The sequence below is a fragment of the Ylistrum balloti genome, unplaced genomic scaffold, assembly GCF_031769215.1.
Source record: "Ylistrum balloti isolate Yb309-2 unplaced genomic scaffold, AGI_CSIRO_Ybal_v1 Utg369892, whole genome shotgun sequence".
NCBI lineage: Eukaryota > Metazoa > Mollusca > Bivalvia > Pectinida > Pectinidae > Ylistrum > Ylistrum balloti.
Genome location: NW_026782024.1, coordinates 522,015 through 594,103, shown reverse-complemented (window position 1 = coordinate 594,103; position 72,089 = coordinate 522,015). Strand labels below are relative to the sequence as shown.

Below are 72,089 nucleotides of genomic sequence, written 5' to 3'. Positions count from 1 at the left end.
AAAATCATGTAGCAATAGGTCAAAGCAGAGACGTATATATCCCACGTGATATATAGTCTCTGGTCAAAGTCTGTGCGAGAAATAAAGATTTTCGTTCATCAGAATCATTCTTTTGCAGTGTTGAAAAAATGCATGGAAGGTTTTACTGTCGGAGCTTTGACACATTGATGAATTCAACTAACAAAACATTAGTATTTTCAATATGTGCTGTACTTACATACATAGACCTAAATGCTGCCAGTACCTCTTCAAAGGACTTGTAATAAACGATTATCATTACAACAGGATTTTTATAGTTAAATAACACCAAATTAACACAATTGTCTAAATTAGAAGGATGATATTTCTTGTTTACGGCGGTACATTTATCTTGTATTATTATTATAAAGATTGTACCAAAGACAGACATGTAAATTTCATCTTTCAATTTAAACTTTGAATTAAAGTGACGTCATGGTAAAACGATTTTTATACGTTTTCTTAATCATTGTATTTATACATGAAGTGTATCGCCTTATGAACAATGACAGTTGGTTTTCGCTGAAATATGCACATAAAGAGCTTAAGGAAATCCTCATCTGTTGACAGTCTGGATATGTGGATTATAAGTTTTCTGTGTCAGATATTTTAACGCATGCGCACAAAACGCCATCGCTTGTTAACAAAAATGGCTTCCAGCCTGAATCGGTCAAGACATTGTTGGTGATTAATGCCACATTTCGTAACCCTGAATTGAATTTGAGTTATCAAATACCATTTGACACAACCATTAAAAAATTCGGTGATGAAGAAGGAAAGTTTAACTATTATGTCACTTCTGTCGCTGTCATTTCTGCCCGCCATCACGTGTTCGTGTTTACAAAATGAACTGCCTCGTTTTCAAAACTATTACGAAAATGTTATCAGCGATAAATTTGAGAGTGGCCTCCTTAAACAAAAAGGTGGGCAAGTTGGACATTGGGAATCGACTGTAAATAGTGGGGAAGCATGGACACGTAAATAAAAGTATTTCAAATATACGTTCAATAAGTAACAATATTAATGTTTCCCCGTGATGTCCCTTTCAGAACAGAAGAGCCTGATAACAAAGAATTGGACTTTATCATCAAGCTGTTTTGTCCTTCTAGGACTCAACAGTGATGCTGAGGGCCTGAACACATTAACCTAGGGGGCGACTGAGGAAAATCAGTCAAAACATAAAACACCAGCCCCATAACTCAATAAATTTCATTGTTTGTATATCATAAATAATATGAGATGAACGTCCGGTATAGATGTTCAATATGAAGGCTAAATACTCGTAATGTTACCTAGATTAAGGAACACACAACCAAATGTTGTCAAGTTCAAAGGTCACGAATATTAATTCTGTGATTTGCGGTGATAATTAATGTAAAACTTTAGTTGAAATCCACCGATGACTTCCAGAATTATATTCAAGAACAATACCTTAACAACCAGAAAACAAGTCAACAAGAGGAAAAATTCTTCAAAAACGTCATACAAATCGTGCTATTTTAGTCTCCTAGCACAGCTACAGATCACAACTTTCGATCAAAGGAGTGCATCCTTAAGGTTTGTGCAAAAGGCTTTGTGTTTTGTCCCCCGGCCGAATCATATCAGAGTCAATAACATGAGTGCCTTATCTCTCAACTGTTTTTGATTGACCAAAATAGCATAACAAAATAACTAGTCTTGGACAAAAGCATTACACTTCTACAGAAGAATTTTGCAAACAACATCGACTTAGTTCAGAGATGAACTCTGATAAAGATATAGATTGATGAAAATTATGGGCAAGTTTTACTGTCGTCATAGCGATCTCTTTGAGAGATATTCTGTTTCTTGATGCGATATGAAGCTGGACGTGTTTGGTGCTCCTTAGTCTTTTTGTTGGTTCCGTTGTTGCAGTTGTTGGATCGCACAACGTTACATAATGTGCAATGTGCGCACGATGTCTGCACGATAGATATATATATATTTCTATATTTAAATATACGAGATTTTATGAACTTATCCCGAAAATTTGATTATTGCTCGTCACGGTTCATAAAACTGAAAACAATCTTAAGACAAGTTCGATTTATTACATATGAAATATAAGATAAATTAATATCATATATATTACTTTGTCATACAGTATAAGGATTTTATCTAGTTCTGCATGCAGTTCACCACAGTAGCGCTATGGTTATAACTTACCCTGCATGTCATTATGCTGACACGTTGCTATCTGAGGCCTTTGGGATGTAATGTGTATATCAGCAATATGTTGCTTCTACGCGCATATGTTACCAAGTGTTAACAGATGAGTTTCCGCGGATTTCTTGCTGTCACAAAACAAGAACATATATCATATGTAGCCTCTCTAATGGGTGTACTAATTACAAAACACAGGAAATGCAAGTGGATTGTTACTGATATACTGTACTGCTAACCCCAGTAATCCAGTTATGTTTATATATATTTATATGTAGGTCAGTTGAATACCTATTGTTCTAAACGTTGCCATAGATAATCAGTTTCAGAAATCACATTTTCCCCAAAGTATGATTATCACTGCAATGTAAAGCGTATAGCGTACACGTAACTATTCCATAAAATGCAATCAATGACGTTTTACGGAGATATTATAAGAAAAGAATAAAAGAGAAAACAGGAACCTGTTTTTAACAAACAACCTTCTTGTCGATAAATTAATGCAATACAACCACACCAAGTTATCACATTAAGCCTTTTGACTGCAACGGCTAATGTAATAAAAAGGAAGTTCATTACATTACATGAAGAGGTCCAATGGGCCTGCAGCGCTCGCCAGTCAAATATGCATCTATGCCTCTGACCTCTGTGACCTTAAATACAAGTCAAGGCCTTTTTTTTCGCAAACTTTGTAGGGCTTCATCCTAGAAGCATACCAGTCAAATATCAAAACATTTGGTCTATTGGATATTTAGAAGAATTTGTTTAAAGGAAACGACGGACGAGGCACCACGGCATGAGCTCACTTGGCCCTTCAGCCAGGTGAGCTGATAAGTACATTAAGCATTGTTATTACAATAAAAGTTGTTACGTCTGTCACTGTAATAATCGAGTCATCGTATCAGATTAATTTCCATAACGAACATTTCTTGAAAGTCACGTTTGACTAACTATGCCCTCCATTTTCATTTTCCTGACATCCTTGACTTGCTTGAGGGCTAAGATTTTTAGGGCCAGGTGAGCGGTAGGAACACTATGGCGTCCGCCGTTCGTCAACTTATATTATTCAATACTAGTCATGAACTATTTAGCAGAGTTTAGCCAAATTTGGAGTATCCTTGGGGAAAGTAGAAGTAATTTTGCACCAACGACTGATCTTTTCTGAGGTGCGAGGCCAAATGGGGATAATCTATCAATTTCTCCTAAAACTCGTTCTGCAAAAATTATATGATATTGTCAAAATTTGATCAGAAGCTTTGCTTTGTATAAACGGATTGTCTTATCCAGCTGGTGTCAAAAGTAAAAAAAAACTTTAACCAAATTTAGTCTGGAGCATCCTTGGGGGAAGGGAAAACTGTATAAACGGTTGATCTAAACGCCTTGTGCTAGAGGGAGGGTGCCAAAAAAGGAACGGCAGGATATTGTTTAAATATGGGTTTACGGATGCTTGAATAAAGGAAACCTGTTTTATATGAATTGTGGGTCTTGAACCTGAAAAGGCTGAGTCAAATAAGGGAAACAGAGCGAATCCTTTAAATAGTATTCCTCAAGCAGGAAGGATTCGATTTTTCCCTTATTTGCTCTGATGCATTATAGGGTGTATAAAGTTGGATCTAGGCTCCCTGGTGCGGTTGTCCAATGTTTAGATTTTTCCTGGGACAGGAGAGGAGAGGTCCAATAAGGAAATAGAGCAAATTTTTCAGAATCCTTCTTCTGTGGAAATACCAGGGTGTTAGCCGAATGCTTCGATGAAGGGGAATGATTATGTATAAACGGTGAGTGTTAACCCTCAGGGATTGGAAGGCCGGTAGAAATGCGTAGATGTTGTCCCAATTAGGTCTGAGACATACTTTGGTGAAACGGATAAATTTCGAATGAACGGTGGGTTCCGGCCCTCAGGGGTTGGCAGGGCGATGCTCAATAATGGATATGGAGTAAATTATCTAAAATTCTTCTTCCGTTGGAATGACTCAAATTTACCGATTCTATCTGGAGCATCTTGGTGAAGGCTCTCCTCCTTTCTTTATGATTCGACAGATAAAACAGGACACATTCCTCGTGAAAAAAAAGACAGATCGCAGAAGATTGCACAAGAAATCGATAAAGGAACGAAATATAGAAATGCAGATTCCTTCGTTGCTCTTTTAATTTTTAAACATTTTTTTTCGACAGGAATTCTGCAAATCGTTGATGAGCATATTTTGTTTCCTTCTTTTTTAACGTCGCACTTTCGTATATATAGAGATCCGTCTATCCGTTTTATAATCATGTACATACACATAACGATATATCTATATCCTTGCAGCTGACAGTGTGATGGAGGAAGGGCAAGAACTAGAAGACAGCGATAAAACAAGCAGGGACACATGGTCGAAGAAGTCGGACTTCATTATGTCATGTGTGGGATGCGCAGTAGGACTCGGCAACATTTGGAGATTTCCCTATCTTTGCTACAAAAATGGAGGAGGTGAGATTATGTTTTCTTATCAAACAAAACTTTGTTAAAGTAATACCACTCATATTACCATATTAATTCACCAAGAAAAAACAGGTCATACGGGGGAAAAAAAGGGGGGGGATTACATATATTCATTCACAAAAAGGGACACTAACACGAATACCTGGCTTCGAACCGCTATTTTACTTCCGGGTCGTGGTATCCGGATGTAGTGAAAAATGAAATTTCAGGTCAGTTAGTAATTATCTACTATTTACTTAAACATAACAGATATGAACATATTTATTACTCAGGATTGTTGTACAATATTTTTTGTAATAGAGGAATTATATTTTAACATCATTTTCGAGTTTGTTTGTGTGGCAGGACACATGGTGTGATGAGGTTCGAGTACCGATATTTTGCAATTTTAGGCGACTGCCTATAATTTTGAGGGGTACGGATATTTGGACAAAAATATCTTTTATAATTGCAGCCCATGAACAAATCTCTCGTTTTCATGTAGTAAAGTACCCACTTAGATTGATCAAGATTTACATGGTACATGTCGCTGAATCAAAGCAAAAGACGCTTTCCTTTCCAGGTTACTTGGTCGCATTGTCTTTGTTCGTACTTTTCAACTATCGTTTCAATGATATTGAGTATAAATTGTGATTCTGTTGATATGTTGATACTTTAGAAGTAGAATGACAATTATTACATATGTAGACTTTGTTCCTTCTTTTCTATGACACTTCCATGAAATGAAATAAAAAAACAACCCTTTTTTACTAAATATTCATGTTGATATGTTATATCACAAATGAAATGTCTGCTGCATGTGATGGAACACGCAGTGTCTACCTGATGTAGGTTATAATGATACATATGTTTGTATATATTGTATGTTTACTAATTCTTATATATGACGTATTTAATTATAGGTGCCTTCCTCATACCGTATTTGACGTTCCTCGTGCTTGGAGGCGTGCCGTTGTTCATGCTGGAAATAGGACTTGGCCAGTATATGAGTCTGTCTGGTCTGAGGGGCTGGAATATCTGTCCACTGTTTCAAGGTAATATCACGTTATTGATAAATATTTTCAATATTAGCTTATTTATTACGCCGAAATCTGGTTAGCCGAAAACTGCAGGACAAAGAGGCGACCCTATATTTATTTGTCATCCAAAATGTATTCATGTAGATTATTTACTAGATCTGGAAACATTTAATTGCTTAGATAAAAAAAAAGCATATTTATATGTGTTTCGTTTGACCTGCTTGTGTCACCCGAAGTACTAGTGTTGTCGACCTATTCCTGAACACTTCATTTAACACTCCGTAAGAAGTTTCTGCAAGCAACTAGTACTTGTCTATGCCGTTGGTTTCTACTTTGATGTGTTCAATTCGAAATTTCTTAATCACGAGTATTTGCTAATTAACCTCGTATCTACCAACAATAGTAGAAATAATTTTCCAATAACCCAGCATAATTAGTTCAAGGACTGAATTATTTATCCACTTTTGTCAGACATGTGAAAACAGGTAACATATGTTATTGTGCCCATTCAACCATGCTGTTTGAACTGTCTGTACCAGCATAGGGATCAACATGTTTACGTTGAACGTACCATTAAATGTTATCAACATCATGTCACAGTTCTATGATTAAAGCGCCGCAGGAATTGGGGCGGTAAATATATTGACAAAGCTATTTTAAAGTGGTCTTATTAAGTATATGCACATGTCTGAAAAAACCCTGACTTTGTTAAGGATGATAAAGATATTGACAATGCTGTACTACAGCTTTGTATTTACAGTTGTGGTAATGCTCAACGCATCAAAAACTTCGTGGCCACGCATGTACTTATTGTGCAGAGAAATGAATGGTTAATATTACCGATTGAAAATTAAAGGAAATCTCGAGTAGTTATAAATAAATAGGGATCACGTGAATGTTAGAATTGATCGGTGATTACTAAAGACATTTTCAATTTGAAAATTTTCGACGTAACACTAGACCCTGCTTTAATTAGTCTGGTCGTGTATATTCACACATCGGATAATGGCGTGTGTTGTGTCTAGGGCAACAGAAATTACCTGTAAAGCAGTATATACGGGAGGGGTCCTGATCCGTACTTACTAGGTTGCCTTTGTAACAAACGTGCTTCAGATTTACCTGGGTGTATATCTTTGTTTACAAAACGATAGAAAAATAAGAATAATACAGAAGTAATGAAATTAAAATTTCCTTTGTGACGGTATGAGAGTTTAGATGATTCATTGCCGAGACAAAAAGAGACGCCCGTTTAATGTTTACATGTGTGGCATTTTTGTGAACAAAACACTTTAAATTACGAGTTGATATAAATATTCAGTCTGTATCTGACCGATTCACCTGTCTAACCTATAAACTTATGTCTTAATTAGGGAATATGCTTAGTTATACTCTTAAATATATATTTAGAAAATGAAGAAATCCTATTCCACACTTACCTGTAAGTCATTTCTAAATTTATATCAACCTCGACACAATCGCACAGTTGCGCGACAGAACAGCACAAGGTGCATTAGCGTGTTTGGTCCAGTTTTCCTATCGTGCATACATCGTGCAGACATGCGCACATATCAGTGTATGCGTAAATGCATAATCTTTGGTCTTAAATAACTCAAAATTGATATTTGATTGGAATTGTCTATGGAATCAGAATGTGGCAAGTACAGCAATTAGATCTGGATTACATACATTTCGACCTTTGACCTTTGTTAATATTTTAAAAATTTTAAATGTCGTTATCGAATCAAGTCAAAAAGGGCCATGTTTTGACGAGTATGAAGAAAGACGCCATAGCGAAGTCATTATATGTGTTACATATCGTGGCCTAGCTAATTAATTCATTAAATGTGAAAGAAGGTTTTGTATTTTTCAATATGGAGGTGGCGTAAAAATATGGAGATATATCACGTTTAAGCAATGTCAGGACTTGTAATTTACATATTGAGAAGTGGCAATATGGTGCTGTGATTATTATCTTCGTTCTCTGCTTCCACATGTTAAATTAGTAATTTCTTAATTATGATTATTAGGCAATTAACCTCATTGCTACCTGCATTAGTATAAATAATTATTCAACATCTAATCATACTTAGTCCAAACATTAAATTATTTAAACCTTTATTTTTCAATACGGACTTGGCGTAAAAATATGGAGATATATCACGTTTAAGCAATGTCGGGACTTGTAATTTACATATTGAGAAGTGGCAATATGGTGCTGTGATTATTATCTTCGTTCTCTGCTTCCACATGTTAAATTAGTAATTTCTTAATTATGACTATTAGGCAATTAACCTCATCGCTACCTTCATTAGTATAAATAATTAATCAACAACCAACCATAATTAGTCCAAGCATTACATTATTAAAACACTTTTGTTATACATAAATAGAAGGTGAGAGATGGGATATGTCATTTGCTTGCATTCAACCATGCTGTTTAAACTGTGCCTGTATATGCATCAATATATTAACGTTAAAAGTACAAAAAAATGTTATCAACATCATGTCACAGATGTATGATTAGACCACATCAGGAATTAGGGCGAAAATACTTTGAAAAAAAACTATATCAAAGCTGTGTTATTAAGTATAAGCACTTGTATGAATGAAAGCTGATTTTGTAAAGGATGATAAAGATATTGACAATGATATGTTACAGTAATCATGTATATGTAAGTGTATGAAGTTAATCTGACTTTGTTAGGACGATAAAGATATTGACAATGCTATGTTACAGTAATCATGTATATGTAAGTGTATGAAGCTAATCTGACTTTGTTAGGACGATAAAGATATTGACAATGCTATGTTACAGTAATCAAGTATATGTAAGTGTATGAAGTGAATCTGACGCCATGGAGAAGACAGGATGGCAAAGATTTTGTACTTTCACAAGCGTGTTCTATCAACGGACTATTCACCTAACATATCCTTACTTTGTAGCACACGTACTAAACTTTATATTAAGTCTTGTATTAACTCAGAATCCTGTCGCAATTGTCATCAACCCACACCAGCGTATCATGAAGACTTAAATGTTAGGTGAATTATATTGTCTATATGATAACGTTACTTATGAAGTCTGCACGCGCACAAGTTAGATTTCTCTCTCACACTATCCTGACCTTGGCGTTAGTTGTAACATTCTACAGCTTAAGAGCTACAAACATTCCTGAGATAAAATAGTTTGATAAACAGAGAAATATACGACCGAAAAAATTACCACCAATGACGGCCTACCAAAGTAAACCTTCATGATACCAGACCAATGGCGGCCTCTAAACGTAAAACATCATGATACCAGACCAATGACGGCCTCCCAACGTAAAACATCATGATACCAGACCAGTGACTGCCTCCCAACGTAAACCGTCATGATACCAGACCAGTGACTGCCTCCAAACGTAAAACATCATGATACCAGACTAATGACGGCCTCCCGACATAAACATCATGATACCAGACCAATGACGGCCTCCCGACATAAACATCATGATACCAGACCAATGACGGCCTCCCAACGTAAAACATCATGATACCAGACCAGTGACTGCCTCCCAACGTAAACCGTCATGATACCAGACCAGTGACTGCCTCCAAACGTAAAACATCATGATACCAGACTAATGACGGCCTCCCGACATAAACATCATTATACCAGACCAATGACGGCCTCCCGACATAAACATCATGATACCAGACCAATGACGGCCTCCCAACGTAAACATCATGATGCCAGACCGATGACGGCCTCCTAACGTAAACATCATAATACCAGACCAATGACGGCCTCCCGACATAAACATCATGATACCAGACTAATGACGGCCTCCCGACATAAACATCATGATACCAGACCAATGACGGCCTCCCGACATAAACATCATGATACCAGACTAATGACGGCCTCCCGACATAAACATCATGATACCAGACCAATGACGGCCTCCCGACATAAACATCATGATACCAGACCAATGACGGCCTCCTAACGTAAACATCATGATGCCAGACCGATGACGGCCTCCTAACGTAAACCATCATGATACCAGACCAATGACGGCCTCCCGACATAAACATCATGATACCAGACCAGTGACTGCCTCCCGACATAAACTTCATGGTACCAGACCAATGACGGCCTTTCAACGTTAACCATCATGATGCCAGACCGATGACGGCCTCCGAACGTAAACCATCATGATACCAGACCAATGACTGCCTCCCAACGTAAACATCATGATACCAGACCAATGACGGCCTCCTAACGTTAACCATCATGATACCAGACCAATGACGGCCTACCAAAGTAAACCTTCATGATACCAGACCAGTGACTGCCTCCAAACGTAAAACATCATGATACCAGACTAATGACGGCCTCCCGACATAAACATCATTATACCAGACCAATGACGGCCTCCCGACATAAACATCATGATACCAGACCAATGACGGCCTCCCAACGTAAACATCATGATGCCAGACCGATGACGGCCTCCTAACGTAAACATCATAATACCAGACCAATGACGGCCTCCCGACATAAACATCATGATACCAGACTAATGACGGCCTCCCGACATAAACATCATGATACCAGACCAATGACGGCCTCCCGACATAAACATCATGATACCAGACTAATGACGGCCTCCCGACATAAACATCATGATACCAGACCAATGACGGCCTCCCGACATAAACATCATGATACCAGACCAATGACGGCCTCCTAACGTAAACATCATGATGCCAGACCGATGACGGCCTCCCGACATAAACATCATGATACCAGACCAGTGACTGCCTCCCGACATAAACTTCATGGTACCAGACCAATGACGGCCTTTCAACGTTAACCATCATGATGCCAGACCGATGACGGCCTCCGAACGTAAACCATCATGATACCAGACCAATGACTGCCTCCCAACGTAAACCATCATGATATCAGACCAATGGCGGCCTCCAAACGTAAAACATCATGATACCAGACCAATGAAGGCCTCCCAACGTAAACATCATGATACCAGACAAGTGACTGCCTCCCAACGTAAAACATCATGACACCAGACCAATAACGGCCTAAAAACGTAAACCATCATAATACCAGACTAATGTCGGCCTCCCGACATAAACATCATGATACCAGACCAATGACGGCCTTTCAACGTTAACCATCATGATGCCAGACCGATGACGGTCTCCTAACGTAAACCATCATGATACCAGACCAATGACGGCCTCTCAACGTAAAACATCATGATACCAGACTAATGTCGGCCTCCCGACATAAACATCATGATACCAGACCAATGACGGCCTTTCAACGTTAACCATCATGATGCCAGACCGATGACGGCCTCCGAACGTAAACCATCATGATACCAGACCAATGACTGCCTTTCAACGTTAACCATCATGATACCAGACCAATGACGGCCTCCGAACGTAAACCATCATGATACCAGACCAATGACTGCCGCCCAACGTAAACATCATAATACCAGACCAATGGCAGTCTGTCAACGTAAACCGTCATGATACCAGACCAATGACGGCCTCCCAACGTAAAACATCATGATACCAAACCAATGACGGCCTCCCAACGTGTACCATCATGATACCAGACCAATGACGGCCTCCTAACGTAAACCATCATGATTCCAGACCAATGACGGCCTCCCAACGTAAAACATCATTATACCAGACCAATGACTGCATCCCAACGTAAAACGTCATGATACCAGACAAATGACGGCCTCCTTACGTAAACATCATGATACAAGACCAATGACGGCCTCCATACATAAACTATCATGACATCAGTTCAATGACCGCCTCTTAACGTAACCCATCATGATACCAGGCAAATGACGGCCTCCTAACGTAAACCATCTTGATACCAGACCAATGACGGCCTCCTAACGTAAACATCCTGATTCCAGACGAATGACGACCTTCCAATGTAAACATAATGATATCAGACCAATGATGGCCTCCCAGCATATACCGTCATTATACCAGACCACTGATGGCCCCCTAACGTAAACCATCATGATATCAGACCAATGACGGCCTCCCAACGTAAAACATCATGATGCCAGACCGATGACGGCCTCCGAACGTAAACCATCATGATACCAGACCAATGACTGCCTCCCAACGTAAACCATCATGATATCAGACCAATGGCGGCCTCCAAACGTAAAACATCATGATACCAGACCAATGACGGCCTCCCAACGTAAGACATCATGATACCAGACCAATGACGGTCTGTCAACGTAAACCACCATGATACCAAGTCAATGAGGTCTCCCAACGTTAACCAACCTGATACCAGTTTTACAGCCTTTTTACATACTTGACATTGCAAATGTAATGCTACATGCAGAGATGTTATAAAACATTTATAACCTCGGGAAACGATAAATGGTGAATAGTTTCGATGGTGAAAACGGACCTGTTGCATTTTATGTTCCCCTATATTTATGCTCATTTATTTATCTGAAGTTTAAAAGCCTTTTTACATACTTTACATTGCAAATGTAATGTGCAGCTGTTACGAAACCTAAGGAAACGATAAACGGTGTTTAGTTTCGAAGGTAAAACAAGAGATTTGTTGTCCATTATAAATACATATAACAATAAGAAATGGAAATCAACGACACGACAAACTCTTGTTTATCTGTCGCTTACCTCGATCCCTACAACGAAGCCAGCATTGACAGATTCCCATCAAGCTGTGTGACACTTTTCAAGAAATTGCAATAGCAATGCATTAATGCCAAAATTCAAAGATGGCTGCCATCTTGTTATTCCGATAAAATAAACTATGCAGAACGAGGAACACATAAAACTCATTTATATATTTCTTTCTTTCGGTCCAAAAATCAACTCATCACAACTAGGCGCCAAGAGAAAGCTGAAATGTATATTAGAAATTTGAAAATAAGCAAAATCTGTGCTTCTCCATCAATAGTGATAAGAAGAGTTGTTTAGGTAGCAGGAAGCAATTAATTTGCATTTTTCCTGAAATTATTGGTCATGTTTGAAATATACAGGTATAGCAGCTTGGTTATGAAAAATACATCCTTACATGTATATATTCATAAACTACATAACAATTACATTAATAGAAAAGAGATAGAATTTATATAAATACAAAAATTGCTCTAATCTCTGACATGTGATTACCATGGTTACCAACTCAAAAATGCTAAACATGCAAAAATATTGCTACTTCCAACCTAACACTACAACTTTATAGAAGAAATTTACTTCTGAACACCTGTCTTAAAATCAACAACACTGTTATGGTAACAAACAACTTACATTTCAGCAAATTCCAACTCCTTCACAAATCCTTCTTAATATGACTACGTGTAAACACTATGAAAATTTCACTTGCTGCAAAGCTAGCTTTTGGTGCGTAGACACAGATTCGAGACTGCCCAAATAGTAATCTCTAACATAAAGGTAAAATATTATTCTGAAAAAGATAAAACCCTACATTGTCCACTTCAACATGACAAGACTAATTTTAGCGAGGAATTATTTTTGAAATTCTCATTAGAACCTTTATAATGGAGTAATATATTGAACAAAAATAATACTCATGGCCACACCAAGACAGACGACGATGTTCTGATGATGTTGGTGAAAACAAAACATCAATAAGAAAATACCAACCATGTCAACATACTTGTAATCCAAACTCAAATTCAATGAAACTAGAGCAAAAAGTAACTGGAAGAATAAATCTCTTCTGCTTCACCGATGACACCTGCCATGTTAGTCTCGGTCAATCCGAATAATGACACGTTCTTAAATGATAACAATGATATCACCACTACGACTGTAAAACTCATTACCATGCATCGTTTGAAACGCTGTGTAACGAGTTTGTCGGTTAGTTGATGACATCTTGCACGAAAATCCAAGGCCAAATATTTAAATTTAGCTTTGTCATTCATTATGTTCATTCTGACTGAATATTTCCAAGGAATGTTGCATATAATATAAATTAATTTCTGCATTTTAAATTTAACACTATCATTAATTGCAGCACAAATTATGATTTACTTTAGTGCATAAATTAATAATTAATTGTTGGCAGACATTGAATGACAAACAAGTTGCAGTTAATGCCTCTAATATATACAGTTATACAAGGTTGGCATTTCATAACCATCGTATCGATTTCTGTCTTGGTCTTATTCTTTGCTTATGGGTCTAATTATAAACACTGATTAAACGAGTCAAAGATGTACTTGTACTATACACGTTTTTGTATTGTGGTGCTATTTTGTCCCGTCTCTCTTGCTACTGGAAACGTTTGGACAATGACACATTGATTTATGTATATTGTATATTTCTTTAAAGTGTCATTACCAAAAACCTAATGATAAAACAAGAAATTTAAAGTACACATATGAATCATATAAATATTTTAGTAACTTGGTTTTGACTTTGGTTTAGTTTGGAATATATTTCTTAATATCCAATCAACAGCTATGGTATGTGTCTAATGTGCGTGCTTTGTTAGGTGAGTTGGAATGAGGATTTTCTGACAGAGGTGAACGTTCAACAAAGGGGTATCAAGGGACACAAAAGGAAGAAGAACGATTTCTAGCAGAGAACATATTGGGAACAACAGGTACAATTTCAACGTCTTACCTGCAGGGTAGTTTGACTTAAAAGTATTCATGTGTATAAGGCTTGTCGCTGATGCAAGAAGGCGTTTCACCATCAAATGTTGAATAATTTTGTTGGAGGTTGGTTTCTCTGTTGCCTTGTGCAGCTGACATCTTTATGTACTTTTTTCATCTTGGAAGGTTTCTTTATTTTCCACTTCTGTATCCCCGTGTACAGCTGATCATCATGTGTTTAACAACAAGAGCATACAAGCATGTCAACTTGATTATAATCAGATTTAATAAAACTAGGGTAAAATATAAACTAAAGTGAGATTTTCAAACAGTGGTGATTACATGTCGCAGTTGATTTGATATTCAAGGGCCTGTTCTTCCCATGATCACGATTTTCGTTCAAGAAGTTGTCAACTGATGGAAAACTCGTAACATAGGGTTTCAATAGATGCAGGTTGATGAAAATCATGGGGAAGTTTTACGGTCGCTATAGTAATCTCATTGAGAAATATTTTTTGTTCGATATGAAGCTGGACGTGTCTAATACTCGTTATTCTGTCTGTTCTTTCCGTTGCTTTATATCTTTTTCTCATTTGAGAACGTGACGTTGACCAAGAATTACATGGCGTGTGTCGTAGGTACAGCAGAAGTAAAGGATAATCTCGATATGGAACACTCAATGATAAAAAATATTAAGTGAGGAGTTGCAGAGATGGAATCCATGGACTGTCTGGGTGTAAGATTCGTGCCAAAAATGACTTATGGACTGTAGTGATCTGGATCTCTGGTAGTGTTTTCGGACTTGCGCTGACACTGAGGATGTATATAATTACCAATTTGTGTATGATGGCTTTACGGGCGTAAATATTATAATTTTACCTCCAGTGGATCATCAATACATAAAATCATTAATATCGATCAATTTGATGTTCGGTACAATATCAACATTTATCAAATAACTTAGCAATGCAACTATGTTTGTTTTTTTTATACTTTGAATGTTCATTGTGTATTTGAATTTCTATGCCTGTTCTCCAATCCTTTTGTTTATACAATAATATTGATTCAAATGAAAAGAAAGATTGCAATAGAGCCTGTATCGCTCAACTGGCACATTGGTTCCTCTTCACCTAAGAATGCTTCAGCCCAAATTTTGTCGTTATCCATGGTATTTCAAAGATTTTGGTCTATTTCCCCCTACCTTCTCGGCCTCGCAACTTTCACCCCAGGAGACCGAGACCAATCTATTATACAAAATTGATTCCCCTTCACTTAAAAATGCTTCGGTACAAATTTTTGTTAAATGCAATCCTTCCTACGGAGGAATTGGATCTTTTTGCGGTATTTTCCCTATTCATTATGGATGAAAGAAGGTAATCTTGTGGAGATGAAGGAGGAGGCTGTAAATCATGTTGACAGATTAAGTTAATTATTTAATCAGTTCATTTCTATATTTAACCATGATGCAATTAAAATGAAACATTCTGCTAGCATGGTGCAAGAATTGTACCTTTTGCCTACATTGCATTTAAAGTAAGCGGGGAATCAATTTGGGACATATTATGTTATTTTTATTCATTAATGATTAAGTGTGTTTACACATTTTTTTACCTATCACATTTCTGTTTATATTAATGATGTAAAAGTAAAACCGTTTCAGAACTGCTGATGCAAGGATAGCGTCCATTTCATAATCAAGCGCTGCCAAAAACGCAAAAATCATGTTGCTCACCATAACATGATTATTTTCGTCAGCTGTGCTTATTTTGAAAAAAAAAAAAAAAAAAAACTCTGGCAGGAAAAAGCGAAATACTGATATGAATATTTCACGAACTAGGAAAACTACCATAGTTCTTAAGTAATACTAAATAAATGACACACATAGTTCTACGGAAGCAAACCTTCTGGAATGTCCGTTTTTGCGACTTTGCTAATATAATTTCAAGAAGGAATTAAAAATTGTTATAGATAATTTTGAGAGTACTGTGTACTGTTTTCCAAAATAACGTTAATTACTTATTGTTATCAATAGTGAATGTCCACATGACCACAGGAGGTTTTTAAGGAAATGTCACAAGTGTTTACCTCTAAGAATATTAAGTTGAATTCTTAGGAATTTTTTTTTACATGATTGACGCCTGTGATCTGGAAGATAGATCAAGATAATTCATATTTACATTATATTTGTGATGTATCTAACCTCCAGGCCTTTCCAAACTTGAGTAGACGTTTCAAAACATTGGTTCCCTACATTGGAGTTTTGAACTTTGACCCCTATGGAAAACTTAAACAAATGCAAAAACAGAAGGTTGTTAACTGAAACACGTAACAGTTTCCACTTTAAAAAAGTAAGAAAACGCCATTTATGATATTAATATAATTGACCCCTGTGGCCTTGCAAGTAGGTCAACGTCATTCATATTTACAAACTTGATAGGTAATTACTTTAGCATTATGTGTTTAAAATATTTTTAGTACACGCACAATTTATAATAACACATCACATTTACAAAAATAAAGTACTAGATTTAGATATATATATATATAATTGCTAAAATCTATTGTTTTTCCCTTTACACTGATTCGGCATTTAGTCTAGTTTTCTTTCTTATTCGGATTGTTCATCATTGTACATTCATGTAAATATATTTCGTTAAACGGTTATTACAAAAAAAGAACAGAAAAAAGTGAGAAAAAAAAATCAAATCTTCCTGAACTGCTCAACTGCTAATGAATAAGATTAATGTTAAAGAAATTTGGATTTGTGACTCTTGTTTGGCTTAGTTAACATGGCTAAACGTCCTACGAATAGCGAAGGTCATAAATTGACGGTCTTCCGGGGTAAAATGCGAGGTGAGTGCATGTGTTTGAATATATGTTGCAAGTCTGCAATGTGCTCTCATGTTCACAAATAAATATTATATATTAATACTTTTGGAACTCGGAAGGGCCTTGAAATTACATAACGCTTTCCAGAACATGTGCTTAGTTAACTTGTACAGTCCGCTTGTTCGTGACGAGTTACGTAAAGGTGGAAGGTTGTCCATCACCATGTGGTGGTCAAGGTTGTACAAAAGACACACAAGTGAAAAGCACCTTTTCGTAATTTAAAGTGGTCAAAAGAAAAATCATAATTTAGAAGGGGAGGTACAACAGCCCCATAATTAGATAAATTTCATAATTTTTATACATCAGATAATTTTAGAAAAGCGTCAAGAACATGTGTATTTTCTGAACCGTGCCAATGTTCGAGATGATCCCTACACCGAATCGTGCCATGGCTTGTACTCCTCGGGGTTAAACATTGACGTGCTTTATTGTTTTGTAACTAGGTTTGTTCGAATATTGCTTCTTAAATCATAGCTAGTGTCACTTTTAATTGTGATATGCTGAGGCATGTTGGTTAAATGGATGTACCAAATATGTCTCTGTTTAATCATACACATACGTGTTTGTTATCTTTTTGCCTATAGTTACTCACCTCGTCGACCTTGAAAACGGATGTTCGTGTAGTTATCTGTTAGTCAAAGGATTATTTCTGCTATTTCCTAAAACGAAGTCTCGAATTTCGTATAATCAAGAGTAGTCAAGAGAAATAAGGGAGACCCCCCTTACAACTTTTACAGATCGAACAATAGTGAAAGCCAAGATCCCTTTAGGATCTCTTATCCGAAAGACGAAAAGTACTGCCCAATGGTTTATGTATTATATACATTTGATAACAGTTATCGATATTTCTTTATTATCAGGAATAGGAATATCCAACGTCCTTACCTGTTTCTTCATGAATATTTACTACATATTGGTGCTCGCCTGGGCCGCATACTATTTGGTGTTGAGTATGAGGGCAGTCCTACCATGGTCAAACTGCAACAATACGTGGAACACACCGAGGTCTGTAACTGGCTTATCGTATACATTCTTGTGCAGCCTGTAATACAATTATGATATTTATAACTTTTTATTTGATTGTTATTTTGTTTGCCATTGTGTGCCTCGTTATGAAAATACACAGATTAGATCGTGTTAACTTCACAATATGATTTCTCTGCAATATTTTAACCTGAGGTGTGTTTCAGTATACCTTACCTGATCAATATCAGATCAAACGTCCTTCCAACTAATTTTATTTTTGTATTTTATTTTACAGGTGCACATTTTACGGAATGAATATGAACAGCAGTCAAATTGATAATCTCACTCTGCTGAAGTCAAATATTACCTTCGGAAGATCGGTGGATTCTTCTGTGGAATTTTGGGAGTAAGATAGCCATTTATATTTTGCATGTCAAATAGATTGTTTATCAGACAACAAAAAGCAATGGAATATACTGCAAATACTTGATATGTGTATAATGCGTTTCTTTTGGTGTTGGACGTTAAATACCTATTTTGTTGTGTTTATGTTTTGCATACAATATTGATTAACACATCCTATACGATAAATTATAGACGAAAATACTATCTATCCCTAACAACTATTTGTCTCAAAATGATAGGAAAGGAACCCATAGAATGTAAGAAATGGAGTTAAATAATTTGGTTATAAAATGAGTCCAATTTCAAGTTAGGGAGCATTGATACACCTGATAATTCTCTGCAGGCGTAGAGTGTTACAGCGAACGTCGGGCGTTTCTGAGGGTGGCGGTATTATCTGGGAACTGGCATTGTCCCTATTGGTGATGTGGATGATTGTTTACTTCTGTTTGTGGAAAGGCGTCAAATGGACAGGCAAGGTAAGCCTCTATTGTTGGAAAGTCTACATGAGGTACCAAGAGGAAATGTAACAGATGTTCATTTTCCTTGTCCTAACTACTATTCAAAGAGAAATGAAACCAAAACACATCACATAATTTTAACTGCACGAATTAGTTGTTTACCCAAATGAAAATCACGATATATCTGATGATATGTGTAATATTAAGATAAGAAGAGTTTTTCGATGTTCTGATTAAATATTATAATATTATTCCAGAGAAAATAGTATAAAACATTTTGATAAACTCTCTCCTCTGTAGCAATTAACAACATAAACCTTTCTCCGAGTTTTTTTTTTTTTTTTTTTTTGATCTTATTGTTTCCATTTTTATTCAGATTGTGTATTTCACTGCCACATTCCCATACGTTATACTTGGAACACTGTTGATTCGAGGGATCACACTAGATGGCGCCGTCGACGGTATCATATACTACCTGAAACCGGACATATCAAGACTTGGGGACGTTCAGGTAGTCAGATGCTTTCTCAATAGGAGAGTATACAAATCGGGGAATTTATTATTAATCCAAGTATTTAAAGCATACAACTCAATATTATGGTAAAAATTAAATCTGGAACTACAATATGCATATTTACAGACATACAGGATATATACAGAGAACGAATGTGGTATTGACTGCAGTTCATCGAGTTTCATTTGCAATGATAACACAACACAAAGCTACATATTTACTTCTGAACACGAAGAACATGTTATATATACATCTGCTTCCTCTTTTAAAATATAGTTATCATTTTCTTTTTTGCTGCTGGTCTACTTACATGTATATAAACATCGACTCGCCTGTAATGTCAGTTGTTTAAAACTGTGACCACGTTAGGTGAATCTGAAAGGACTATACCATTTATTGTTTGTTGTAGGTCTGGATGGACGGAGGGACTCAGATATTTTTCTCCTATGCTGTTGCTATTGGTATAATGATAACTCTTGGAAGTTACAACAAATTTACAAATAATTTTTACAGGTAATTGCATTTACTTTTTGGAAAATTTAACTAGTTTTCTAAAGTCCTTGAAGTTCATAGTAGTTCTACCAGCGATAGGCAAATGACAAGGGAAGGATGAAGAGTCAGAAAATAGATATGCCACCCGAAACTGATCAGTAACTTTACGTTATCTCACTCAAGTTTTCAATTCATTATATCAATTATACAAGTTTTTAGCGAGCTTCTTGCGAGAGAAGTGATAACATTGTCACGAGTTTCAACAATCATACTTGACCATTGTTGACAAGCATCACAGTTTCCATTTCATCCTTGGAGTCATCTTTACTCTTCATCGATGACATCCATTGTGACCTAACAACGAAGTCTGCGAATGTGCAGTTTCATTTCTTATCCTGATGTCATATTAAATCCTGGAATTAACTGCTGAATCATGGTAATAAATCTTTTACTCTTTAAACATGACACTACTTACTTCACCTGATCCAGATGTACATGGAGGGTGTCGTCAGTGAAGCAGAAGATGCTGAGTCTTCACTTGGTCTTATTTTCCTTGAAATTTTCAGGTGTCACCGATTAAATATTTTTGTTCACATTTTGGCCCAGTACATCGACTTGCTGTTTGGATTAGGCTTCTGATAACATGTCTGTATTTCCTTGTTGTGTTTGCAATGAAGTTGCGAAGCGAGATATAGGCATTACTTTTCTGGCGGCGGCTGCAGTGACGTCAACATTTGTATTAAACTCCACATTATGCAACTGAGATACAAGTGCTTTCATCACCAGACCTGCTCAATAATTATAACATACGAGCGAGAGCACCTGAATACGTTTAAATTTACATTTTAACATATACTTTGTTAATTGATTATGCCACACAGAACTTGATTTCGTCTAATCTATCATAACGAAATGTAAAATATACTTTCTATATATAATCATGCAAACATACATTTCAGATTCAAATTTCACCTTTTTTCTGTCAGTTGAACATTTTTAGTTAATTGTGTCATGTGAATGTTTTCTGTTTAGTTCTAATGCTACATTATGATTATTTCATTCTTTTTACTTATTTGTTTCATTCTGATAAAATGAATTAGCGGGCACGCGCGAGACATTTAATTGCCTATGATTTTGATGGACCGATTTGTCCATCATTCCTTGGTGTTGGTGACCTACTCTGTAATAACAGGCAGAAGAAAATACAATAATGATTTCAAAAATACGCGATTAAGTTATATATTCCATGGTTGGTATTGAACTAAAGCAAATGGCATTGTATATCTGACAGGACCTGCCACCTTGTCTCAATGATAACAAGATCTGCATTTTAGCTTTACGTGACAACTCCGTAATCAACGTTCACTTATTGTGCATAGAAACATATATCACTGTTTGAAAGGATAGCTTAAGAATGCAAAATGGCAAAACACGACAGCAGTAATCGAAATGTAAAAACATCAGGACCACTAAGACGTTTACATAGACGCCAGTGAAACAGATAATAGAATTAGGTCAATTGAAGGTTACTCTTTGCAAAATGGACAGGTTTAATAGTAAACAATATCTTCTGGATTACTAATGAGCTTCCATATTAAAATCGCACAAGAGAATAGAACGAGGTTCATACGAACTATTGATCAGTTTTATCTACTAAAAGTCCTTGAAATACACGCATTGAATGTTGTAAATTAACTGTCATTATAAGCAAATGAAAAATGAAGATCATTGTTATCTGTGTTGATTAGCTCTTCCACAAAAGCGGTCAGTGAAAAGAGGATTTGAATATGACCCATCATACCCCCAGAATCGCTAAATATATAATGAATTTTCAACATTATCCAAATCATATGTCCTAGTCTATGGTAGATATGAAATTACTAGTTCCGAAAATCTAATTAACTGCTTTTCGATGACAGATTTCGTTATCACTTTTTTGAAGAAAATTTTTCAGGAGACATTATACTTACAGTATTAATGAGAGGATTTATACATTGACAGAGACTGTATAATAATATCGACGATTAACAGCGGAACCAGCGTGGTCGGGGGAGTTGCTGTCTTCTCCGTGCTAGGGTTCATGGCTAAGCAACAAAACCTCCCAATAGCAGACGTGGCTGATGCTGGTATTTACACTGACATTACATATATAAAATGGAGAACGACAAGCCGTACTAAATGCTGTGATATTTAAAATGTCACTGTTGCGATGTTAATTGAATATGATATCAGTATGTTTTTATGATTCGTCAATGAATTGATTTTATTTTATTACCCTAAGTAAGATTTTAGATTATTTTAATATTCACTGATCATCTTTAATTGTGTCACGTGAAAATCTAAAAACCCGCAAGATGTTGTCGGACAACCTTTTTAAGGCATTTGTCTATGAAAATGTTGTTATTCGTAAGTTGTATTGCTTTGTGAAAATGAAAATAAAGTAATTGTAAGTCTCTAAGGATCCAATATGCCTAATACAAACTCTACTTTTCAGGACTTTGTAGAACTTTTGATTTTACATGTTAGGTCCCGGCTTGGCTTTTATCACGTATCCTAAGGCCATGACACAGATGCCAATTTCTCCGATGTGGGCTGTCCTTTTCTTTTTTATGATAATTCTACTGGGACTGGACAGCCAAGTATGTTCAGAGCGTCATCGTATCGTGTAATATTATTTTCCTCTTACTATAACCCACTGTAATTCAAATATAACATCTCTGAATTAGAAAGCAAACGTTATGGTAAGACATCTTATATATGTACGTTTTATGATAGCAGTCTGCATTTCCAAAAGTATACTGATAAATTACCTTGTTATCAATATTTAATAGTTGATAATCATTTAAGATATTTAAAGATTAGAAGGGAATACGAATATAATTTAAGATATAAATTGATATGCACGTTTATTGGTATATTTTGTAAGTGATTGATAAGGCGCAATTTCTTGCTTTATATGATTATAATTTGAGATCTAACAGACAAATTTGTTTTTTAAATAACTCGATAATTTAATGTCCTGTAGAGCTGAATAATTTATCCTTCTGTTGGATATTTGTCCATTAAAGTGTATAATAATTTGGGGTAACAATATATCGCTTGATGTGCATTAGTTTAATTTGTAAAGCACTTAGATGCACAAACCGGATATTAATATCACTCCTATTATTACAATTTGTTACAAAGATGTTTTCCTACAGTGCCAAGTTCCAATTTAACATCTGTGTGTTATTGGAGGCAGTACGCAGTGCCACACTGGCGTCACTGACAACGCCAACGACAACAATTAGATCAAGATCAAATAACCAAATTAATGTTATTCTTATTATTTTCTTTATCGTAAATATATCATATACATTAAAAGTAGATATATTACATCTCCCGTCAGATTTGAAACATTTACACATGAAATTTATTGACGTATGTCACGATCGCATATTTATGAAGAATGTCATTCACGAGAAGAGTTTGTAATCTTGTGTAAGTCTACTCACCAAGCGTAATCTTGATATATACAAACTTTGGGTATGGTTAGCATCATCGATAACTTGTGTTTGATACTTATAGTCTAACCAAGAGGTATACTAAAAATATCTAATTCATCTACTTTCGAACCTCGTAACGAAACCACCGGACATACTGACGAGCTTCGAAAACACAAAAAATCAACCTTGGTACATGTATACAACATCGAATACATCTAACTTTGTATCACACGACCCAATCACAAGTATAAAGCATCAAACACACAAAATTATATTGAACTATGAAGTCGATGAGAGGGCTATCAAGACCACACAGTTATACAGTAGTCTCTGCAATCAAGCATCGCTTGACATCCAAGCTGATATTACATGTTAAGATCATCGTTAATAAAATGGTGGTATTAGGGGGAAAAAACATTGGATCAATATTCGCTAACTATGTAGATATTTCAATACAATTGATGTTTTCGTGTATAATGTATTAAATTTAGTATAACATTATGACGTACAACACATTCTTTATTGTAAATGTTAAATATTTGCTTGTAACGACGTCTTGTAATGTTTACCTATAGTGCAACTATAAGACAAGAAGGAAGAAATTGCATTCATAATGATATGAACGCAATGCGGTATGTGTAATACTGACACTTTTTGTTGCCGATTCATATAACGTGAGACCATCGTAAGACATTTTATAATTTTACTGACTATAAACTTTTCCACGAAGAACGGTGATACTGTTGAACAGAAACTTCAAAATATCTGAAATTGGGGAAAGCCTTTAAATGAATGTGACTTCTAATCCAATAGCTATATGTCTGTTTTAAAACATTGTGTGAAAAGCTTTTATCCAGAATCTTGACAGTCGCGAACTGACGTCAATGCAGTCTTAAAACTAACACGAAACATATATACCTGTATCATGTAGGAAACTTACTACGGATGATTTATATTTAAAACGACTTGGCGACCTATTTGTTTTCTCATAAACGTAATTGCGTCTCACATGATGAATTGTTTCTGTGTTTAAACTTGCATTATTTATATATATATATATGAAATCGGCTGTTACCTGGAATCAATTTATGCTGAATTTTAAAGAGCTTTTATCACATAACACGTTGTGTTGAAGATTTTATTTGGCGTTTAATGATAACATGATTTGTTATGTTGTAGTTCGTTGGAGTTGAAGCCGTCATTACACCAATTGTGGATCTCTTCCCAAGATATCTACAGCAGAAAAAGCGTCGGATGGTGTTCGTGGCCGCCTATTGTCTCGTGTCTTATTTTGTAGGGTACTCCATGGTCTCTAGGGTAATTTATTCAAGGCTTAATTGATTTACTACACATAAAAGGCTTATTTAATGTCAATGTTTTCAAATAAACCAGTTCATGTTACATCAGTAATCATTGCGTGTGATGATAAAATTCTGATCCTTTATATGCTTAGTCTACAGTTTACATACACTAAGATTATTGGATGTTATTTATCAATTGTGTGTCTTTTCTACTATGTTGACACCGACTCATACTTCACTACATTTCAGGGTGGAATATACATCTTCCAGTTGTTTGACTACTACTCCGCTAGCGGTCTCATTTTATTGTGGACATCGTTCTGGGAAACTATCGCAGTAGCATGGATATTCGGTAAAAACATATATTTATCTTGTTCAATTCATTATTTAAGGTGTACACAATGACGAAAAATTACCTTAAACTTTACAACCGTTTCATCAATAAAAAATACTGGTTTTGAAAATCCTTTACTTCTAGATAAAAATGTTTTATAACTCTTTTTCCTGTAGGAGCTGACAAATTTTATGATGCCATTGATATGATGATTGGTAAGAGAATTAACCCGTATTTGAAGATCTGCTGGAAATACACAACACCCGCCGTATCTATGGTAAAGTACTTGTGGTTTCGTTTGTACTGAATTGTTGTACGTGTATGTGTAACCAGTATATGTTGGTCCTAATCCTGTCGACGGTTTACTAATGAAGACTTAAAAATCTATACAGGGATAGTCGAAGTGATTTCAGGACAAAAACAATATAGTTAATGACTACTGCTACTGATGTTTCATTATGACGTGAGTCTTTAAAGTTTTGGAAAAACTTTCATTTTAAAGCCCAAATACAAGAAGTATTATTCCAGATTGTTACTAGGATGTTCAGTAAAAAGAAACAACATTGCGAAGAATACAAAACGCCCGTGCATTAAATCGAATTTACTACTGGCTCATGGTACCATATTTTAGTATCTGTTACTGGTTCGTGGTTACTTAATTTATGTTCTGTTACTGTTTTGTTGTTACATATTTTAGTATGTGTTACTCTTTCTTTAATCATTTTAGGAATATGTTACTGATTCTTTGTTACTTTATTCAGGGTTTGTTACTTGCTCTTATTTCAGGGTCTATTTCTGGCTCAGCTGATCCGATTCCGACCGCTTACCTACAACAAAACGTACGAGTACCCGGCCTGGGCCCAGGCATTTGGTATCATGCTAGCATTGTCCTCCATGATGTGTGTCCCAGTGTATGGCCTCGTCAGTTTCTTAAAGACAGACGGATCTCTAGTACAGGTAATAAACATATGCATTAAGCATTGTAGTTGGTTAAGGGGGTCCGAAAAGGATGTAAAAATGTAAATGCCAATTATCTCTAAAAACTTTTTGTAAATATGTATAAGTTGTAGCAGGCTTTTGATCAATTTAAAATCCACGGGTCAAAATGCCCCTTGTGTCTCTCGTTTACATTGAAATTCTACATGTAGGATATTGCTACATGCTATCAGCACTCTGGTTATTGAGCTTTTTGGTTTTTTGAGAGGAAATCATTTGATTGGAAAGGTTCCGCATGGCGTACTACGACAGACGAAACACGACAGGGGACCTAATAAAAACCAATTGGTAAACAGAGGGACATGACACAAATGAAAAATCAACATTACCCCTTTTTAAACTTCAATATTTGTTAATTTATTTTACATTATTCTCAATACTATTTGTATATTCTTATGTTGTTTCAGAGATGGAGAAAAGTAACCACACCGATACTCCAGAAACATCAAATTCACCCTAGCTGGGGATTAACACAACATAACCATCATTACCCCCAGCTAAACGGATTTAAGCAGGCATCATAAAGTTTTTATAAATTCTAAAACACTGTTTTTTTTCCAAATATATTCGAAATTGAAAAGTAGATTTATGCATTACGGTGAAGAATTGTAGGTTACTTTGGGTTATTGTTCTTCTGCTCATGGTTACTTGGTAAGGCTAAAATATCACTAGCTATTCAAGTACAGAAGGCGTCGTTACACTGACCTAGAGAAAAATCATAAATATTTACAGTGTAAATCTGCAGTTTGAACTTTTTGATGCGTTGCTATTGCTTTCACTGTTATGAAATTTAGTGATTCAAAATTATTACCTCTCTGGAGATGATACATATCAAATATATGAAAAAGAGTTCTCAATTAAAAAAACAGGTAATCATAATTATATAGCAAATAGTATAAGCAGTGTTATCGGAATTATTTTGTTTTGGTACGAATTAATATAAGACGGTAAAGTACGTGGTAGTTATATAGTATCATGTAATTCAGGAAACGGCCATATTGTACTCAAAGTGGTCAAATCTTGTAAAAACAGCACTGAACGATCCAGAGTTGACATATTTAAAACGTGACTACCACACAGATGTATACTGAATCATCTTGTAAGGCAAAAGGACAATAGCCAATTTATTCAAAATTACTTCGCTGATATTGAAAGGGCGATAATTCAATCATCATTAGGTTTAGGAAATTAATTAATTCGACTTAGGAAAAGGGATAGATTAGTGTTATGTAAATTATAAAAAAATATCAATATTCAAACCCAAATATAGATGAAATTGTAGGAATATTTAAAACGTGTAATGATTTTTTTTTTTAATTTTCAGATCAAATTATTATTATATTTACATAAATCATTCTCTTCATTATAACACATCTAAAGTAATTTTGTTGGGTATATTGCATTATGCATATATGAAATAATGCTGTACCTGTCTAAATGTAATCAGCTATGTCATTATCTTCGCTTGATTTCATTTTGATCTCCTGACAAGTGTGTTGTCAAAATGTAATAAAATATTGACTTTTGAATATCACCGTGTTATTTCCTTCCTTTACCATCATATAGAACAAAGCTTGTTTTAGCATCGCACCTGCATACTGACTTTCTCTATCAGCGGGGCTGCCTTTTTCGGCCACCACATACCACTCAGCTGCCTGAGATTGTCAGATAATTATCTCCGGTTTGTCTGTCATTTCACGCATAAAACAAAGAAAATTTCTTAACATGAAAACGGCATTTTAGTTACATGGATTTATTAAAGAGTTAATCACTTTATACGGCACAAGATAATTTCCAATATAACATTGTAACATTATTATTTCGTAGATGTTTATCCCACATCTTCCTATGGACGACTATACCGCATCGTTTGGATGATGGTATGTTCCAATCCTCTGTCATTTTGTAAAGTACATTATTCAGCTAGCCTGAACATTTTCTCAACACACATTTAGTCAACGTTAGCCCAACACCTGAAAATCAACATTGGACCAACATAAGTCTCTTATCTGGGAAGGAACAAAAAAGACCAGGTGCTTGGCGTTCTCGGCCAAACAGTTCTGCTTATTCCAAAATGTCTCAGGTCAAAGTTTTTAGCAGTTTCCTATTTTCTTGACAGCTCCTCCCTTCCCCCTCCCAAGATTCCTTGTCAAAAATAAATATAGATATTGTTAAATGATAAAAATTAACATTCACCAACTAGAAAAAATAACATTTTTCAACAGTTTCTCAGATAAGTTTCTTGAAAGAAAAAAAAAACTATTTCCGTTTTCAGTTCAAATTATTTGGCTCATTATCTGAAGTGTATACAGTGAAAATGAAAATTGCAGAGATGTTGAGAATCGGTAAAAATGTCATTGGGCTGTTGATTAGCGGGGTTATGTTATTTCGTGTAAATTTCTTTACAAAATCCTACTCTCAATGTTTACCAGAACATATCCTACAACTTGTATATCAGTCTAAGTGTTCCTTATTGTCCGAGACATCATATAGTGATTTGTTTATGCATTCCGAAACCTCGTGTTGTGACTTATGATATGTTTTTGAAAGGTAGCTGCACGTTTGTGGAATATCTTGATACCTGCTACCAGGAAGACGAGGGGCATTCAAACTGTTTATCTCAGTGTGTGAGATTGCTGGTATTAAATTCTATATAGACTTTGTATTATTTGTATCAGAATTACAAGGTTATTGTAACATAAAAAAAGAATTTATTTCATTTATTGGAATTATCATTAATATAGTTATCGAACTCAATCAATTTCTATATCTATTTCATGTTTTACGAAGATTATACTGAAGTTTATCATTATTGGCGCCAGTTGGGAAAAAATAACAAGAAAATACCAACATGTCAACATGATCATAATCCACGGAGAATCCTGAAAAGGTACAAGGAGAATAAGACCATGTGTATCGGAAGAGTAAACGTTTTCTGCTTCTTCGACGACAACCTACATGTAAACTTTGGTAAATCCAAGTAAGCAATGTCACGTTCTGAAACGAGAACAAGGTATTCAACAACGGAATCAACAGGCAAACTAACGACCATTAAACACATCAGCTTTATATCGCAAAAAAAAAAAAAATAATAATAAAAGTCTTTCGCAATGAGATTACTATGACGCCCGTAAAACTGCCACATACTTGGAAACTAGACACGAGAGAAAGCCTTCAGAAAATGAAAATAGTTTGGTCCAGCAAAAACTTGTTCGTTTGTTCTTGTTATCTACGTTTCAAAACGATTTCTTGCTTTAGAACATAAACTGAACTTTATTTAGTTGAGAAAAATTTTAGCAAGCGTCTTATTGACATATACCTATACAATATGTCCTCACTTAGAAGGGCTTACAATTACGTTAATCATTCAGACAAAAGTCCATCCACTCCAAGAGTGCTTTGTGGTAGCCCAAGAACACCTCTGTTAAAGTCTCGTGCCATTTCAATATTCTAGAAAAGCGTATTTGTGTCCTATGATTAAGTCTTTCAGTATTTTTCTCTGTGTGTTTTTTTTATGTTTTTATTATTTTGAATTTGATGTTTGTTCACTTGGAAAAAGACTTCATTTGTTCCTATGATTATAAAAGTTATGTGTTATATTGCGGAAGATTCATTTGAGTAAACAGTCACCAACCGTCGTGTTTATATTTTGTACTTTCACTTTACGGCTTCCGACGTGTTCTCGAGATACAAGTTTATATATTAACGTCAGTTATATTGGATGATAATTGGGCTACGATATTGCCACAAAATCTCTCAAAAGGCACAAGTATTGTGTTTTTAGGCTGATCAAAGGCATATAAAACAGCCTACAGCTTTCCTTCGTTGGTGTTGTCAGGGATGCCGCTATGGTTTTACCCAACGTCACACTTTGGTCCTGACTGCGACCCAGATAGCAGGCATACATTGGCCCAATGTTGGGCCAGTGCCTCACGTTTGGTTGGCCAACGATGGAAAATGCCTGTGGGCCAACATCATCGGTCCGATTTTGGGTCAGTATGTCGGGTCGACGTTGGGTCAAATTAAAAAGTGTGTTGAACCAATGTTGCGTCAACTTTATAACTATGTTGAGCCTACGTTGGGCCAATGCTTAACTGCTGTCCATATCTGACGTTGGGCCAACGTTACAACAACTATCATTCAAGTGAAGGTCGTAGAAGCATTAATATAATGCCGTCTTTACATCCGATCAACAGCTGAGGTTTGTTCTGTGTCAAGAAGTAGTGGATAAACAGTTGACTCCTAAAGACTGATCTAAATCACATGCATACATTTTTATTTTCTGTTCTTGATTGACAAATGTAGCCATGGCCACCTCTTTTTGTCTTCATTTCATTTTCATCTCCCCCTTCTCAGCCGCGTGCGTATCTCAGCTCATATGTCGGTGGTCTATGCCATGAGAAGTTTTTTTTCCATATAGCCACTTAAATATTTGCGAATTTAATCGGCAATTGATGATCAAGATAACAAAATTGCTAGTATATTTCAAGATACAGAAATTATTTACCTATATAAGAAAATATTTTATGAGTGACATTGTAAGCTATGGTGTGATACTTAGAGCAAAATAAAACACACACACCCTTACCCACACACATCTCTATATATTACATGGATTTCGTAATGTGTGTAGTGTATATCATGCCCTGTTCTGATGATACCAAATGACTAACACAGGAATTCTGAGCTTTAGTTGTAAGCCTTATGTTGTTAAAATACACTAAAGCATTGAGTGCTATTGCAGTTACGATTTTGGAAAATATAATAATTCTAAAAATATATGTATAAACAATAAAGATAAAAAATGTTATTCAGTTATTGTATTAGAAATTATGTTATTGATATGAATTGATTATAACTGTTGCTATCTGAGTGCAAGATCATCATTCATGCAAAGATTACGAACAGAGAAAATGACATCAGGTCAGCATTGGGCCAACGTATGTAAATTAATTGTTTTAATATATCCAGTTCACGTTGGGCAAACACATTGGAATCGAAGGTTGGTTTTGCATTCAACCAACGTTTGTTCAATATATGAGAATTGATGGTTGGGGTTACAACAATAAGCCAACATTGGGCTAATGTCATGACGCCGATGGCCAAATGTAAGGCCAACCAACATTTGGTCATCATAGGTCTGTATCTGGGGAGGACAACTATTGGTTGTCCGTGAGCCGTTAACAAATGTGTATTGTGACTTTTAAGGAACGACAACTCTGGTAGAGATTGACGAAAATCCTTACTTACATGTATCCGCACATATATAGTCATTGATTTTTTAAATAAAATACAAGTACAAGCATTTTTATGACAAAGATACAACAAAATACCGTGCACATAAGCATTATCTTTACATCTATTGAATTTTATTAATCAGATTTAAGAGAGCTCTTCATACACCTCATCAGACTCACATTTACCTCATCAGACTCAAATATCTTAAAAAATAGTGCGTTTCCTTGACACAAGTGGTATCTTTTTTCATTAATTGTGCCCGCATATGTGCATACACATGTGACTACCACCCTTCAATACAAATTCAGAAATAGGTACAGTAAAACCAAATAATGAATCAAACTGCTTCATAGAACTGTTTTGTCCTGCTAAGACTCCCAAGTGATGCTACTGGCTCTAAGTTTTAAACACAAGTGACAACTGATGAAAATGAAAATTGATCGAAACAAATGTCAACATTTAGATGAGATGGTGAATTAGCCCCAGAATTCAATCTCTCGGGATTTTCGTATATATGTCTGAACATGCCACAGTTAAAATCAATTGACACGCGGAATGCGAGTTACTGTAAATATCGGTAACTAAAAGTCTGTAAGCATTGTCTACTACTGGCAATCTCGGAGATTGTATGAAAGAGATGTAGTGAAAAGAACCTTTCAGGTACGGAAAGTCAAAATTTATAGTACTCCTATCATTTGACATCATCTTATACTTAAAGTGCATAAAGCTTAAAAACATGTTTTTATGTCATGGATCAATTGCATCTTTTTCTGAATAAGATACGAGTGACATGAAATCATGCAATACCTTGTGCCCTGCATGCTAACCATTTCGAACAAACAAAATGAGGAGTGAACTCATTTTATTACATACTGTATGCACCTTACAAAGGAGGAGTGTTTGTAATTAATCACTTCTACAGTCTACTGCACATCAAATCCCATTCCGTGGGTATGTATTATAACAAGACCATGAACAGGGCTGTGCGCAGTGGACTGTGGTAACAAACCTGCAAGATATGGGGAGGTAATAAATTACTTATGGTAAAGTCAGTATTACTGCACACCTCATTTCTCTCACAAAGGGTGGGTAAGTAAAAAATAAGTGTCATAAGTAATCATTATTACATAGCCATTATAGGGCTTTGCAGTGGACTGCGGTAACGTAAATTCATATAAATAGGATAGATCTAATCATATTAATGACTTTCTGTATACATGTTCATTCCTGACATTGATATGACTGTTTTAACAAATTTCATACAGTTGATAGCATAGTTTGTTTGTTTGTTTGGTGTTTTTTAATTTCCTTGTCACAAAATACAAAACTTCTTTCTCCTCTTTTTCTGGAAAAGTATGTAATGCCCAAAAACTGTTTCCGTATTCAATAATCGACACATTTAGATATACCATTCCTCAAAATTGAAATCAAAATTTGAAGTACCGGGAGAACGAAAACCTCAAGGTGAAAATATTTTTAGTATCCTACACCTTAAATTATTTTACTAATCATGTACAACAGTATCTCCCGATTTTTCTCTGTAACTGAACCTCCATCGCCCTCTCACATAGATGCATATACATATATCTTTTTATTAAAGTGTCTCGTATTAATACATAGAATACGTATAAAATATTAACATGTATCAGTACCCAGTCATTAATTTCGCTAACGAAACACTGTATATATCAAATGGAATTTGATTAGAATATACACATGAAACATTATTTTTGAGATATAAGTCACATCGTGTGGTTGTTGCTTACATATTTACCCTTATTTTTGTTCAGAGTACCCAGTACCTGGTCAAATGGCTAAACTATCCTCTATGGGAAGCAACCTGGGAGCCCGAAAGTCACCTACCATGTCATCTGATTGAATCATTCAACAATCCGTGTATAGACAACAGTCGTCTACGACATGCTACAAACGCCTTTGAAATTGCAATAAAGCAACGGCTCTGTTCACGAATTAACAAATTATCATTAGATTTTGACCTTGACATCTATTGATATTGTTATATTTATTACACTTTTTAATCGCCACCGACATAAATTTGAAACTTTGATTTATTTGTACATTTTGTATTGTATTCTTAAAGCTCTATTTATTTTCATGTATGTATTTCTACAGTCAACTTCATTGTTAGCATTGTACCAATGATAAAATATTTCTTGATATGACAGAAATAAAAATAAAATATATAAAATAATAGTAATAATAATAATAATTTATTGTTGTTATTCTGTAAAGGAAATAAAAGGTCAAGTATGTTTATCACAGTCTGACTTTGGTCCTATATATAGAATGTACAGGTCACATGATTATCCCGACTTGACCCCGATTGGGATTTAAGGTGCAGTATGAGTTATCTCCCTTAAACAGGCAAAATTGCTGGTAATGCCCCTCCCCTCCCCACACCAACCATCCCTGGTATCCATTATGTAGTATGTTGGTTTCCCTGACACTGGAGCTTGCGTTATCGAATCTTAAATCCAAGCTTCATACAATTATGTTTACTTTCAAACTTTTCTCGTTAACTTGGAATATTCTATGTTGAAATATCCAGGAAAATATCACAAATCACCTCCACACTGAGGCAACAGTCCCTGGTACCGGGAAATATTCATTCATGTAAGTACAATTATCATACAGAAAATGATGAAAAGTTAGGTTATATGGCTGGCGAGATGGGTTGTTTCACTTCATTTTATGGTTTGCTCGAAGTAAGAATCAGCAGAATCTAGTGTGTATTTCTTGATCACAAAATGACACATTTGAACAAAGCATTCGGGGTAGAAAAGCACTGTGTACGATAATGTTTTTCTTTTCAACCTATTCCACTCAGAATGTTCGAATGTTTCATTTGGTGATGAAGAAAATGTAGTTCCTGGAGATTATTCCATTTACAGCCAAAGGGGTGGATGTTTTACATTCTCATGACTAGGCAATTTTAAAATTATGCTGACAGCTATGAAAAATACGTAAAAAGCAAGGATTTCTAATGACGCTTTTGTGAATGAAATGGTATAATTCAAAATGTATACATCCATCTCTATTATTGACTTTATCATTACAAAATTTTCGTACATGGTATTACCACAGTCCACTGCACACAGGGGGTTAGCTAAAGGTGTGCAGTGGACTGTGATATCATATAATCTATTATACATAATTTTCCATTGCGAGAGTTACATGTATAAAGAATCCCTTTTTCAGTAAGGTTTTAAAATGTGTTAATGGTACTTCACCAGGGAGAAAGGATGTAATAATGTTATGTGATTCGTGAAGCTTGACACAGTTATCTTTCGTGGAACTACATTGCCTACACCTATCGACCTTGATCTTTCATTACACATTGTACAATACATTACATATATTTGTCTCTTCTAAACACGTACCAAAGACATTAGTGCTCAAATTTGGAAAAAAAGTTTTTAACTTGTTAACTCCTTTCTTGAATGTAGAACAAAGTTTCACAAGAATACTAGTTCAACTTCAGAAGTCTGATATGTGTGTTGTATTCATTGATTTTTATTAGTTGCGTGTTAGTTCTTTAAAGAGTATCTGTTCTAGTCATCATCACATACTGATGATAATTATACAAGAACTTGATGACGTTAACAGTTGAATGCTTTTGAAGTCGATCTGACGATTCCTCAAATGTCAAATATGACTGCTTATGAATGACGCCGGAGTATGGCGATCGCTAAGGTTACCTGAATAATTGGGCGGCGACAACTCGACAGTACTAAACGGAACCATCAAATGCTTAAAACCAGGATGATAAATTATATCTCAAGGATTAATGAAGTGACCTGGGCATTTCATTTGAAATGTTTGTTTTTTTCTTTATTGAACCAGAGACGTATATATCTGTTATATATGTCTCTGATTGAACCAGTCTTTTTACAAATAGTGAGTTTTCGTCTACTTCCTTTATCGCACTCAACGATACGCCTTCGGTACTCCTCATATCCTGTTTTCAGTTAGAGGGACACCGAAGACCTATTGTTTAATGACAGCAGTGAACACAAGGACTAACTCCATGAAAAAGTTAATTATTCAACTAATATTTTCAGAAGTTGAACTTTCCATTATAATAAGAAAAATATTAATGGAAGAAAACAGCAAAACTAAGGAATTGGTACATTTATGTATAAATTCCTCAATTTGTTTACCATTTTCTCAAATTAATACATATTGTTGTTTGAAATCGACGTTTTGAGGGTTGTGGCCAGCTAAACACCTAAAAAGGACATGATTTTAATATACATTTTCATTGAATTACTCCCCCACTCTCCTTTGGTAATGAACTGGAGACTGCTCAGTTCAATTGGTACAATTTGTTTCTCATTTCATGTCATTGTTAATGCCACATAAAACCTATATAATATCCGTTCTATATTGTATCAATGACCGATCTTAACATAGGCACTGTTACTCTGATGGTCGTTGGCACAAAAGCTTTCAAGGAGACAGAAAATACAGGTCCAAGGCCGAGGGCTTCATGGAGGCAAGTCAACACTACAAAAAACCTGTGCTGTGTCAAACGGATGTCTACCCAATTAGTACGATAACGCGAGTGACTGATGACAATCAGGATATAATAAATACCGATATTAAATAAATGAAAAAAAAACCAGAAGGAACATCAAATCAAAACATAAAGACGCTTTATTGACAAGAGATTAGACTCCACTATTTACAATGATTAGCTGTGTGGGAGATGCCGAACAGATCCACATATACACATAAAGTATACATACAGCACAAGAGAGAGAAGTATTTCACATACATATATACAGAATATATGTATATATACTGGTAAACACAATTTATGGTCATATACACAACATTCTAAATATTACAGACATATATATGTATGTATATATATATATATATATTTAGGAAAAAACAGCAAACGACATGTTAACACTGTACGAAGGTACCGGACGTGTTATTATAACGATTCATTCAATGATTTAGTGCTAAACTAACAAATTATTCTGCGTAATGTTGTAATTCTAAACGCAAAGTCTAATAATCAACACAACATGAACTTTGTTTATTTCATTTACATGTTTGACCATGTGACCAGTAATTCAAAGTTCAAGTTAATGGTCAGACGGAATCCATGACATCTGGTTCCATATTCACAAAGTCTTAGCACAGTAACAAACATGTCTATCAACATTTTATAACTAAAGAAAGAATGGACAGAAATCCGCCAAATGTATGGACGGACAAACATGTTAACATTCGACAACATCACACTTTTTCACTGCAACACTAGTGGGTAAGGAACAATGTTAAAGTTACATTTTTCAGTTCTTGTTTGTTACACTATCATTTGCAACTAGGTTCAAGTTTATCAGTATCATTTGCATCTAATCAATATGATATGTTACATTATGATAAAAAGAGTTACCAATACAATCACATGGGCAAAAGCTTACACTTATTAAGAGGACAGTATCTGATATTTCAATTTTCAACTATATTAGTCCCTGTTAACTAGAACTTGCAACAAATATTTGAAACAAGAAAAATAGATTTAACTGAATTCAACTGAACATTTACAAATCTTATTGTTAAAACAAATAGTGAAATTTTAAACAAACAGCAACTTCATAAAATGGTAAATAATCTCTAAAAATGACTTTCATAATGACAACCCTAACAAATGATGTTTTTTTTTTAATTAAATGACAACCCTAACAAATGATGTTTTTTTTTTAATTAAATGACAACCCTAACAAATGATGTTTTTTTTTTAATTAAATGACAACCCTAACAAATGATGTTTTTTTTTTAATTAAATGACAACCCTAACAAATGATGTTTTTTTTTTAATTAATGACAACCCTAAATGACAACCCTAACAAATGATGTTTTTTTTTTAATTAAATGACAACCCTATCAAATGATGTTTTTTTTTTTAATTAAATGACAACCCTAACAAATGATGTTTTTTTTTTAATTAAATGACAACCCTAACAAATGATGTTTTTTTTTTAATTAAATGACAACCCTAACAAATGATGTTTTTTTTTTAATTAAATGACAACCCTAACAAATGATGTTTTTTTTTTAATTAAATGACAACCCTAACAAATGATGGTTTTTTTTTAATTAAATGACAACCCTAACAAATGATGTTTTTCTTCAAATGACAACCCTAATTAAATGAACCCTAACAAATGATGTTTTTTTTTTAATTAAATGACAACCCTTTTAATTAAATGACAAACCTATCAAATGATGTTTTTTTTAAATTAAATGACAACCCTAACAAATGATGTTTTTTTTTTAATTAAACGACAACCCTAACAAATGATGTTTTTCTCTATCAAATGACAACCCTATCAAATGATGCTTTTTTTTTAATTAAACGACAACCCTAACAAATGATGTTTTTCTCTATCAAATGACAACCCTATCAAATGATGTTTTTTTTTTTAATTAAATGACAACCCTAACAAATGATTTTTTTTTTAATTAAATGACAACCCTAACAAATGATGTTTTTCTCTATCAAATGACAACCCTATCAAATGATGTTTTTTTTTTAATTAAATGACAACCCTAACAAATGATGTTTTTTTTTTAATTAAATGACAACCCTAACAAATGATGTTTTTCTTTTACAACCCTATCAAATAATTTTTTTTTAAATAAAATGACAACCCTATCAAATGATGTTTTTTTTTTAATTAAATGACAACCCTATCAAATGATGTTTTTCTCTATCAAATGACAACCCTAACAAATGATGTTTTTTTTTTAATTAAATGACAACCCTATCAAATGATGTTTTTCTCTATCAAATGACAACCCTATCAAATGATGTTTTTTTTAATTAAATGACAACCCTATCAAATGATGTTTTTTTTTAATTAAATGACAACCCTAACAAATGATGTTTTTTTTTAATTAAATGACAACCCTATCAAATGATGTTTTTCTCTATCAAATGACAACCCTATCAAATGATGTTTTTCTCTATCAAATGACAACCCTATCAAATGATGTTTTTTTTTAATTAAATGACAACCCTATCAAATGATGTTTTTCTCTATCAAATGACAACCCTATCAAATGATGTTTTTTTTTAATTAAATGACAACCCTATCAAATGATGTTTTTCTCTATCAAATGACAACCCTATCAAATGATGTTTTTCTCTATCAAATGACAACCCTAACAAATGATGTTTTTTTTTAATTAAATGACAACCCTATCAAATGATGTTTTTCTCTATCAAATGACAACCCTATCAAATGATGTTTTTTTTTTTAATTAAATGACAACCCTATCAAATGATGTTTTTTTTTTTAATTAAATGACAACCCTAACAAATGATGTTTTTTTGTATTAAATGACAACCCTAACATATAATGACAAACCTAAAGGATGATGACTTAATTAAGCGACTTGTTCAAATGAAAACCCTTAAAAGGCAACAGGGTCAATGGACATGTCAAAGTGACTAGTTCTGTGAGACTGTTTCAATGGCAACTAATGAATGAGAAGAAATTATTAAAGACTGAATATCTACTGTTTATATGTTAATCAAGACTTTGTTTTAATCAGAAATGTGAATATCTGATAGTTTTAGTGGTATGAATAACCAGTACATGAGACCATCATTATAATGCTATATGAAAAATTTGAAAATCAAGAAGTTGGCTCAAGACAGCCTTCCTGTGAATCTTCGTCTTTAACAGTATAGCATTTTCAGTACATGTACCTGATATACAACATAAATAACAATGTACAAAAAAACCCTGTAACTTTTGAGTAGCATTACAACCAAGAAAATATTTTCTCAAAGTGTTTCGTAAACAACTGAATAGGGGACATAGAGCACTGTTACATCAAAACACATACTAATTGATTGTAATGAAAAACATATTTTCTACGTCATAGGAAAAAATAATTCATTCATTGAGCGTTAAACGACATTAATGTGCTTCCTCTTTAACCACATATGCATGTCCGTATTAGAATAGGTAAATTTCACTGTTAAAACTACTGACAAATGATAAACTTTTACAAAACTCTTAAAAGACAGGATTCACCTGATTGCTTTCATTGCTTTCTATAAGAAATATCAAAAAAGTTATTTCACAATCGCCCAGAATAAATAATGATTGTTTCAAGATCCAGTGAACACAAGGTTGAAAGATCATGTTGGTACAGCTTGATATCAAATATTGAAATACAAGATATTTGCATGTACCAGAAATAACAACATACCCCAACAAACTGAAGTATTCTAGAAACGTGAAATCTCCAGCTTTTTTCTCCTTGAAAGTGAGGATTTTTAAAGTTTTGTTGGTCAAGTAGAAATAATTTTTGGTTAATTCTACTTAACTTGAGGTTTAACTTCCAAAATCTTAACTGGTCAGGACATTGAAGATTTCTATCACAGTAATACCTTTCTTTAGGGGGTAAGTAATCTTCTTTCAGAACATCAATTAGACTTCAGTTTTTTTCCGGTAAATGAATAACATAACCTTGATATAAATAACAATAAAAAAACCCCAAAGATTTCGTTCCTTGTTCAAATTAATTCTATCTGAAAGTATCTGTACAGTCAAAACACTAGTTTTTGTGATAATAGTCATTATAAGAGATAAGTGATAAACATACCCCCACTATATAGTATAGCAATGATATGTAAAAATATACTTAAAAATGAATATACAACAATGAACTTTTCAATAAATAAAATCACTTAACTAGTACGACTTAACAAATGTGAGAAAAAAGAAGATATATTTCTAATAACTTGCCTTTAAAGGTTGTTGATTGAAAATTATACAGATATCCAGACTTCACAGACAATATAGTGCTGATATCCAGACTTCACAGACAGTATAGTACTGATGTCCAGACTTCACAGACAATATAGTACTGATATCCAGACTTCACAGACAATATAGTGCTGATATCCAGACTTCACAGACAATATAGTGCTGATATCCAGACTTCACAGGCAATATAGTGCTGATATCCAGACTTCACAGACAGTATAGTACTGATATCCAGACTTCACAGACAATATAGTGCTGATATCCAGACTTCACAGACAATATAGTGCTGATGTCCAGACTTCACAGACAATATAGTGCTGATATCCAGATTTAGTTGACTGTGTAGTACCGATATCCAGATTTAGTTGACTGTATAGTGCTGATATCCAGATTTAGTTGACTGTATAGTGCTGATGTCCAGACTTAGTTGACTGTATAGTGCTGATGTCCAGATTTAGTTGACTGTAAAGTGCTGATGTCCAGATTTAGTTGACTGTATAGTGCTGATATCCTGACTTAGTAGACTGTATAGTGCTGATGTCCAGATTTAGTAGACTGTATAGTACTGATGTCCAGACTTAGTAGATTGTATAGTGCTGATGTCCAGACTTAGTAGATTGTATAGTGCTGATATCCAGATTTAGTTGACTGTATAGTGCTGATATCCTGACTTAGTAGACTGTATAGTGCTGATGTCCAGATTTAGTAGACTGTATAGTACTGATGTCCAGACTTAGTAGATTGTATAGTGCTGATGTCCAGACTTAGTAGATTGTATAGTGCTGATATCCAGATTTAGTTGACAGTATTTGCACTACACTCTGACTTAAGAGACTGTATTCTCCTGATATATCTGAACTTTAAATACAAACAGTTGACCGAATTGTACTGATGCACATATCTATTACATATTCACCACATGCCTAATTGTTAAAGAAAAATAACAATAAGTTTTAAGCGTGTAGATATAACAAATGCTCATCAACAATTAAAACAGAGATTTGTAGATATTTTCTAGCTCATATTTCTGTAAAAATAAAAAAAAACTATGTTATCCACTACGCTTTACTAATTATTTACAAACTTTTTAATCAAAACAGAAAATGTTTATCAACAATAAATTTGGAGGTAAAAGTTAGAAAGACACAATTGCTAGCTAAAGATATCTCATGTATATGTGTAACAGTCCTGAAGACCTATAACATGGAGAAGCTTCTGTTAAATATTTCTAATATTTATGATATATCTATTACAAATACAAATAAATGATATACGTAAAATGGATGCCATAATAGACTTAACGTTCAAACTTGTTATACATTAACGAGAGTTTATAAGTAAAATATTACTCTAAAGGTATCATTTGCTTGCTACAATTTCAAGAAAAAATAAAGGATGAAACAGCCACTAAAAACATGTTTCTAATTGTAAACTAAACTATCCTAAGTTGACACTACACATAAAATATAATAGAAATGAAAAAAAAAAATAATAATAAGATCTGTAAAGTTGTAACTCAACACATGAATGCACCGATCTGCCATGCCATCATTATAAGTTTTAGGCTAATGCTTAGGTTATGTGCAATAGTCATCACCTAAGACAGAGCAGAATTTAATATTGCAGTTTCACACATACAGAATCATTACAGACATGCAGCACTAGATAAATGCAAACTTAAGGCACAAATAATTAGTGGGGTGAACTTGTATATTGTTAAACTGGGGCCTTCTTGTGATCTGATTCTAGCTGAAGGGTGAATCTCAGGGTTTCCTCATCATAATCTGACTGTTCTGTTTCTTCACAGATCAACATCTGATAATAGATCAGGAAATCTCCAACGTCCACAATCACATCATCATGAAAACCTATTTCAATAAAGATTTCATTGTTTTTGTTTGTTTTCATTTTTTCCAAATGAAAAATTTAAGCTAACTACAGGCTCATTTAATTCCCCCTGTGAAAAGCAGCCATTTGGTGTCTATTTAGACTGACATATTAATTGGTATGAATATGAACACAACACTTGGTAATTAAATATATATATACAGATGTTTCCAATCACAGATATCAAGTTTTAACAGAAAATATTTCAACAATAGTTTTTTTTGCTAAAAAGATATTTAAGCCCTGTCTGTTTATAAATATTAACAACCTGAATGTTTTCTTTTTTTTTTATGTTTGACTTTTTCATTTCAAAATGACAAACTGCTGACATCTTATTGTTATATATATATATATATACACGTATGTGAACAGTTTACATCACATGTACCCTCACCAACTATAAATACCTTCACCAAAGTTATGACTATCTCAAAATCATCATGGGTTTTATTTCTGAAGTTTAAGTCAGAAAAAAGATTCAATCAGTTAATTTATAATGTCGGCCATCAGATTTAGGTCTTCCATCTATTTTAAGAAATATGCAATTTACAAATGATTTTAAATCTTACAAGGATGTGGAATACTAGTAGTTTGATGTTTCAATGATTATGTCTCTTTTAATGATTTTAATAAAGAATACAATTATTATAGTAAAAAGCAATGTACTTCTTTGGTGAAATTTACAGCAAGCATGCTGGGTGAACAGGTGACTGCTTAAGAAAAAAGGAGTAATTTCTGTGGTCCAGCTGAGACTCAAGATATTTGATTTTAGCCAGAGCAGTTTACATAATGTATTTGGTCCTGGGCAGTTTAGATAAAGGTTGATAGACTAGACATGACTTCCAGCAAGGTAAGTAGTGAACAGAAAGTTGGACATTGTCTAAATTTGGGGGTCAATTATTAATGTGATTTTGAACAGGCAATAAAACAATTAAAAGTTAACAATCAATTAATTAAACCATAAAAAATGATAATCTTTCCGACTATGGGATGAAAATAAATGCATAACTAAGAAAAATGGTGTTAACCCTTTCATCAAACTGAACCGAAGTACAAATTTATGAATAACAAGAATTTCAGAAGAATAATAAAAAAAATATAATTGATATGGGACTATATAGGAGAAGGTCAGAGAATAATCCCTGTAGGTTGATATCTAACACCACATACAGTTGTGGTAACGCACAACGCAACAAAAACTTGTGCACACATCTTCCGCACATGGGCACGCTACAGTAGCGCACAACTAGGTATACTTACATACATGTGAGAGTAGCAAGAGGTGTGTCCAAGGCTACAAAAATTACCTACATACAGGTATATATATGCTACAGGTCCATACCAGCTAGGTCTCCAATGTAATGAAAACAAAACTCAATATTTTCCCAGAGTATCTATCTTTCCTTGGAGTGTTAACAAGTGTCTGACCTATCAATAAAAGGTTTAATAAAGAACAATACTTAGCTGTACTCTTACCTACTAAGAAAATAAATAAACCCTATCCCACACTCTTTAGAAAGTCATTTCTAAATTTATATAACCCATGATAGATCCTTATATAGTGTGCACAGATGTGCAACAGCAAATGTCATCAAGATTTCCTACAGTGAACACATTGTGTGTACCTTGCACAATGTCTGATGTTGTGCAATCCCAAAACTGTAAATATTCCTTGCATCTTTACATCTCCACATAGTCAAAAAATGTGGTCCTCAACAAATGTCTAAGAACAGAGTCATATTAAGAGAAATACACATCTGATACTGATTCACATACACAAGAAAATAATTAACTTATAAGCTAAATTTACATGCAAAAAATAACATAACAGATGATAAAATGTTGATATGATATAAACGACGTCAATTTATAACTGACATCAACAACGAAATAACACACAAGTATAAATACCCAACACTAACATCAATGATGGAATGAATAACAAAGGGTTAAAAGAGATTAACATGCAGTAATAAACGCCATAGATCAGTCAAAAGATTGGTCTACATAGCAAAAATCAGATTTGGTGACATGACACCTACAGAAAGTGTTGCTAACAATGATATTGTGAGTTAGTCTGTCAACCTCTACCAGAGTGCATTGAGGTACTCCAATAACACCTCTGTAAACGGCTCACGCCATTTCAAGATTGTTGAAAAAGATATTTGTGTCAAATAATAACGTATTGCAGAATTTTTCTAGTTTGTCATTTGTGTTATATTGAAAACTGTTATTTGTTCATCTGGAAAATTACTACACTAATCTATTTGGTTATAAACTTAAATGATTATTTCATGGAAGATTAAATTTGAGTAAACAGTCACAAACTGTTGTGTTTACTTTATGTACTTTCACTTTTCAACTACCAACATCAGTAACAGATGGTAATTAGACAACAATGTTAGTGATATATAACATCTTAAAAATCCATAAAAGTATTTTTTTCGCTGATCGATAACCAACAAAATAATCTACAATTGTGTCCTTCATTGGAGTTGTCAGGGATGCCGTCATAGTTTTGCACAGTGTCAAGCTTTGACCCTGACCTTGACTGTAAGGTAAACGATTTGTAACAGAGGTGTTTTGGAACTGTAAAAGAAAGACAACTCTGGTCGAGGTTGTTAGTCTGTATGGATTAGATGTGTTTACATTTACAGATGTACTGTTATTGTGCCCTACATATATATCTATTCCTATAGATTTCTACATAGCTTATATAACTACATGTACCGATATCTTCTGTATGAAGCTTTATACACATTTGTATACACACATATCTAAACTGTATGTACCTGTATACACACATATCCAAACTGTATGTACCTGTATACACATATATCTAAACTGTATGTACCTGTATACACACATATCTAAACTGTATGTACCTGTATACACACATATCTAAACTGTATGTACCTGTATACACACAAACTGTATGTACCTGTATACACATATATCTAAACTGTATGTACCTGTATACACACATATCTAAACTGTATGTACCTGTATACACACATATCTAAACTGTATGTACCTGTATACACACATATCTAAACTGTATGTACCTGTATACACACATATCTAAACTGTATGTACCTGTATACACACATATCCAAACTGTATGTACCTGTATACACATATATCTAAACTGTATGTACCTGTATACACACATATCCAAACTGTATGTACCTGTATGTACCTGTAGACACACATATCTGTATGTACCTGTATACACACATATCTAAACTGTATGTACCTGTATACACACATATCCAAACTGTATGTACCTGTACACACACATATCCAAACTGTATGTACCTGTATACACACATATCTAAACTGTATGTACCTGTACACACACATATCCAAACTGTATGTACCTGTATACACACATATCTAAACTGTATGTACCTGTATACACACATATCTAAACTGTATGTACCTGTATACACACATATCCATACACACATATCCAAACTGTATGTACCTGTACACACACATATCAAAACTGTATGTACCTGTACACACACATATCCAAACTGTATGTACCTGTATGTACCTGTATACACACATATCTAAACTGTATGTACCTGTATACACACATATCTAAACTGTATGTACCTGTATACACACATATCTAAACTGTATGTACCTGTATACACACATATCCAAACTGTATGTACCTGTACACACACATATCTAAACTGTATGTACCTGTACACACACATATCCAAACTGTATGTACCTGTACACACACATATCCAAACTGTATGTACCTGTATACACACATATCTAAACTGTATGTACCTGTACACACACATATCTAAACTGTATGTACCTGTATACACACATATCTAAACTGTATGTACCTGTATACACACATATATGTATGTACCTGTATACACACATATCTGTATGTACCTGTATACACACACATATGTACCACACACACATATCCAAACTGTATGTACCTGTATACACACATATACCTGTATACACACATATCCAAACTGTATGTACCTGTATACACACATATCCAAACTGTATGTACCTGTACACACACATATCCAAACTGTATGTACCTGTATACACACATATCTAAACTGTATGTACCTGTATACACATATATCCAAACTGTATGTACCTGTACACACACATATCCAAACTGTATGTACCTGTACACACACATATCCAAACTGTATGTACCTGTACACACACATATCCAAACTGTATGTACCTGTACACACACATATCCAAACTGTATGTACCTGTACACACACATATCCAAACTGTATGTACCTGTATACACACATATCTAAACTGTATGTACCTGTATACACACATATCCAAACTGTATGTACATGTACACACACATATCCAAACTGTATGTACCTGTACACACACATATCCAAACTGTATGTACCTGTACACACACATATCCAAACTGTATGTACCTATATACACATATATCCAAACTGTATTTACCTGTACACACACATTTCCAAACTGTATATACCTGTATACACACATATCAAATTTGCATGTACCTGTTTACAAATATATCCAAATTGTATGTACCTGTTTACAAATATATTTAAATTGCATGTACCTGTTTACAAACATATCCAAATTGTATGTACCTGTTTACAAACATATCCAAATTGTATGTACCTGTTTACAAACACACACATCCAATTCGTATGTACCTGTTTACACACATATCCAATTTGTATGTACCTGTTTACACACATATCCAATTTGCATGTACCTGTTTACAAATATATCTAAACTGTATGTACCTGTTTACAAACATATCCAAATTGTATGTACCTGTTTACAAACACACACATCCAATTTGTATGTAGCTGTTTACACACATATCCAATTTGCATGTACCAGTTTTCAAATATATCTAAATTGTATGTACTTGTTTACACACATATATACAATTTGTAGGAGCCTGTATACACACATATACAATCTGTATGTGCCTGCACTTGCAAACACACCTGCATGAAATTCTACATACATTAAAAAAACTTCTGTACAAATCTTTATGTAAAAAACAATTAGAGATAAGTATAAATATCCATATGCTTCAGTTGTAGGTCACAAAGCTGTTTAGTTTTTTATCATAATTATATCATTAACATAACAATCAAAATCACTCCAAATAATTTACAAACATGAAGCAATTTGTTCAGATAAAATATAAGTAGCATACAAAAGGTGAGAGAATGCTTTAGATAAAGTTAGCACTTAATTTTCAGTAAGCTTTTTTTTGTCTTATTGCACTAGTTTTCCAAACTACTTACAAAAAGAAATCCATTTTTCTGCCCATATCTACTTCGGCATCAAGTGTAACAGCAATTTGTGTTAAATCATCCCACAAAACTGGTACGTTATTCATTTTTTTTCTTCGTTTTCTAGCCAAAAATAATCAAGATGTATGCAAATCTCCCACAAGATTGGCTAATGAAATAGCTTGAATGTTTTCTTTTAAATTAAAATTAAAAAAAAAAGATGAGAGAATGCTTTCAGCTGAGAAATAAATCTCAAGCTCATTCTCATCTGAATTTTGTGCCAATTAATGTTCGTACATGTATAATGGCAACTCTGTTGAGATAAAGTTTATTACCGAAACAAGCTGGTGCATTCATCATAGACTGGACTGCTATATGGGTTATACAATATCATTGTGTTTTTCACTCTTGCAAAAGCATATGCAATTCATGCAAGTTAGACCAACAAATTCTTTGGGAGTCAGCTTACACATTTTCAAATATTAAAGCTTGCAATATGTGGGTCTAATGAACACTTGTTTTTGTCTGGCTTTGTCAGAAGTCAATTAAATCATTATCTCTATCGATTATAAGGGTTATTTATACAGAATTTCATCAATGATGTGATTTATTCATTATGCTGTAAAGCTGAAGCCAAGCTCCTGATAGCCTTGCTTATCAAGTTATTTTTAGGTGTAAAGCCAGGACCTTAATATAATGCAGAATAGCAGGTGTTCCCTCACATGTGACAGTCAATACATTTACAACCTTCACCAATTTAATACAGTCTAAGTAATGGAAATTACACACATAGAACTAAATGCAAACAACCTCTGCCATTTATCAATATAAGTTCTTCATTCATTGCCACAGAATAGAGTAATACATGTTGACAAGGTTGACCATAAAACACTGGTAATACCACCCATAGTACAGAAATGTTGACAGAATTGACCTCTCTAACACTGGTAATACCACCCATAGTACAGAAATGTTGACAGAATTGACCTCTCTAACACTGGTAAACCTTGGTTTTATACCACCCATAGTACAGAAATGTTGACAGAATTGACCTCTCTAACACTGGTAAACCTTGGTTTTATACCACCCATAGTACAGAAATGTTGACAGAATTGACCTCTCTAACACTGGTAAACCTTGGTTTTATACCACCCATAGTACAGAAATGTTGACAGAATTGACCTCTCTAACACTGGTAAACCTTGGTTTTATACCACCCATAGTACAGAAATGTTGACAGAATTGACCTCTCTAACACTGGTAAACCTTGGTTTTATACCACCCATAGTACAGAAATGTTGACAGAATTGACCTCTCTAACACTGGTAAACCTTGGTTTTATACCACCCATAGTACAGAAATGTTGACAGAAATGTGACCTCTCTAACACTGGTAAACCTTGGTTTTATACCACCCATAGTACAGAAATGTTGACAGAATTGACCTCTCTAACACTGGTAAACCTTGGTTTTATACCACCCATAGTACAGAAATGTTGACAGAATTGACCTCTCTAACACTGGTAAACCTTGGTTTTATACCACCCATAGTACAGAAATGTTGAGGGTTTTGACCTCTCTTCATCTGGTAAACCTTGGTTTTATACCACCCATAGTACAGAAATGTTGACAGAATTGACCTCTCTAACACTGGTAAACCTTGGTTTTATACCACCCATAGTACAGAAATGTTGACAGAATTGACCTCTCTAACACTGGTAAACCTTGGTTTTATACCACCCATAGTACAGAAATGTTGAGGAGATTGACCTCTCTAACACTGGTAAACCTTGGTTTTATACCACCCATAGTACAGAAATGTTGACAGAATTGACCTCTCTAACACTGGTAAACCTTGGTTTTATACCACCCATAGTACAGAAATGTTGAGGAGATTGACCTCTCTAACACTGGTAAACCTATGGTTGTATACCACCCATAGTACAGAAATGTTGACAGAATTGACCTCTCTAACACTGGTAAACCTTGGTTTTATACCACCCATAGTACAGAAATGTTGACAGAATTGACCTCTCTAACACTGGTAAACCTTGGTTTTATACCACCCATAGTACAGAAATGTTGAGGAGATTGACCTCTCTAACACTGGTAAACCTATGGTTGTACACCACCCATAGTACAGAAATGTTGAGGAGATTGACCTGTCTAACACTGGTAAACCTATGGTTGTATACCACCCATAGTACAGAAATGTTGAGGAGATTGACCTCTCTAACACTGGTAAACCTATGGTTGTATACCACCCATAGTACAGAAATGTTGAGGAGATTGACCTCTCTAACACTGGTAAACCTATGGTTGTACACCACCCATAGTACAGAAATGTTGAGGAGATTGACCTCTCTAACACTGGTAAACCTATGGTTGTACACCACCCATAGTACAGAAATGTTGATGGGATTGACCTATTTGACACTAGTAAACCTGATATTTTACACAGAAAAATTGACGAGATTGAACTATTTAAAACTGGTAATCCTGGTGTTGTATACAGACTACAATGGTAAACCTATGGTTACTTACCACTAATAAAGCATTTTCTTAAACAACCAATTGAAGCCTTTGGTAATCTAGCTTCTATATTCTTTATCCTGGCACCTGGGTGTAGCAGTTGAACATTAGAATTTGTCATCTTAGCACAAGTGAAGAGAATTAGAGTATGTTTACTATATATACATGCTGTACTACTTACATTATACAATACTTCATAAAAATAACATTGTTCAGTATGAACACTAACAACATCAGATATATTTTCAAGACTTAATGAACAGGAAAAACAAGAAAACAGAAGACAAAATTAATTATTATACTGAGATCTAGCTAAAGAGAAGTAATGAGTTTGTGAAGACACCCTGCTTTACTTTTGTACGGTCAATATTACATGTTTATCTAGCCTGGCACAGCACTACATGAAAGAATTTATAGTTTATACCAATAATTAAGACAAAAAATGCTATAAAAATATCTAAAATAAAAAACAATGAACAGGCTTCTTTGAGTTTGCTACAAATTGGCATGCTATAACCTTCTAACAATTTTACAATTCGACAAGACACTTTGACCTGGACTCAGACAACTTCCATATTGTAGAATAAAGCAGAAAATCAGTTTGATAAGTAACACTTGCTGGAGCTTCACAAATGAAAATTTTAAACATAAGTTTGCCATTGAAAACAAAATTATTAGAATTGGGGCAAACTTATATTTTGGAAAAATGAAAAATATTTTGAATTTATTTACTGAACATTTGTGAGACTGAAGCAAATTTATCTACATTTATAGCAAAAGGATTTAATTTCCTGTAAACTTAACAGTTGAACTGGAAATAGCAGGCATCATATATGGTGCAGGTAATTTTGAAATAAGGATCAGGCTTAATTTAACAGAATCCAAACAAAAAACATCAAGAAAATATCAACATGTCAACATAATCATAATCACAATAAAACCTAATAAAACAACTAGGGCAAAATAAGACTTTTTGTCAAGAAAAATTTTCTTCGAATTCAGCTGTTTAAAAACATAATTATACACAAAATAATACTTATGTGTTTGTAAATAATGCAAGTAGTCTGACATAGATGTGATGCCGGTGTTGAATATAAGTTTAACCAAACTCTTAACAATATTGATTACAACATCGTAAGGAACATTAAGTATTATCCAAAAAGTAACTCTTCATAAAATAAATCTCTCTAATCCAGAAAGTACAGCTTATAAAGATTTACATCCTTCCTGAGAAGGAATTACAACACATTATTTTATTCAGCAAGATGTACCATGACATATATGTAAAATACAATGAACAATGATGAAAAGGGTCAAGGCCTTATTCAAGATGACAAGGATAAGGCCGTTTTAAACTACAAGACCAACGCCCTATGTGTTTTTTTCCAGGTGGATAAGGCTCAGACCATCAGTATCTGTCTAGGGCCAAATTATACATAACTTTCAGGGTCAAAGGTAACAGTATGTAACCATCCAGAACCATGGCTGTACTTATAACTATAGGGTCAAGGTCATACATTTATTTCCAGGGCCAGATAACGTTTCTAATACATGACAGGAGAAAACTTCCTTGGCTGCAGTAACTTTCATTAAACAAAAATATAAATGTATAGCAAAAGATAGCCTTTTTATCTTATAAATTTATGTTACATTTCACAATTTTACACAAGAAAAAGAAAGATCTGCACAACTTAAGCGTATCCACTTTTCCTAAGTGGAAGTGTGGTAGGCACATCAGAAGAGCAACATCATGTGAGAGTGATGCGGCATAGTGATCTGTATCAGCAGAAAGCTATGTCTGGGCAATCAGACATTCCATCCCCCTGGGGTGGGGCAGAGACTCCAGGGCTGAAGATGCCTCGCCATTTCAGTCCTAGCATGAAAGGAGGTAACTCTTGTGCCAAAGGCGCCTATATACGATGGCTATATCCTAACACTCAGGAATCAAGGTACCAAACGGATAGTCCCAGAACTTAGATGATATTCCAAATCCTGTAAATACAGACATCTTATCCGTATTTAACAAATGTTTACAAAATAAATACTTAAGTGTTTACCTCATTCAGTATCACTCTGATCAATTTTTACAAAACATTTACAAATTAAATACTTTAGTGTTTATCTTATCCAGCATCTATCTTCTAGATTTTTTTCCCATTTTATAAATACTGCTAATAGCAGTAAAAAATACAATTTTTTTTTTTACACCTATCGAAAATAAAATGTATTTGCCATGAAATTGTATCCTGAAAAAATAAGACTTAAGAAAAGAGCATTTTGGCATTTCCTGAACATTTAATAGGATCAATTTTTCTCAAATTAACAGGCATCGATATCCAAAATACCAAAAAACCAATAGATTAAAAGTAACATACCTAACTGTTGATTTTCAAAATGATGTTTCACATGGTATTTCTTTAAGGATATAAAGTAAGGCATTGTTGGTCGCCCGTGATGAAGGAAGTAGTGTGTCAGGTCATATATGATGTAGCCTGTTACTGTGCCTGCTGCGAATGACAGCGTTATACCATGTGGAAATACTGTTGCATAGATACTGTACAGCGTAATTCCCAGTATTGTAGCTGGCACCGGTGGAAACACTAGACGCTTCTTGTCTAGTGGGGTCTACAATCAACAAAATACATACACATTCATACTCTTACATTTCAACGTCAACTTCAGTGTTTAAATCATCCTAACAGCCCGTCACATACATAAACATGGTTGAATTACTGCCTCCTACATCAATACAAATTAATTCCGTTCCTATATTATAGCTGGAGACATATTCTAAGTTAGTTATCATTACAAAAAATTGGTGTATTCTCGACCGACTTATTGTAATAAACCTTACCTTCTTAACTGACTTATGGTAACTTTGTATCTTAACTGACTTACCAGAACTTTGTATCTCAATTGACTTACCAGAACTTTGTATCTCAATTGACTTACCAGAACTTCGTATCTCAATTGACTTACCAGAACTTTGTATCTCAATTGACTTACCAGAACTTTGTATCTTAACTGACTTACCAGAACTTTGTATCTCAATTGACTTACCAGAACTTTGTATCTCAATTGACTTACCAGAACTTTGTATCTTAACTGACTTACCAGAACTTTGTATCTTAACTGACTTACCAGAACTTTGTATCTCAATTGACTTACCAGAACTTTGTATCTTAACTGACTTACCAGAACTTTGTATCTTAACTGACTTACCAGAACTTTGTATCTTAACTGACTTACCAGAACTTTGTATCTTAACTGACTTACCAGAACCTTGTATCTTAATTGACATATGGTGACCTTGTATCTTAATTTGCTTCTGGTAATAAACCCATGTACTTTTAATAGACTTTCAGTAACCTTACATAATTGCTTAACAGTAACGTTATAGTCTTAATTGACATAGAACGAAGTTACAGTAAAACATTTTTATTTTTTTTTAATTTTTTCAATATTGTATATATACATATATCAAGTGTATAAACAATGATAGTCCATTTTCGCTGAAATATGTACATAAAAATGTTAACTAATAACCTAAAACAAAAATCTCTCTGTCTTCATTGATCAACAGTCTGTATACGTAAATTTTTTAATCATATATGATTACACATGTGCAAATGTCAGCCACAAAGCTAATGATGGACAATAGAAAACCCTAGGGTTTTGCTTCAGAACTTACAATGGATGGTGGGAACTTGTATTTATCTGACGAAAATGCGATGAGGACATTGTGTGTATTCAGCTGAACTGACTGATGGACTGACCAAATGAAATTAGGCAAAACCTAAGGATGTTGTTTTACAATATCTGTATGACTTGAGTGAGACTTTTACAGAAATTATGACTATTAATGTCACTTTTTTCATATTCCTGAATTAAATTTGAGTTATCAAACAATGGCTACTTATTCATAACAAATTTGGGTGCCAAAAAAAAGGTGTCACTACATTTTTCTCCACCTTCACATGTGTTCATGTATATAAATGAACTACCTCTTTTTCAAAAATGTCACCTGATGTTATAATTTGAGAGGGGTTTTCTAAATAAATTGAGTGATCAAACTGGACATTGGAAACCAACTGAACAGCCTGATAGCTGAGAGATGTAACTGGAAGTGTGTGAAATAAGCACAATCAATTAAGGAATAATGCTTTTACCATCCCTCTGAAAAATAACCTAATATTCTTAATTGATTTACGGTAACATTACATACTTAATTCATTAACAGATAGTTTATATTCTTAACTGGCTTATATTCATGGCAACATTAAACTAATAATTAAAATAATAACAGGTGTACACACAGCTGTTAGAAATCAGAATAAAACGAGTACAATAAAATCTATCCAACCATCTTTATTGTACTGTTTGAATAGTCAGCCAAAATTCTCCAGGGTGCCATTCTTTGGAAATTCATGTACTTGACTGTTATGTGCCTGTAATAACCATATACACTAACCTTATGATGCTGACCATGAAGCAAAAAGTGTAATGTCACCAATAGGCGGGAATTGCTAGGTGGGCGGAGGTGAAACATCCAGCGATGAATTACATACTCGTCTAGCGTCCAACTTATCAATCCAATCATAAACATGAGAGGCATGTGTTTAGGTGTCATCTCTGCCAAAACAAAATCACGTTATTAAAGTGTACACCCCAACTACCCTGTTAGAGTGGCATTGGAACACTTACAGACAAAATTAGGTGTCATCTCTGCCAAAACAAAATCACGTTATTAAAGTGTACACCCCAACTACCCTGTTAGAGTGGCATTGGAACACTTACAGACAAAATTAGGTGTCATCTCTGCCAAAACAAAATCAAGTTATCAAAGTGTACACCCCAACTACCCTGTTAGAGTGGCATTGGAACACTTACAGACAAAATTAGGTGTCATCTCTGCCAAAACAAAATCAAGTTATTAAAGTGTACACCCCAACTACCCTGTTAGAGTGGCATTGGAACTTACAGACAAAATTAGGTGTCATCTCTGCCAAAACAAAATCACGTTATTAAAGTGTACACCCCAACTACCCTGTTAGAGTGGCATTGGAACACTTGCAGACAAAATTAGGTGTCATCTCTGCCAAAACAAAATCACGTTATTAAAGTGTACACCCCAACTACCCTGTTAGAGTGGCATTGGAACACTTACAGACAAAATTAGGTGTCATCTCTGCCAAAACAAAATCACGTTATTAAAGTGTACACCCCAACTACCCTGTTAGAGTGGCATTGAAACACTTACAGACAAAATTAGGTGTCATCTCTGCCAAAACAAAATCAAGTTATCAAAGTGTACACCCCAACTACCCTGTTAGAGTGGCATTGGAACTTACAGACAAAATTAGGTGTCATCTCTGCCAAAACAAAATCACGTTATTAAAGTGTACACCCCAACTACCCTGTTAGAGTGGCATTGGAACACTTGCAGACAAAATTAGGTGTCATCTCTACCAAAACAAAATCACGTTATTAAAGTGTACACCCCAACTACCCTGTTAGAGTGGCATTGGAACACTTACAAAATTAGGTGTCATCTCTGCCAAAACAAAATCACATTATTAAAGTGTACACCCCAACTACCCTGTTAGAGTGGCATTGGAACACTTACAGACAAAATTAGGTGTCATCTCTGCCAAAACAAAATCACGTTATTAAAGTGTACACCCCAACTACCCTGTTAGAGTGGCATTGGAACACTTACAGACAAAAATAAAACAATAAACAATCATCTGCTATCTTTAACAAAAAAGTCATTTGTACTAATATATAGAGAATTGTTTTAAGTACTAAATACTTACCATAACTTGTGCCAGGGAAGATACATGGTGCCTCTGACAACAATCTGAAGGAACTGTAGAGAAATAGTATTAGCATCGGTACCCAGTACATGGGCACCACATACCATGGACATTGTGAGAAATACTCGCAGAAGTCAGATTTAAAAAGACGAATGTGCTTGTCTTCTGGGTAATGGACCCATTCAAAATAGCGTTCACCCAGGTGAGCAACCTGTGTTAGCATCGGTTTGTCCCAATCCACCAACTTCTCCAGCTGTCAACACAAAACACCAAAACTCAATTGGGCACATGATGAACTGTAATGATATTGTGATGAACTAAAATAATGAATTAATGTTATATTATGACCAACTACCAGTATAATGATGAACATAATAATGAACATTTTTACTATAAATATCATACATACATTCACTTTATCTCACACCCAGTGTAGTGTTATATCAGTCGTAATCGTTTTTATTTTATGAGTGAAACTTCAGCACATAAAATGTGTATTGAAAATAATATAAAATGTTTATCAAAATTTCAACATGTCTGTTTCTCCGTGCTTTTAGTCCATGGAAAGATTTAGGAATCAGAACTTGTATAAATCTTACATCACTGTAGTGCTCGTGGTGTGATTCAGTGCCATCTTTTTTCAGATTTTCATTTCGCACAATTCCATTCTTTTCATTGCCATTTATTTCCCGATGTCGCAGACCATTCTTTCCCTGAAAAAAAATAACATCATGAAACACAAGATGAAATCCTTTCCTATAAAATAATTATTCCCTTTTAACATTTAACATTTCCAGTTTAGTTATGATATACAGATTTCTAGTATTCTGTGATGTAGACTTTTCCAGTTTAGTTATGATATACAGACTTCTAGTATTCTTTGATGTAGACTTTTCCAGTTTAGTTATGATATACAGACTTCTAGTATTCTGTGATGTAGACTTTTCCAGTTTAGTAATGATATACAGATTTCTAGTATTCTGTGATGTAGACTTTTCCTGTTTAGTTATGATATACAGATTTCTAGTATTCTGTGATGTAGACTTTTCCAGTTTAGTTATGATATACAGACTTCTAGTATTCTGTGATGTAGACTTTTTTAGTTATGATATACCAGTTTGATGTAGACTTTTTTAGTTATGATATACAGACAGTTATGATATACAGACTTCTAGTATTCTGTGATGTAGACTTTTCCAGTCTAGTTATGATATACAGATTTCTAGTATTCTGTGATGTAGACTTTTCCTGTTTAGTTATGATATACAGACTTCTAGTATTCTGTGATGTAGACTTTTCCTGTTTAGTTATGATATACAGACTTCTAGTATTCTGTGATGTAGACTTTTCCAGTTTAGTTATGATATACAGACTTCTAGTATTGTGTGATGTAGACTTTTCCTGTTTAGTTATGATATACAGACTTCTAGTATTCTGTGATGTAGACTTTTCCAGTTTAGTTATGATATACAGACTTCTAGTATTCTGTGATGTAGACTTTTCCAGTTTAGTTATGATATACAGACTTCTAGTATTCTGTGATACTTTTCCTGTTAAATTCCCGTAGAGAACTAATTTGTTCCAATCTGTGTTTCATTATTAATGTATCACCATGTGCTTGTAACGTTTTAAGACTTGTAATCTAAGTCAGAAAAAAACCTGTCATGTACAATCTATATTGATTAAACAATCAAAGCAGTACCCAAGTTGATAACCAGTAAAAAATAAAAAATGCAAAAACGAAATGAAAATATTCAATATTCAAAGAATGTTTTTCAAATTTGCTGAAATAGGTGAAAAAAAGTATGATAATAAGAAAACTAAATGTTTCTATTATCAAGCAAAGAATAAAGGGACATTTTTCTCATAAACATAAAATGTGTGGACTACAGTACATACTAATGCTGTAAATAAGTAAAATTTCAGGTAGTTTCATTTTAGTACTTTTCATACTGAACATATTACTCTGAAGTATGATTAAGCTTACTGCAGTTTTGACTTGATGATTATACAGTTATTCCAAGTACACTAAGAGGGAAAAAAATACAACTTGAACTTTATGGTTTACTGAAGATGTCCAATGCAATACCTAACTAGGAATATCAGACATTCCCTTTTTCAATTTATATATTTAACTTCAATAAGTCACCATGAATTAGGATACCCCAATGTACACAAAGTTGAAATGAGATCCCTAATACTTTGTGTGCCCTCCCTGAACAGCCATAGCATCTCTATTTTTGCATAGCATGGAGTTCATAAGGACACTGTCTGTAGACAAATGCTATTCCATTCCTCAGTAAGTGGGTTTACAAAATGGAGGTTACTTGGGATGTTTGCTTGATTCCACACTCTTCTGTCTAATTCATCCCATAAGTGTTTGATTGGGAACAAATCAGGCCCCTATGGAGTCCAATCAATAGGAACGATGTTCTCGTTTGCCAGAAAGTCCCTACAAACTCCTGCAACGTGTGGCATAGTGTTATCATGCTGAAAGGTCAAATAGTGCTTTTAATGAAAGGCAAAACATGGGCCTCAGGATCTCATCTTGATGACATAAAAGCCATTAAATTCCCATTAATGATCACTAAAGGTGTCTTTAAACCATAAGAATATCCTTCCCAAACCATAACCAATCAAAACCCAAGTCTGTCGTGCTCCAAAACAAGCACCTGCATATGCTCTCCTTAACACCAGTACACATGTTGACAGCCATCTGACCAAAATAACATGAATCAAGATTCATCAGTGAAGAGCATGGACCTCCAACATCTCAAAGGGAAATGTCTGGGCACATGTGTCATCAACCACCATATACCATGTGCTTGATGTTGAGGTGTCCGTGACAAACCAACATACTGGTGACGTGGGCATAAATTTGCCTATTACATTCTATTTCTCACAGTTTTTAGGTGGATTTGACAGTTCCCATCACCAATGGTATATCTTGTTGTTTCAACTGCCGTGAAATCTCCTGTCACCCAAGTGGGCAAGGCAAATGAAACAATCTTGACAACGCCATGTTACATGTGGACATATAGGTCTCAGTCTATCATTAACTCTAACCTTGGCATCGAGACATACAACTTACCAACTTCTAGTCAATTTGTGAAATTCGAAAAGAGTAGCAATCTGTTGTAAAGTGACACCTGCCATGGACATTGCAAGAACCCATCCTCTATCAGCTTGGGATAGCTGTGGCATTTTTGTAAAAACAATTAATGATTGCATGTATTTGTACAGTCACTGTACATTGGTAATTTAGACACACGGGATGTAGTGAGTTTTTGTCACCGATACCTGATTCTTAGCATTTATAGGGGATTGTGTAAGGTGCCCTCATACTTTTTATAAGGCTATGTTTATATTTAGAACAAAATATTCATAATTAAAGAAGTTGTGTTTCTTTATTGTTTCACTACAGTATGAAAAATGAACATGTCTAATAACAACAGCATGCATTTCAACTTTAGATTTCGAAGTATAAAACTGTAATTATATACATTCCTAGTGGACACCGAGTAGTGTTAAAGAGTAGCATGCTGAAATTAACAGATAATTTACAATATAAAAGGGTATACTAGTGTTGCCAAGCCTCATTATTATTTGATGATGGTATAATGTTATATCCACTATTAAGCCAATACTTAAATGGTCATTCAATTATGGAGGAGGGGGAGGAGGGGGGGGGGGAGGAGCAGCAGCAACAGCAGGGTTTAATTTCCTCTTATACCCATTATCTGTAAAATATCATGTTAGCATTTCCAATGTAGAACATTTATGACCCTGGGGGAGATGTGTGAGGCTTTAATGAATTTATCCTATCAGATGCTGACATATTTTGTATGAGGTACATAAATAAAAGATGGCTATTCTGCAGCACTGATGTATGTCTGTATGTCAAAGCTGTATATTACACATACACAGTTCACTAAAGAATGTTGGTACAGAAACACATTTACATCAGAAATACTTTCATAAATGAAAAAAAAAATTATAATTCTGGTTACCCTTTAATCCCTGATGATGCATTAACGTAAGAAATGGCATTTGAGAAAAGATTAAGGAAATTCAACTCGGTGTAAGGTTTCCTATTATAAAAGTTTCATGCTAAAGCAGGGTTTTCCATAAGAGCCGGTCGCCGGCCAATTTGACCGGCTACTTTGATCATTTGGCCGCCTATACCGATCCAGTTCCGTAATAATGTTCCGTACACGACTACACGTACACGGCAGGCCAGCCTCCTACTTTCACTACACAGCCCACTACTAATAAAATTATGGAAAACCCTGCTAAAGAGTGATCATACAAAACAGTACTGGAAATCTTGTGCTAACACAGACTAAATATTCCAAAATGGGATTTAAGATAATTCATTAAAGTGTAACTCTGTGTAAGTATAGGGAGCAACTCTGTGTAAGTATAGGGAGTATGTGTGAGAAAGAAAATTCCTGTTCAAGGATCACACAATACTGTGTACCACATGGTCATCAGTTACAAAAACATGCAACTTGTTGGATTCTAGAAGAAGAAAGAGAATAAGATTAAACTTAGTTATATCATATAATCAAACATTTCTTTTGTCCTATCAGTGATACCATTGATTTCTAACACATGGACAGATTCCAGGATTGTAAGTAAGCATCTCCCTTTAACACAATCAAGGCAGTAGGAAATAAATAATAAATGCCAGTATTGTTATATGGAAGAAGGTTCAGTACAGTGCCTCATGCAAACACCTATACATTCCATCAGTCCAACACAAGCGAAATCCACCAATACAACCCAACCCTTCAAAAGGATATGACAAGACAAGTTAAGAAATACTAAAGTTACCACATAGTTTTTGAAACAGGACATTTTCTGCATTATTTCAAAGCCATACTCAAATAACTAACCTTTCTCCACATCTAATATGTATAATGGGAAAGATGTTGGTCATCAAAATGGCAGTTGTATATATCATTTCTAAATATATCAATTAAGGGATATATCAGTCATCAAAGTGGGAAAAGGGAGAAAACCCTTTGTCCTGATATTAATGGAGAAGTTATCAGCCATTAATGGGAAATACCACTTGCCTGATGGGAAGATATCACTTATCCATAAATGAATGGCCCATGAGTAAGGTATCACACACTTATAAATAAAATGGGCTTCAAGTTTATGAAATTCAATCAATTGTATATCTGCAAGCAAGCAGGATTTAATTTAATGATTGCAAGCAAATTTACATTCATCATCAGTTGGTAAATTAATTTCAGAAATATTTAACTTTTTCACAAATTTGCAGCTATAGCAAGACATCACTATAGTATCACTATATATATATATTGTTTACAAGTTATATATGTGGAAGATATTGTAACCCCCTTTTTACCCAACTTGTGTGAAATTGACCAATTTCACTACAGATTCCTGAATTGTTAAAGGGTTCAGTGAATCAGTGGAAGTTATCAATTAGCCAACAATACAATGGGTTTCCCTCAACAATGGAGAAAAGCCACATGTCTTGTCTACATGTGATAAATAACTTGCAAATTCAGACAACCAGAGATATTAGTATACAAGTCATGTAGACAGAACCTGACCTGACATAGTCTAATTAGCAACCCAGGAACAATCATCCCTAATTCTCACACTGTAGCTCATGTTTGTACACAGCCTACATTACAAGTGTGCCAATTGTTAAGCACATGCCAGAATCAACATTTACATCAAACATTTACTGATATCAATTGACTCAGTCTTGTATTGAATATAGTATCAGAGCTAATTATAACCAACATTTATTGATCTAAATCTAAACTATGTCACAAAAGAAATGGAAATTCCTGTATCAGTCATTCATAAAGGCATTACATGTATTTAGAAGAGGATAGGGAAGTAATTGTTAAAAAAAAAACCTAACATGTTTAACAACGTTTATAACATACCACAGTAATCTTATGTCACTACAATCACTTCCTGTATTAATTTGTATTACATTAACATTCCTACATTACAATGTCATGTGTATATGACATAAGATCTATCAATATACCTAACATTATGTTAACCACTTCAGATGCATTGAATTTCATAATACCCGAAGGAACTTGTGATAACAATGTTAACACAGACAATAAAATTAACCGCAGAGAGTAGTGATGTCCAAGTCGATTTTTTAGATACAACCGTCTTTATAAAGAAGGACAACTCATTGAGTTATTGAACTTTATAACAATAACGTCACGTGCAAGAGGGTACCACATTTATGGTACCTTAGGAGCTGAAAATTGTTGTATCTTTGCCCTGACGAGCCATTACTGGCGAAACCGGTCAGCAAGAATAAAAGTATTCCACCTACTTAACCTTTTGATGCTGGTTGATGTTGAGTTCACTTCTACTACGATGTTTTAATCTATCGATATATATATATACATATTATCAGTGCTTTAATCTATCTTTTTAGCCTATCGCACTTAAGTTTTTTATATATTCATATGATATGTTGAAATGATGATATACAAAAGGAGATCTTAACAATGCTAAAGGCTGGCTAACATTTCAAAATACATCAATAAAACAATTTCTTATATTTCCTAAGTTTTTTTTACACAATTAAGCTATAACAAACATTTTATTGTTGAGGGCACTGTGATTCACTGCTTCCTTTTGGTGTACATTAACATTTTTTTTCCTTTCAGGCTTTAAAATGAAACCAAAAGTGCAAAACCATAAATTTCAACAACTTATAGAATACTAGGATCAATAAATACATTGGATATTTATACTGCAACATCTGTCCAACAAATCTTCAATAAATTACTATCAGAATGCTATCAGTGGCTATTAGACCTAAAGGAAACAATGTTTACAATCAAGAGTAATAGCAACCAGCTGATGGTACACTCAAGCCAGTTCTGGAAAAATCAATAATAAACATGTATACATTTCTTGTCGTTAAAATGTCAAATTAGAAATTAAATGCACAATTCTGTATGGAACCAATCAGAAATAAATCATATAATGAAAATAAAGGAATAAGGATTGTGTTATCAAGTACTGAGTTCACCATTACAAACTTCCATGGAAAAATAACCAATCATCTCTTTGTGATGTAGATCAATACATACTGAGCTTTCTAGGTAGGCTTTTAAAGGTTGGCATTGAATTAAGTAGAGTTTCATGTGCTTCATTTTATTAGTACTTTTATATTAACCCATTAGAAAGATTCCTTATAATCCCAGCTGGTCATTTAATTCTTATGTTGGTATAACAAAACTGATCTTCCAAAGAAACTACCGTGAAATGTTACTAGTCAGAGGATAATGACAATTAATTCTAATATTGCACAACTTCAAACGCAACATGAACAAGAGGCTCAAGGGCCTTAATGGTCACCTGAGACACAATGGTTCTTGTAACATGCCATAGAAATGGTTTTGTTAAAAAAAGTAATATAACTTTTACTATACTCATTACGCAAATGTAAATTGTGTATACACTAAGTGCTGTCCCAATTTTTTAATTTTTTTAATTAAAAGAAATTTCAGTCAAGATTTTAATTTTCCTATACAAAATCTTCCATTCAGAGGTAGAACATCTTTAAAATTTCAGTCAATCTGATCCACTTTTGGCCTCGCCAATTTGCCCCTTAGAGTCAATAAAGGTCAATGTGTGCATCTCATCTAAGTGTCAACTTATACTAATGAAAATTAATTCTAACAAATTTTGAACTATTTCTGAAAGAAAATAAACAAATTGTACTGAAAAATGTTATTTTCCTGTATGAAAATAAATTTTACCTCCTCCAAAGAGGGAAAATTGAGACCCTGGGGTCATGAAATTTACAATTTTGTTAAAGATTGTAAATGCCTTTCCATCCATGAAGAGTACTTGATTTTACAATACCTGTGATTTGAGACTTTTGAAATTTCAGTCAATTCAACCCATTTTTGGCCCCGCCTCAGACCTCTGGGGGTTAGGGACCATATAATTTAGAATTTTTGAGTGCCTTAATCCATGGATGATTTTTGTAAAATTTTATTGAAGTCAGTTCAGGAGTTGAGGATCGCAAAAAGACAAAGTAGAAAACAAATGCTGTACCAAATATTGTATATTCAAAAACTGATTTATTCATACACATAAATTTTTAATATATTGATCCATGCCACAAAAAGCTGTATAAATATTTGAATTACACTTGAGTTGAGAAATAAGGTACTTCCTGAACTTTTAAGAAGAATTAAGACTTTATTTAAGTGTAACTTTTTTTTCTCTCTCCATACTGCGCTGCTGCAGGTCTATTAAATTACTGATCTGCCTTTTAAGTCATACATGTTTTTCCTCAACATTTCCTCATAAAGTTGTATAGACCCAGAATCATTTTAAAATTTCCATTCAACACACACAATTTTTTTTTTAAATTTGGCGAACAGAAATGTAAAAGGTAAACTATATACGGGAAACAAATGTTCAACCATGAATAATCAACAATAACTGCAACAAATTATGTATAATTTGGGAATAGTATGCTGGTTTTTATGTATTTAGTGGTGATTATAGCATGAATTTTGGTTTAACAAGAGACAAAGTTTAACATAACATGATCTAATCTCCAATATAAACATAAAAACAAATATACAGCTGCAACATTTACATTTTAAATATTTTGAGTCTAAAAGTGTTTTAAAAATTCCAAATTAAAAAAAAAACAAAAAACAAAACCTGCAAAACTTTCCTTGCAGTCAAGTTGGACAAAGACTTGGGTCAGGATGTATGTTGAGGCATTTGAAAAGGCTTAAATGTTTCTCTGAGTGCAATATCTGTCTAAATTGTTGTTAATATGGATTTCTAGTGTACACACCTAAAAGTTGTCATGTCTTTTTCAGAATAGTAAAGGTATATATTCACTAAAGAAGACTGATAAAACAACAAGCATTGTGTATGAACAAGAGATCAAGTTGGGAGACTTATCCCCTTATGTTGGTGTGTATCTTACAAATGGAGATAGAGCTCTATATTATTATTCAGTAAAGGTAGGAAGCAATACCATGTAACATAATCCTATTCAGTTGTCATATTACCACGGAAGTTGGCCCCAGGATTGAGAATATCACTTACTGTTACATCAGGCACAGTGTATCATTTTTATAGACATTCTGCGATTAGTGACAAATACATAAGTCAATTGGTACATGTCACAAACATTATCATCATTGTACCCTCTTATCACCTTTGATGACGCATTTTAGCATGTCATTATGATAACATGTGTATACACATTTATGAAGACAGATATTTTTCTCTTTTTTTATAGATTTTTTGGCCAATCATGAGTAAGTCCCAATTGTTTGTATGTAAACCATAACAATCTTCTTGTCAGGGTCATGTGCACAATATACAACTAATACACTTAAAAAGAGCTACAGCTGACAGCTACAAATTCATCATGGATACAGTCATATAATTTACAAGTTGACAGTTCTAAAACCTAGAAACAGGTCTGAAGATTAAATACATGCAACAAAATTCAGACCTTTTTTCAAAACATAAATGCACAAACTTCATGCTTGGAAGAATGTCCAGCCAAAACTTCTTTTAACAGTCCAGGTAAATCCTGATAGTTGACAGCAAGCGGCAGTTATTTTAAATCAATGTCAAAAATAAGACAGGCCATGGAGTGATATTTAAAGATTTTGGAAAATGGAACGGTCTGTCTCATTTTTGAGGGACCCAAAGCCCTATGGAACCCTTGGAGACTATCCTTGTAATGCTAAAAACAAGAGGCACATCGGGCCTGCATCACTCACCTTGGTTTTAAAGCCCAGCAATGTTATACATGCCTATATGTTGAGTATTTCAAATATTTCCAAGTTAAAACTCGGTCACTTAACCTGTTTGATGGGACAAGAAACGGATAATTTGTTTTATCATTACCGTCTTACTCATTTGATTCCCAGTAAATGTTTATATGGTTATCCAATTGGTAGCTCACCTATATAAAAAAAAAATACAACGCAGAAATAATGTCCCTTGAGGTGTGCCATACATAAGGGTCAATTCTTATATAACAAATGTATTTATCTCTTGATGACAGGCAATTCAATATATATGTGGTTATAGTGTGGTGATTTCAACTACATTGTATTTCAAAGATATCACCCAAAAATTATGTCCAAAGGGGTGAAGTCACATCCAAGGGCCAGTTCTTACATTGCCATATATGGTGTAGGGGTGGGGATCTGAATTGTTTCCAAATGTATTTCCCATTTTGAGCCCCTCCCTTCCTGCTCTAGGGGGCAGAGATCCACCATTTATATCAAATTGATTCCCCTTCACCAAAACATGATTCAGACAATATTTGGACAAAATCCAATCATTCTTACCGGAGGAGTACAGTTTTTAAACAATTTTTTCTATCTCCCATATTGGCACCGCCCCTCATGCCCCATGGGCCCCAAGATCCACTGTTTATACAAAATTGATTCCTCTTAACCCAAAGATGCTTCAGACCAAAGTTGGGCAAAATCCTTTCATTGCTACAGGAGAAGCAGGATTTTTAAAGGACTTGCACTTCGGGCCAGGTGAACTAAAGACCAGACAGCTTTATTTATATATATTTTTTCCAGAACAAGTTTCAGACTTTTATCCCCTTGCAAAATGAAACTGTGATCACCAGACCTGAACTAAGCTTAACATGTAAGGCTAGCAAGTCAATATTTGTATGTTTACTTCATGCTATCCTCAACTCTACTGTTCTGTGTTAAATATAGCATATTGTTGGAATGTTGGTGTGATAAAAATAATTGTATCTCTTTTTTTTTTCACCCAATGAGAAAAGTACTAACAGATAGATAATGCCTAAGTATATACATATGTCTGAGATGGGTAACAAGTAGCTGGTATAAGGTATCATAAAATGTGTACACAGTAATAGCCTTCTATTTAGCATGGCTGAGATAGGGAAATGTAACAAGAGAAAACATAATTAATGTTATAGGTGGATTCTAGGAGTCTTTTTATGTTGTATGTACATGTAGCAGCAAATTCGCAATGCAGTGAATAAAGATGATTACCTTAAAGTTGTAATTTTTGTATGTTTCAAATTTTTGAAATTTCAAGATCGCATTTCAACCAGAAAATATCTATTTCCTGTGAAAATTTAGTCCAATGTAGGTCATATATTTAATCTATTCACTTAATGATTCTAGGAGACGCTCAAGTAACATATAAGGACATAAAAAAATTAATGATTTAATTAAAAACTGCAAATATGACTATAAAGATACAAATTTTGCTAACTTTGGAGGTAAGCATTGGCCACGCAATGTTACACATATACAAATATAGCCTGATTTGTATGCTTCATAATTCTGCACATTGATAGCAAAAAAAAATAATCCCACAAAATTTTCAAATTTACTCAAGTCAGAAAAAATTCAATCCAGTGAAAAAACTTATTTTTACAGTAATTGCAACTCCTAGTAAAATATATAAGGACTGAAAATAGAAGTAACCTGAAGATGGCTACAGTGATGTCACAATGTAGCCTTAGCTTGGTTGAGGCAATGTCGTTTCATTTATCACTACTTGCTAACATTAAAAGCGATCATATATTTTTCACAATACCTATACAGCACAAGCTCACACCAAGGAACAAAACTGTTTATATTGTTTGTTATTGTTCAGTAAAATAACAAATAAAATTATTATTTCATCAAAAGAAAAGCAATAGATTTTAAAATGATACCAAATTGGAAGTTTGATAAAGGAGGACAGTAGGAACGACAATTGCAACCAATATGAAAAGAGTTCTGCCATAAAAGGTCTGCCATTAAATAAGTCTATATATGACCACAAGACTTTTGAGTCAGAATTTGAAATGTAATGGATCTCTGCAGGATTTCCCACAGGATAAACAGTACTCTAACAAAGATCATAAGAAAAATACTGAGTAAAAATGTGTAATAAGTAAGACCATAAAAATGATATTGACTGATGTTGCAGAGTACCTCTTTCATAACAAAATTCTGGTTTCCTAATTTTCAATTCATCAAAACTTTAAAGTTCTTGTCAAATGTTCAATCACATATAGTATACAGGGTTTTCCATAAGAGCCGGTCGCCGGCCAATTTGACCGGCTACTTTGATCATTTGGCCGCCTACACCAATCCAGTTTCGTAATAATGTTCCGTACACGACTAAACGTACACGGCAGGCCAGCCTCCTACTTTCACTACACAGTCTACTACTAACAAAATTATGGATAACCCTGAGTATATCTATAATTTTCATCACTATTTATAGATTACTAAAACAGATATGTCAAGGCCACAGCTGGTTACTTTTATTTGATTACAATGAAATTATACTCAATAAATATGTAACGTTTACTTCCAGAAAATTTTGTGAGGATATGATTAGCTAACTGGAATTACACCAGCACTCTAACATACAATTATAAATCAAGGCAAGTGACCACACCCATCACCTGTAGTCTGCAACATAATACACACCACAAATTATATCATATATCTTCGATTTAATTCTACTGTCTAACCAAACGATAAAATCAACTCACAAATTTCATGAATATTACAATTACAACACTATTCTTGAGTTAAACCAGAAGAGGTTTGAATGCCTACTGAGAGTCATTGACAAGTTTTTAAATTGCGCAATACTCATAACTCAAAAAAAAATTGCAGTATACATTATTTCTTCTACATATATCATCCCACAGTCAAATTGCTTGAATACAACACCTGAATGTATAATAAATTTGGTAAGTCTTAAATGAACTGAAAATACCATCGAGTTTTGTATAAAACTGTATGTATAACGCCATAACTTTATGTAAAGTGCCTTTAGCAGACATATAGAACTTCGTATTTACGTATTTAAGGGTATAAGACATACACAAGAACATTACAGGTATATCAAGGACCTGTAGGTGTTAAGTACATACCGCTGATTAATATACTATTGTTACCAAGGAAACAAACCTTCTTTAGCTACGCATGGATCTGCAACTTACGTAAACAGAAAAAAATAGTATTGACAAAGTGCATGTTATGTAGGACTTTCACTTATCCGTATATGATGATAATCTTATTACAATGGTCTTAAGCTTACCTGATAGTATTTGTAATGTCCGAGACAGTATTTCTTGAGAATAGTCATAGCGGCCTGTGTATGTTGATGGGGCGACTCCTTCGACATGAGATTCGTCACATCCTCACCCACATGATCCAACAGATAATGTTTCCCACCGGGGTGTCTCTCAACGAAATCGGTTACATCATACACTTTATCATTATTAATTACAATAACCTTTTCCTGTTTAACAAGTTCTTTCACCTCCAAATCACTGTAACACCGCATTCTGTCAACGTCCCTTCATCTAACGAGACAACCGCTTACACGACCACTCCCCAAGGTGAAGGTTGCCGATACAAAAAAAAAGTTAGGGAATACTAATTACAGTCCGATACCACCTTATAGCCAGGTAACATCCGGTATCGCCTGTGAATTATATAATGACAGCGCCGGCTTTTATTATCATTTACGACATTAAATTACCTTATATGCAAATTATATCAACGGCATCAATACTGCAGTAAACAGACAAGGAAAGATATGGCGGGGCATATTTCCAGACGGCTGCAGCTATTTGAAATCATCAACTCGCAATGAATAACGCGCCCTGTATTACTCTTCGTCACATATATAAACACTAATTGCTACCGCTTGGAATTCGAGAGATCGAAATGACACGATCGGATCAGGTATTTACAATGTCTGGATAGCATGGACTGCAACATAATGAGCGAATTAATCTTTCTTTCCTCGTCGAATGGAGATTTTTCTTCTGCAGAAAACACTGACATATATATATCTAATAACACAATAAGATAAAACAACATATTTACATGCAATGGTACAAACATAAATTATAAATTCGTCTACATAATCTTACATATATATACCATGGTATATAAATTGACGTACTAATTGGCTTTCAATATATTTTATTTTATATAAATAGGCATGATTGTTTTGGATATTGTAAGCGTTAGGCTATATCTGACTGCTCATCTTACCTGATTATTACCACAGAGCAAAAAAGATAAATATATCAGAATCAACTTGATCGAAAATTTCTACAGATTCACGAACAGGTAATGTATCCACAATTCTAAAAATTATATTTTATAGTTATAATTATATTCACATTGTTTGGTAATGCCGACATAAATGTAATACGATCCAAGCGCAATGTAATGATCTCCTGGTTTTCATTTTTTCATCTCTTGATTCTTGACAATTACATTTGTGCTTTTGATATCTATAAACTGATATGAAATGCAATCGTTGAAATGGAAGAAAGGGCGGTCCTCGCATTGCAGATAACGCGATTTGTGGCGAATGGTTTTGATATCACCAATTTTCAATGGTTCCTAATTGATATTTTTGTACTTTTTTTTAATGATATTGATGTGGTGAATATCTTTCAAAATGACACGGTCTTAGCGCTACAGAAACGAAAAGAAAAATCCAGAATGTCTCTTTTTTAGTTCCCGGGCGGTACCAGGGAGTACCGGACTGTAGTTATGACACCGTTAAAGTGCGTTCGAGTAGATCCAATCAACGAACAAAACCCCGAGTTACCTCCCTTAGAATACAGCGGATCCCGGAATAATTTCTATATTTTACAACATGATATAAGCGACACACAAGTAGAAGTGGAAAATGTTGTTTGTATATCAGTCACCTACACGTAAACCGGGTTCTACAGGTTTTGCTTTCATCCGTCCATAATTATTTTGATGTAAGAGGTGTTTGGAAGCATAAGTCAATATTTATTTTTCTTTCTTTATTTTTTTGATCTTCACATTTAAGTTTTATAATGATTCGTCGCTCGCTTGATTATGGTGTGAGGTTCTGACATTTTAAGGAAATGTTCTTTATAAATCTTATAATGAAAAAATCGGTCAGATGAAAGTAAACAAAGCGTATGTACTCTCGCTCGGTCAATTTGTTTGTAAACAGACATAATAAAATCATGTTCAATTATCATGCAATATCAAATATTAAAACAAAAACATTTAAATGAACTTACCTCAAGGAGTTACACTCAATATCAATAAATTGTTTCTCTGTGAATCCACAAAATTACAGGGCAAGAACATGAGTAATATCTGGACTTGCGTGTTGCCATCATGGTGTAGATGTTTCGTTACAGACGCTGGTGGAGTGGGATTGTGAAATTGTATTAATTTATTCCAAATTTTGGACATTTTCTTTACATTTATAAAATGGTTGCAATGTAATAGTTCGGTGGACGGTAGGGAACGGCATTTTTTGAGGGGGTTGGTGATAGGGGACATGTTTTGAGGCGGTAGATAGAGAACATGTTTTGATGGGGAGGGTTGGAGGATTGGAGGATTGGAGGAGGGGGTGTGGGTGGGGGTCGGTAGGGGATATGTTTTAGTGGGCGTCGGCGGTAGGGGACATGTTTTGAGAGAGTTAGTAGAAGACTAGTTTTGAGGGTCGACAGGCAACACTAGAAATTTAGGGAGGAAGAGGGACTACTTTAACAGAGACACTTTTTATCAGACATCTGCTTAGTTTGACTATTTACTTTTCGTTTCGTCGTTATGTTTTATTGTGTTTTTATAACGTTTTTTTATCTTGCATTTGCTTCAATAATTTGCCGGTTCATGTTGATACTTCTCTTCGGATGATATCGTATATACCGTAATTGTATACAGTATATGTATCTATGTATTTATAAACCCTGAATAAGATTCAATGTTTTTTAAGTTTATCGATGCACATAATATTAATCCGCTTGTGAAGATTTTACCATGTTGTTTTTATCTAGGTTAGCTATCATAGTTTGTTCTTTCACCGGACCACGACAAATCAGTACGGTCCATGCGTTTTTATTGTTCCAATTTCTATTTCAGCTACTCTAAACACGTGTTCACATGTCTGGAAGGTTAATGACACCTTAATCAGTGTCATGTTCCGGTTCACGCATATACATGATTTTTGGGTTTGTTGAGTGCTATCTATCGATTTAACCTTTGACCTTATTGGAATGCCTCTTTTAAAAGTCTTGATTACCTATTGTTTGTGTATGTGACTATACTAGATTCTATTTCATGACTCCTTTGTGGCACTTCACGACCCTCTATAGTAGATTCGTGAGATCACGAGCGAAAATATAGACCAGTTTTCAAAGACTTTAAATTTCCGTTTTCCACAATGTGTCAGACAAAGAAAAGAGATATATGGCCAGATTG

The 72,089-nt window shown here is 34.3% G+C and overlaps 2 protein-coding genes across 2 annotated transcripts; one reads left to right on the top strand and one right to left on the bottom strand.

Annotated features, from left to right (window-relative positions):
- Positions 1 to 4,515: 4,515 nt before the first annotated feature.
- LOC132546488 (sodium- and chloride-dependent creatine transporter 1-like) lies at positions 4,516 to 26,718 on the top strand. The gene is made up of 14 exons (XM_060210205.1): positions 4,516 to 4,666; positions 5,581 to 5,712; positions 18,104 to 18,278; positions 18,535 to 18,615; positions 18,958 to 19,090; positions 19,449 to 19,583; positions 19,996 to 20,099; positions 22,080 to 22,204; positions 22,605 to 22,717; positions 24,743 to 24,880; positions 25,114 to 25,216; positions 25,375 to 25,475; positions 25,985 to 26,155; positions 26,602 to 26,718. Exons 1-14 carry the CDS (start codon positions 4,516 to 4,518, stop codon positions 26,716 to 26,718), a joined length of 1,779 nt encoding a protein of 592 aa, XP_060066188.1.
- A 25,187-nt stretch (positions 26,719 to 51,905) lies between these two features.
- Positions 51,906 to 69,162, bottom strand: LOC132546519 (fatty acid 2-hydroxylase-like). Its single transcript, XM_060210236.1, has 6 exons — positions 68,914 to 69,162; positions 56,391 to 56,504; positions 55,792 to 56,044; positions 54,447 to 54,607; positions 52,351 to 52,600; positions 51,906 to 51,967 (listed from the first exon to the last, which is right to left on the bottom strand). Exons 1-6 carry the CDS (start codon positions 69,160 to 69,162, stop codon positions 51,906 to 51,908), a joined length of 1,089 nt encoding a protein of 362 aa, XP_060066219.1.
- Between the last annotated feature and the right edge of the window lie 2,927 nt (positions 69,163 to 72,089).

Bases quoted from the DNA above. Each gene is read 5' to 3' on its own strand.
- LOC132546488 (XM_060210205.1), top strand. From the start codon at position 4,516: ATGGAGGAAGGGCAAGAACTAGAAGACAGCGATAAAACAAGCAGGGAC. The intron at 4,667-5,580 runs GTGAGATTATGT...ATTTAATTATAG, and splicing joins TTGCTACAAAAATGGAGGAG to GTGCCTTCCTCATACCGTAT. The intron at 26,156-26,601 runs GTAATAAACATA...ATGTTGTTTCAG, and splicing joins CAGACGGATCTCTAGTACAG to AGATGGAGAAAAGTAACCAC.
- LOC132546519 (XM_060210236.1), bottom strand. From the start codon at position 69,162: ATGCGGTGTTACAGTGATTTGGAGGTGAAAGAACTTGTTAAACAGGAA. The intron at 54,608-55,791 runs GTAAGTATTTAG...TTGTTTTGGCAG, and splicing joins CTTCCCTGGCACAAGTTATG to AGATGACACCTAAACACATG. The intron at 51,968-52,350 runs GTATGTTACTTT...CTGTATTTACAG, and splicing joins TTTTGAAAATCAACAGTTAG to GATTTGGAATATCATCTAAG.